This window comes from Lotus japonicus, chromosome 5 (genome assembly GCF_012489685.1).
Source record: "Lotus japonicus ecotype B-129 chromosome 5, LjGifu_v1.2".
NCBI lineage: Eukaryota > Viridiplantae > Streptophyta > Magnoliopsida > Fabales > Fabaceae > Lotus > Lotus japonicus.
Genome location: NC_080045.1, coordinates 54,651,494 through 54,723,059, shown reverse-complemented (window position 1 = coordinate 54,723,059; position 71,566 = coordinate 54,651,494). Strand labels below are relative to the sequence as shown.

General features: G+C 37.8%; 5 protein-coding genes and 3 pseudogenes across 6 annotated transcripts in view; 6 read left to right on the top strand and 2 right to left on the bottom strand.

Annotated features, from left to right (window-relative positions):
- Positions 1-504: 504 nt before the first annotated feature.
- LOC130719801 (uncharacterized) lies at positions 505-1,710 on the top strand. Its single transcript, XM_057570408.1, has one exon. It carries the CDS (start codon positions 505-507, stop codon positions 1,708-1,710), a length of 1,206 nt encoding a protein of 401 aa, XP_057426391.1.
- A 16,964-nt stretch (positions 1,711-18,674) lies between these two features.
- Positions 18,675-19,396, bottom strand: LOC130718751 (uncharacterized). The gene has a single exon (XM_057569379.1). The coding sequence runs from the start codon at positions 19,211-19,213 to the stop codon at positions 18,779-18,781; it is 435 nt and encodes a 144-aa protein (XP_057425362.1). The 5' UTR covers positions 19,214-19,396; the 3' UTR covers positions 18,675-18,778.
- A 578-nt stretch (positions 19,397-19,974) lies between these two features.
- Positions 19,975-26,171, bottom strand: LOC130719045 (ABC transporter G family member 7-like). The gene is made up of 9 exons (XM_057569695.1): positions 26,041-26,171; positions 24,444-24,645; positions 23,342-23,618; positions 22,718-22,849; positions 22,160-22,380; positions 21,460-21,672; positions 21,222-21,306; positions 20,355-20,649; positions 19,975-20,283 (listed from the first exon to the last, which is right to left on the bottom strand). The coding sequence occupies exons 1-9, from the start codon at positions 26,096-26,098 to the stop codon at positions 20,273-20,275; spliced, it is 1,494 nt and encodes a 497-aa protein (XP_057425678.1). The 5' UTR covers positions 26,099-26,171; the 3' UTR covers positions 19,975-20,272.
- Positions 26,172-32,663: 6,492 nt separating this feature from the next.
- LOC130718807 (uncharacterized) lies at positions 32,664-36,807 on the top strand. Of its 2 annotated transcripts, none has more exons than XM_057569432.1 (5): positions 32,664-33,034; positions 34,230-34,379; positions 34,547-34,908; positions 35,546-35,588; positions 36,171-36,807. In XM_057569432.1, the coding sequence occupies exons 2-5, from the start codon at positions 34,262-34,264 to the stop codon at positions 36,605-36,607; spliced, it is 960 nt and encodes a 319-aa protein (XP_057425415.1). In that variant the 5' UTR covers positions 32,664-33,034; positions 34,230-34,261; the 3' UTR covers positions 36,608-36,807. The 2 variants fall into 2 exon arrangements, with proteins under 2 accessions (XP_057425415.1, XP_057425414.1); XM_057569431.1 differs by having other exon boundaries at positions 32,664-33,065.
- A 456-nt stretch (positions 36,808-37,263) lies between these two features.
- LOC130718738 (beta-glucuronosyltransferase GlcAT14A-like) lies at positions 37,264-42,470 on the top strand (annotated as a pseudogene).
- A 966-nt stretch (positions 42,471-43,436) lies between these two features.
- On the top strand, positions 43,437-45,151 carry LOC130721327 (pentatricopeptide repeat-containing protein At1g71060, mitochondrial-like; annotated as a pseudogene).
- A 1,102-nt stretch (positions 45,152-46,253) lies between these two features.
- On the top strand, positions 46,254-49,441 carry LOC130716719 (probable splicing factor 3A subunit 1; annotated as a pseudogene).
- Positions 49,442-65,633: 16,192 nt separating this feature from the next.
- Positions 65,634-71,566, top strand: part of LOC130716767 (ABC transporter B family member 21-like) — a 7,212-nt gene continuing 1,279 nt past the window's right edge. The window contains exons 1-12 of the mRNA XM_057566773.1: positions 65,634-65,787; positions 66,696-67,022; positions 67,227-67,281; positions 67,409-67,584; positions 67,691-67,912; positions 68,013-68,251; positions 68,364-68,889; positions 68,987-69,260; positions 69,380-70,248; positions 70,343-70,609; positions 70,693-70,956; positions 71,077-71,370. Coding sequence (XP_057422756.1) covers positions 66,723-67,022; positions 67,227-67,281; positions 67,409-67,584; positions 67,691-67,912; positions 68,013-68,251; positions 68,364-68,889; positions 68,987-69,260; positions 69,380-70,248; positions 70,343-70,609; positions 70,693-70,956; positions 71,077-71,370 — 3,486 coding nt within the window. The 5' untranslated portion in view covers positions 65,634-65,787; positions 66,696-66,722. The remainder of the gene's footprint in view (positions 65,788-66,695; positions 67,023-67,226; positions 67,282-67,408; positions 67,585-67,690; positions 67,913-68,012; positions 68,252-68,363; positions 68,890-68,986; positions 69,261-69,379; positions 70,249-70,342; positions 70,610-70,692; positions 70,957-71,076; positions 71,371-71,566) is intronic.

Sequence of the window (71,566 nt, the reverse complement as noted above, 5' to 3'; positions counted from 1 at the left end):
GAAACAAAAATATCAAAACTACTTTAGTAATATTAGCAAAATTACATAAGAACTCCATGTTAGTTGTCTGAAGGAAATAAACAAATAAATAATGACATTAATACATTATGACCGCTGGATTTGGAACCCCAACCCTTAGATTTCACACCCCCAAATTTCGGATTTTTGGGTTCCGAATTATTTCGGAATCTTATATTCCGAAATTTCTTTATGATTTGTAGTGCAAAATACATGTAAAATCTCACTTTTGAGTGAAAAAATACTTCGGAAACCTTATTTCCGAAATATTTCGGAAACTAAGCTTCCGAAAATGGGGTGTCATTTCTAATGAGTGGGGTGCCAAATCTAGCTCTCATACATTATAGGGGCAAATTTGTGTGTTTTGTCGTCGTTATATATGACCATCAGCTTAAAGGCAGATTATATCTGTGATTAGCCTTCCTACTTCTTCCATTCGTATCCTCTCATAATCAAACCTCTGTCTCCTTGTTGCGAAATCGCAAAATGACTGCCTGGCAAGATGTGCTTTACCACGTGTTCCATAGATTACCTGCATACATTGTATGTAGGTTTAAGTGCGTAGGAAAAAGAGTGGACTACACCAGGATCCCCAGATTTTGTGAGGAACAAGCAGACCATATGCTGTCAGTTGGCGATCTCCACATCTTTACTTCTCCGGTCTCTGACTATCACCAAGTTACAGGGTTGGGTCTACATAATTTATTAGAGGACGGGCCTGCGGCTGGTGTTCCGACAGACTTTTTCAATGTCGTTGCACGGTCGGGGAAGATTCTTTCGTCATGGAATGGCTTGATTGTTGTCCGTTTCAGGCGGAAAAAAGTGCTTCGTCTCTTGATCTGTAATCCTGTGACCAGTTCATGGGCTCCCCTCAGGACACGTTGTGGTGAGTACGACGCGAATGCTAATGTCAATATCATCATCATCCTAGCTACGGCCCCGACCCGCAATGATTACCGATTGCTTTCGGTGACCCGACAAAATAAGATTTTCCCGCCTTATGTCTTAAAGGAGTACAACCAAATAGCGGACCAGTGGCAAGTTCTTAACCCAGACATGAATTTGGGTGACCGGAAATTGAATATTAGTAAACCTGCAATTGTGAATGAATGGATATATTTTATGTCTGACAATTATCATTACATGAACTTCATTGATGATGCTACCATCATGCCATACATAATGGCCTACTCTCTCACTGATCATACAAGCGTGCGGTTGGACCTTCCCAATAATGCTCTTGAATATCTCTTCCACGGGTCATATGGAGTTTTCACATGGGGCTGTAGATGGACATCTCAAGAGTCTCTTTGCCTAGTAAGGTTTATTAACTCTTCCTTCACTCTTTTCACTTGTGCAGCCCCTACTTCTCAAAATTCTCCGTGGGTTCAAATTCTTCATGTTACCATGGATGATCTAGTGCTTTCTGCAGCCCATTCTTCACCCAACTCGATCTTTAGAGAGCCTATAAGATGGCCATATACTGTTGTTAATGGAAACTGTTTAATCTTTGCAACCAGAGAAAAAATTTACGGGTACAACATAAATGGTCCACATCCCTGGAAATTGAGGCAACTAGGGATCAATGATTCGAGGACAAATATTAACTTTATTCCTTACTCTAGTACGTTTCGACGATGTCGCTGTCCTCATCCATCTTCTTTTAAAAAGTTTCTTGCTAACAACTATTAAATGTTTAATGATTTAGTTACGTATCAATGTGTGACTTCAGGGTAGCAGTGTTGTTTTTTGTAGCATATTTTTAATATCCGGATCCTAATGCCTTCAGTTACGATTGAAATGTACAAAAGTTCAACCATGTCAATTGGAATATATGGGGGCCGTTTTGGTTTATATCAAATTTGTTCACAGTGGATGTTGTCACGTTTTACTCTAATTTATTTTCCTGGTAGTGAACTTTTTTACTTGTCAATTTACTTTTTCAGAATGCCATTGGCTTCTAATGTGGGCAAGAGGCAGCGATTTACGGTATTTTTTTTTAAATTAATGTACGGTAGGTTATTTAACAGAAACTCATAGCTCTATGCGTGTATTGTTGTAACCCGGAAGATACATATTTCAAACTTTATACTTATTTTCTACGAAAAACCACAACCAAATAGTATCCGGGAAAAACTTTTAAACATAAATAAAGACTCCCTACCTCGTTCGCATTGAAGTAATGAAACATGGGTTTTCCTAAATTGCGTATCTTGATATTTTCGAAGGTGCAAGATATCAGGTGACACCTTTTTCTATAGTCTTGCATAACCAGGTTATTTTTTAAAATTAACTCAAACTTCTAGAGAAGATGGTAAGTTGGATGTTAATTTCTTTTTTAATATGAAACACACATTATCTCTCTCCTCACCCGCTTTCACAAAAATGCATGTCACAACACTGAAAAATATAAGCATTAAACCATAAAACACAGATATGCAATTGGACACAACACATTGCATAAAATATATAAAAATAGTCAACATTGTCATCATCTTCAGTTTATTAATTTTATTTTTAATCTGGAAAAACCCATCTCTTTATTATTCATTGTAATCATTACTAAAATTATCTTATTTAAAATGAAATATTCAAATTTTATTTATTCATTGAAAATTGAGTGATTTTTTTAAAATAATAATTATAATTGAAATTTACAATAATACATTGTTCATAACAATTAGTTTATATTATTTACTAATTTTGGATAATTATAAGTTGATAAATTTAGAAAAAAAATAAAAAATAAAATTTATTAGTATTTTGACTTATTAAAAACATTTATCGATAAATAATATCAAATAAATAGTTGAAAATTAAAAAATAATGTATAAGATACAATTATTTATAAAAAAAAGTCTCTTTAAATACAATTTTTGATCTATTATATAGAAGCAAAAATAACATGAGGAAACATGACAGAGAAAAAATAATGACAACAAAAGTTGAATAAACTTAAATTTACTAAGGATCTAATTTTCAGATTTAAAGCATAAGGGACTATTTTTCCAAATGATTCAATCTTAGTAACATGAACATTCAATCTCGGCAAGAGGCACACATGTATTGATGCACAAAAAGATATTTAAACAACCTGTTATAGTGAAGCAAGGTGTGCAAGTGTAGTTGAAATCAAGTCAAAAATGAAACAACTTTCACAAAAATGCATGTCACAGCACTGAAAAATATAAGCATTAAACCATAAAACACAGATATGCAATTGGACACAACACATTGCATAAAATATATAAAAATAGTCAACATTGTCATCACAAATTAATCAAAGACCAGCAACACTGCAACACAGCAACAACTCCCCTAAGCTTCACCCCCAGCAACGTCCATTGATGCACCCTCATCCACCTGTTCACGAGCGATAAGGCCTTTCCACTGAAGAAACTCCTTTGTGATCACATCAGAATGCACTGGACAGAAATGGCTCCACCCTGGAAAGGGATGAGCCATCATGTCATTCAGGGCATGTGTGATAAGAAATCCATAAGGGATTGCATGAGTGTTGTTCCTGAACACGCGCTTGATATGATCAAAAACAAGGTGGACAGGATCTATACTCAGATCCTTGAGGGTGTGGTATATTATGAAGACATCCTTATCCAGGACGTAGTCCTGGAACTTAAGCCTTGGGCAGTAGACGTTGACAACCAGGGTGTGAATCATCCTTGCAGCAGGGGTCAGATTTTTCACTTCGGTGGCTTCTTCAGGGGAGATGTAATTTCTTCCATAAACAGCACGGTGGATGTCCCTGTTTCCGATCTCAAGGTTCCATGCCCGTTCATATTGTGCTCCTTGGCTTGGAGCACCCAGCAATTGAGCAATCCTAGCCATGTTCAAATTAACAGCAAAATCAAATACGTCTGCCACTATACCATCCTCTTCATTCAAAGTAGCAGAACCCCAAAACTCCTCAACAAGTTCAGGGTAAATTGGAGAAAATGATGCATTGTTGATGCACTGAAGTGGGGAGTTAAAAATTTGGTCTGCGCCAGGAACATTCCATTCAAATAAGTCCTCAGAATTGTAGGTCATGGGATTGCAGACAGTCCTAGAAGCCATTTCAGGTGTTCTTTGATTGGTCTACAAGAAACAATTCAGAAAATAAGTTAACAAAACTAAGAACATATGTAAATACATATAGACAATAAAGGAGCAGTTACACAACATGGAGATAACTGATAATTAATGGGGGAAGTTAAACAACGTGTGAGTATGTGTAAAGAGGGTTAGTGTCCAAGTGTATTCAAACGGTTTTGAAGAGTGTTACTTTTCTGTAACTGCCTGAATTTACACGCTTCTTTTTGCAAGTTAGTGGCCAAGTGTATTATAGCAGAACAATCAAACACTTAATCTAAATCAGATAACGAAGGAAGTAAGAAGCGTATTTGAAATTGAAATTGAAAAAAACTGCCACGTTTCAATTAAGATAGGTAATGAACGAAAAAGCGCCAAAATCAAACAAACCCTAAATAGAAATTAAAATCCTAAATAGAAATTGAGGTTAATCATGTTCAGATCAGACAAGTAATGAACGAAAAAAGCCCCAAACAAACCCTAAATTGAAATTAAGCAAGATCATGGTCAAATAAGAGAAGTAACGAACGAAAAAGCCCCAAAATCAAACAAACCCTAAATAAAAATAAAGCAGAATCACGGTCAATTAAGAGAAGTACTGAACGAAAAACCCCCAAAACAAACAAACCCAAAATAGAAATTAAGCAGAATCATGGTCAATTGAGAAGTACTGAACGAAAAAGCCCCAAAAACAAACAAACCCAAAATAGAAATTAAGCAGAATCATTGTCAATTGAGAAGTACTGAACGAATAAGCCCCAAAAACAAACAAACCCTAATTTGAGCTGAAGCAGAAACATGGTCAGATGAGAGAAGTAATGAACGAAAAGCACCAAAAACAAACAAACTCTAAATAGAAATGAAATTAAGCAGGATCGTGTAGCCGGAGATGAAGATTTTCTACAAAATCGAAAAGGGACTAACCTCTTGAGCTTCAGCAGATGGAAGTGTAAAGTTTTTGCAATGGGAACTGAGGGGTATTTAAATCGGGCTGAAGAGAGCACTCTTCCCATTGGCGATTCGATTTCTTGCACCGGTTGAGTGTATTCAATGGTGATTGACGTTCGGATTCAATTCAATCAACTCAAATTTGTAGCATACCAAGGCCTACACAATGTCTATGTCTCTCTTCCCTATATTGGGGCTTGATGAGACCGTATAGAGAAGAACTGAGAGTGGGTTCTCACAATGAAAGATAGGTTGGGGAATAGTGTGATACAGCTGGAAATATATTGCTTTATAATATTTGTATTAAAAGTTGAAAAAAATATACTAAATTGTCTCTTGGTTATTTGGGCAATAGCTCCATATATACTCATATTTTTTTCCAACAATTTCTTAATTTTTAACATGTTTCTTGCGTTTTTTTTGTTATAAGCACATTCTTTATAATTATTTATGTTATTTAAATTATTTTCACAATTTATTAATTTTAAATATATGAATTTGAAATATTTTCCATATTTTACAACTAGTAATTAATATATTTTGGAGTTAAGGGATCTCGTGCCCTAGTATGATTGTAGTCACACGCGAGTTAGGTTCTCACACACGATTGACTAAAGTTCCTCTCGCTCCTCTCGTGTCAGAGTAAGTGATATCACGAACTTATATGATTGTAGTCACTCTTGAATTAGGGTTATCACGCACGATTGACTAAATACATACTTAAATTTAATAATTTATTTTCGTAATTAGCATTGAAAATTATATTTTAATAACTCCTTTATTTTATAAATTAAATGCAAAAAACTCAAGTGTGCTTTACATATATATAATATATATAGAAGATAGATAGATTTGATGAAACTATAATTAAATTATTTTTTCCATTTATATATATGCAGAGTGCTATGAATTACATCACCTTGACTTGTTCTAGTGGTTAAGAACTTGTCATTAAATTATTTTTCCGTCCCGTTGTTACATTTATTTTTTTGATTAATTTCAGTGTTGCGTTTATTTTAAACATGATTAATGTATAAAAAACGGTGCAACTTTTGTTCAATATGACTCCTCATCGTAGTGGGATTTTATCTTGCTAAAGTACATGATTGCTAAAGTACATGATGGAATGGCTTCAATCCCTTATTTTTCCATATTTTTCTTACAATTTCTTAAATTTTAACATGCTTCTTACGTTTTTTTTTATAAGTACATTCTTTATGTTATTTAAAATACTTACACAATATATTATTAATATTTACATTTTAAGTATTAAATTTAACTTTTAAATATGCAATAGTGAAATATTTTACAACAAGTGATTAATATATTGAATAATATGATTGTTGGCACACTCGAGTTAGGGTTCTCAAACACAATTGACTAAAGTTCCTCTCGTGTTAGGATTCTCATGCTCAATTGACTATAGTTCCTTTGGAGTTTTGGATTCACGCACTAATATGATTGACCCCACACTCGAGTTATTTCCACTTAATTACGAATACTACTCTAATAAAACTACAAATAGTTCAAGATAAAAAAAGGTTATCTCAATTGCAAAAGATAATAAGTTCTTAATTTAACGCCAAGCTCTCCACAAAATAATGAAACACAGCTCCAGAAAAGAGTACGCTAGTAAGCCACTTACACTGCTGGATCAACCAACAAAATGTACAAACCCCCCAAGGTACTTCATACAAAGCCATCTCAAAAACCTGGTACCTATTCTCATCTCTTATAAATTTTTGTCTAAAGTAATCACACCATCCAGCAGCCAACTCACCTATAGACTCGGGCTTCTCTGACTCTTCGGAGTCCGTAGAGGAAGTTGTACTGGCATCATTCTTGGAATACCAGGTTATACGCCATTGCGTAACATTCTCGTCAGGAAGGAGAACCTCTATCTCAGTAGGCAAGTGCTGGAAAGCTCTTTGTTGCACACTAATTGGAATGAGCTGCAAATAAAGATAACAAATCATTTAACATTTGAATTTAGTAAGATGAATATTAACATGGTGGCAATTTTTAAAGAAACATACGACCAACCATTGGTTGCTCGCCATAAATGTGTTTAATAGTTATATCAGCAGACCACATCAGATCACTGCCTCGGTACTGTTCCAGATAGTTGTAGTTCTTCTTCGGGGTGGAAGATTCCGCATCAATAGTAGATGAATTCATTTGATACCCAATCTTGTAGTCAATCTTTGAAGGCCATAACTTGTAAATGTTGATGGTAAATCTTGCTTGGCCACAGTAGACAAATTGAATATGCAGTGTTGATTCGATTTTGTGGAGAGATCGCAACTCCAAAATCCCATCGGATAGGCGAGCATCTCCTGGACCGTGAATATAACGAACTACGAAAATATTTCCAACGGGGTCTTTTAACTCAACCGTATCATTGATTTCATGGCCAAAACGGTGATCAAACCTTTCTGGGACAAAAACAAATGGCTGTATATTGAACAAATAGTAAAATGGAACAAATAGTTTAATTCAGTAGTGAAAAAATGGTTTACGAGCTTATGAAAAAAGCTGTAAAATTACCACTCCCGCGTATAGTGATTTAATGAAGACTCTTCCGTTGGAGTGAAGTGATCTCAACGAGATTGGATCCATTGCCACTGCACATTGGTAAAAAATGCATAATAAGATGTTGCTAACATGTAAACTACCATTAAATAGTTAATTAAGTTAAATTTTATGTTGGAAATAAAGGTACCTGTAAGTATAGCACTTGGAAGAACGAAAGAAAGCTTAAGTAAGAACTTGTTCAAATGTATTGAAAATGGAAAACAAATAAATGCATTGCTATAGCAAGTTTCAGAAAATTGTGGGTACATAATTCAGAATGCAAAGATTTACAGAGAATATGAAATAATGATAAAACCAGGGAGAAAAATTATATGCAAATGAACGCATGTGTGGTCAGAGTGACTCAAAAAGTGTTAATGAAACCTGGCGAACGAAGAACAGCACCTATCCCTATTATGAAGGGGGAATGTCGTGCAAACCTGAGCTGAAGATATAGAACTTGTTGATGGGATTAGTGGAGTCGGTACAGTCAGTGTTGTGGAGATGGATTTGTGAATGTGGGTGACAGAGTGAGAACGTTGAGGAGAGATGAGTGGCGGCTATTCTCCAAATCGGGAAAAAATTAGGTCAAGGAGTGAAAGATAAAAGGGGGTAAGGTGTGGAGAGACGGAGAAAAAGAGATATAGGAAGAAAAAATATAGAAAGTAAAGATATGATAGACAATTTAATTGGTAGAGAATAGAGAAATAATTGAAAACGAAGATAGAAAAGAAGTATAGATGTATATATATATCACAACTCAAGGAATAATTTTTGTAAACATCTCAAGGAAGTATATAGAGATCTCCCACAAAAAAAAATTAAGATTAGATAGATATTCTTAATGATAAAAAATAAAGGAATATATAGAACATAAAAGTGATTTAAATGTGAAAAGGTGAGTATTGTAAAATATAAACACCTCGACGTTTTTCCACACTCATTTTCTATCTATTTATATTTATTTTATATATCAATTTATTTTTTAAATCTTTAATTTTTCTATGACTTGTTCTTATATATCTTATTCCATATCTAACTATTCGGTTTCGTGTTTGTGTGACAGAAAGCTTATGACATTAACTATGACATATGATGGCTGACATAAAGGAGACAGATGAAAATAGGGTCTTGAGTCTTGACGGAAGGGGAGAGAACAGATTGCCAATGGAAAGAAAACACGAATCCCGATCCTCTACTGCAGAAAAATTCGTCCAGCCCCTCTTGCAGTTTTATTGGACATCGGATCCATCTTGTGGTCCAGAAAATTCAAATCTTAGAATTATAATAGACATTAAATAACAGTAATCGGATGCATCTAACGGTTAAAAAAAAATAAACCTAATTTTTATCAACCCATGGAAACCAATCTAAAACCCCAAGTAATTGGAACCGATAATCTATCACCATTCACAAGTCAATACGGATAATCTCAAGTCTTCAAAAATTGGAACCATGTAACTGAAATTGAAATCCCAAATATTTTTTGGCACATTTCTTTTTTTTTTTTTGGAACCAATCTATCACAAGTCTTTAAAAAATGGAAATACCAGATGCAAGGTCACGGATGAACGGTCTCACTGGAGCAAGTGTTTTCTCACGTCGCCATTAACTTCCCACAACGATGATGGCGCGTGCAACCCTTAAGGGTGATGGACCAAACGAAGTGTGAAGTGCGGCGAGAGGAAGAGCGGTTGATCGGAACAGGTTCATTGAGAGGAGAAGCTAAACTCACGATGGTAGAGAACGACAACGTTTACTGAGTTTGTGTTTGGAAACACCTTATTTTATTCCAACCATAAGATTAATCTCACAGTTGGGATGACTTGGCAGTATAAAATTATTATAATTTAAGACTGGAATTTTCAGGACAACTAGATTGATCTGACGGCCAAGAAAACTGCAGGAGGGGACATACACTTTCTCTCCTTGGATGCACCATAAACAGTAGAGGAAAGGAAAAGAATTGGTGGGACCCATGCTCTCAAACTTCCGCCCAAAGTGGGAAGAAAACTGATTGCGCTATCAAATTCTCTATATTGCCAGTGTACATACTAGAAAATGCATATTGTATTCACGTGTGTAGTTTTTAGTCCGTACGTTTCAATTTTCTTCTTTATTGATTTTTTATTTTTTATACGTTTAATATTAATAATAAATTTTCCAAATTTAAATATTACTATAGTTTTAGTATAAATGTAAATAATTATAATATTATTGAATATATAAATTTTATATTCTGTTACTCCTAAAAATTATAATAATTATAATATTTCATATATATATATATATTAAATATGTAAACGAAGTTGTGTTCAAACGTGTGAGGGAGTAAAAGACTGCGAATTTTTGGTCCAATGTTCATAAAGCATGCATAAAAAATAAGTCAGGCACGTTATTTTGGCCGTAATGGCAAAGTCAAGTAAATGGTCAAGTCAGTCGAAGAGAAAAGAAACATGTCATTTCAATTCATAAAGCTGCATAAAAAATAGCACGTGAACAGCAGGGGTAGCTTGCTCCTCTCTCTACTTGGTAACGTCAAACAGTATCTTCTATTTTATTTTTATTGTTTTTTATCCAATGCATCGTGTAAGTTACATGTGTGGGTTGGTGATACCATATTAATCTTAATTTTTGTAGTATCTTGGGTCCAAAATTATTTTTGTACACTGAATGGGGCAGTGAGTTCAATTAAACGGCGCATCATTAGGCCTTTAGAGCGTTTGCAGGATTTAATGGACCATGTTACCAATCATAGTATTGGGTTTGCATTACCTTGGCCCATTCAAATTGTGGCAAGACTTGAAATGTTTTTGTTGTTTCCCATTAGCTTGTGCTTGTTAGTTTCAGCAATTATGAATGAGGCCGTGCATTTACCTGGCCCAATATATGGTCCATAGAGTTAATATGTGGGCCATTTTGCTGACCAAAAAAAAAATGTGGTCCATTGTTCTCAGGCATGCACTCCGCCGTGGCCGCACAACTTCGTTTTCTCCGGCGTGGAAAATCTGGAAATTTTCCAGAGTTTTTCCAGATTTTTAAAAATTTAACAAGAAATAGTTTGGGGGATCCCATCCTCTTATAGCCAAAACAACCGAAGGAATAGCACCTCTCCGCCCCGCTAAAACCGCTCCGATATGATATGCGTGGTTCCGTTTTCAAAGGCGGCCCAGATTCGTAGTGCACAAATCAGATCTGAGACGCGTGACTGAACCCCAAAACGCGTCGCCTTGGTGCTAATACCTTTGACAAAGAAGTTTACTAGATCAAGATCTGCGGGGTAGTGATTTTAATGGAAGTTAAGTTTACCAGATCTACGAAACGGGGAGAAATATGGAACTCTGCAAGCTGAATTTACTGCCGGTGATATGTATGAGAACCAAAAACTAATCTTATAGAAGGGAAAAGAACTATCCAAAGACTCAGAGAAGGCTAGCTTCCATGGTATCATAGGAGAACGAGAGTATTGAAATTGCTTGGTTTTCGGTATATATACTTAGGACTAGTTTCAAGATATTACAACTCAAAGGGTCTATACTCGAGTAGAGAAACCTTGCAGCCATTTACGTGGATAACGAAATGTAATAGGGCCAATATTATACTTCGAATAGTCCATAGGGCCAAGCCATAATTATTTACCTCAACTGATCCGGACCATTCAATTAAAATATTATAAATCAATGGCTAAGACAGGGGTGGCACCCATGCCTCTTCAGAGAAGTGGCATATGGAAGCCTGTCCCGTCCAATTCCCTTCAATTTATTGTAATATTAGGTTTGATTTAGCAAACTATTTATGAACTATTTGACGAAAGCCCTTAGTGGTATGTACTAAGTGAACCAACCACCTTAATTGTAAATAAGTAAATAACTATATAAACACTACAATTCACACAATTACTTTCAATTACAGAATTGTTGAATACAAACACTTTACAACCTAGCATCCCCATTAGCAATAGGCAAATTATGTGGTACCCATAATATTTTTTTGGTGTGATACCCACATTTGGTTATTTAATAGATTATTACTATATTGTTCAACGTAAATTTTACATTTTCAAATTTTATTTTACTTTTCAATTATCTATATTCCATATAATTCATTTTTTAGTGAAAAATGGATGAGCAGTGAAGAAAAACGATGATGGTGGCGATGCGCGTCAAATTACCATATTTAACGAAATAACAAAGGTTAAAAAACACAACAAACAAATTTCACATCTTTGACAATGGAATACTACATTACTATGATATAACAAAATCGAACTTTTTAACGGATATATACGTTTTTACAACTAATTTAACTCATTTTGGGTATCACGCCTTGAATTAACTCAAGGTACCACAGCAAGCACCTTAGCAATATTAATCAAGTATTATTGTATCTATTCATACAAAAGAAAATCATAGACCCAAACACCGGCGCTTTGTGAACAGGGGACCCGGGTAGCTCTATCAAATATCAAACTTTTTTTTTGAAATTAAACTGAAATACTATTAAGCGCCAACCGGCAATTGAGTCATTACATCAGAAAAAACCAAATGAAAAGCGGCTACAGGAACCTCCTCCACCCATACTAAATTAGCATAGGTTTCAGCGTTCCTAGCCAGAAAATCCGCAACGGTGTTGCTCGTGCGTCTAACAAAAGAAACACTAACATAATCAAAAGCAGAAAGTAATAAACGACAATCATGGATAATCGAACTCAGATATGAACGCCCTTCCCGACTTGCTCGCCAATGGTTGAAAAGTTGTAGACAATCCGTTTCGAAGCACACCCGGCGGAATCCTAAATCAATTGCCAATTGCATAGTCCATCTCATGCTCATCGCCTCAGCCAAGAGGGGGGAGAGGGTAGTGATAGGAAAAAAGCAAGCCGCAGCCATTACCTCCCCATCACTGTTCCGAGCCACCATCCCCAAACCAGAAGGACCCCGATCATGAAAAGAAGCATCAAAGTTGCATTTGATGGTACCTGGTGCTGGTTCTTGCCACTTCACGGGCAAGGCTGCCATAGGCCCTCGATCACGGTCACGCACAATAGCCTCTTCCATCGAGTTGCTCACACGTCCAAGAACCCCTGCCACCACGAACTCACGCTGCTTGAAACAGATGTTGTTTCGTGCCTCCCATAGTGCATAAACCGTGGACTGAATCGTGGCTATCGCATCATCATCATCAAGCTCCACCGCTGCTAGCCAGAACTCCTTGAAGGACGAGAAAAGGTCCACCCGAACAGCTAGCTGGGACGCGAACCAGACCTGCTTCGCTGCTGGACAATGCAGAAACAAATGGTCCTCATCTTCCAACTCCGCTGCACAAAAGCTGCAGCTAGGATCCACATCAACGCGACGTCTGAATAACCGCTCCTTCAACGGCAAATAACCCGATATAGCTCTCCAACAAGTCTCCTTGCAGCGAGGTAAAGCACGGGAAGCCTAGAATTTTTTCCAAAACTTTGGAGCTAGAATAACTGTGGTGGATGAAGAAGCTTCATCTCGGGCCAGCAACTTCCTCAAAGAACCGTAGCCTTCCTTGGATGTGTATTGACCATCGCTAGTACCCGGCCAGTGGAACACGTCACTGCCTCCATGCATACTCAAGGGAATAGAGAGAATGCTAGCTGTTGTGCTTGGATTGAATACAAGTTCAATCAAATCTCTCCTCCAACAATGACCATCATGGTTAATGAGCATAGACACCTTCGAGAGACTTAGCTCATCAAACAAACCTTGGCTATAAATCAAAGGCCCTCCTCCCGGCACCCAATTATCAGAACAAATGTTAACTTGGGTACCATCTCCAATTTTCCACATACCTCCTCGCTCAAAAATCCAACTAGTCTTCAAAATGCTAGTCCATGCATAGCTGGGGCGATACCCCTTTTTTGCCTCCCTCATAGTGCAACTGTTAAAATACACAGCTTTAAAAACACGAGCCAATAAGCTCTCAGGACGAGTATAGATACGCCACCAATTCTTTCCCACAAGGGCCAAGTTGAATGCCTTAAAGTCTCTGAACCCTATACCACCTTCCTCTTTACTCTTACATAGGTTCTCCCACTTTGTCCAATGCATACTCCGGCGAGTTGGATCTCCGCCCCAATAAAATTTAGAGATCATATGATCAATATCTGCACATAAACCATCGGGTAAAATAAAACAAGACATGACATAGGAAGGTATGGCCTGAACCACAGATTTAATAAGAACCTCCCGGCCTGCCCTCGATAAGAACTTTTCCTTCCAGCCTTTAAGCTTTTTCCAGACTCGATCTTTGACAAAATTAAATACTTGAGTCTTAGACTTACCAATGATAGTCGGAAGACCCAAGTACTTTTCATAGCTTTCAACCGCCTTTACTTCCAACAGCTCTTTAAGCTCATTAAAACGAGTATCATGCACATTTCGGCTCACGGAAAGCTTGTACTTGTCAAAATTGATCCTCTGACCTGAAGCCTGCTCAAAGGCGCCCAGAATGTTCTTCAAACATTGGGCCTCTTCCATTGTCGCTCGTGCAAACAGCACACTGTCGTCTGCAAAAAGCAAGTGAGATATAACAGGCGCATGCCGACTAATTTTAATCCCACTTATATCACCAGATGCCAAAGACTTTTCTAACATGGCAGAAAATACCTCGCCACAAAGGATAAATAAATATGGAGACAACGGGTCACCTTGTCTAAGCCCTCTCTGAGGAGCAAAGCTCGGCTGAGGGTTACCATTCAATAAAATAGAGAAAGACACCGATGTCACACAACTCATAATGAGATTAACCCAACACACCGGGAAACCCATCTTTTGTAACACTGATTCAAGAAAAGACCATTCAATTCGGTCATACGATTTGGACATGTCCAATTTAAGCGCCATAGTGCCATTGCGGCCAGTAATTCTCTTCTTCATAAAATGGAAACATTCATATGCAATCAGTGCATTATCAGTTATCAATCGTCCAGGAACAAAAGCACTCTGGCTTTCACAAATTAAATCAGGCAAAATCTGTTTGATTCTATTGGCTATTGTCTTAGTGACAATTTTAAAGATGACATTACACAAACTTATTGGTCTAAATTGCGTAGCATGCTCAGCTTTCTTAATTTTTGGAATAAGAACCAATAGAGTGTGATTAACCATACCTGGGGAAATCTCCCCCCTCAGAATCTGCAAACAGAACTCTGCTACATCATCCCCGATAACATGCCAGAAATGCTGGTAAAAAAGTGCAGGAAGTCCATCTGCCCCTGGTGCTTTAGTTGGGTGCATCTGGAAGAGAGCCTCCTCGACTTCCTCCCTTGAGAAAGGTTCCTCCAAGATTCCCAGATGAGAGGGGGTGACACGACCTGCAACAAGAGAAGTAGCTTCCTCCACCCCCGAAGGGTGTGAAGTGGCAAACAAGTTAGTAAAATAGTCCATCAGGACACTAGAAATATCTCTATCATCCTCATATTTTCTGCCTCTATCATCTCTTATGAGTTCAATCATATTCCTCTTCCTTCTCTGGGACGCTTTCTGATGAAAGAATCTTGTGTTCCGGTCCCCATGTTTCAGCCAAGATGCCCTAGACCTTTGTCCCCACCAAATCTCTTCCTGTTCCAGCAAAGAGTCGAGTTCTTTTCCTGCCTCAGTTGTCGCCAATTTCACTTGCTCGGTTTGAACTTTCTTCTGAAGATCATCCAGTAAAGCCCTCTGATCGGAAATTTTCCTCGGGAGATCTCCAAACTTTGCTCTTCCCCACCCATCCAGTGCACTACTCAAACCTGACAGCCTGGAAATCACATTCTCCCCTCCATGACACCAATTCTCAGTCACCACTTCCGCACACTCATCCCCTTCCCTTAGCCACATCTCCTCAAACCGGAACATACGAGTTCGCTTCAGCTCTTTCCTCCCTCTCCGATTGCCACAAGACAAAAGAATAGGACAATGATCGGATTGATGCCTCTGGAAATGTGTGACAGAAGAAGTCGGCCACATATCATCCCAAGCATCATTAACCAAAGCGTAATCAATCCTCTCAAGAATAGTCCCTGGATCAGTTAAGGAACTGCATGAGCTGGAAGATATTGAGTCTAAGAAGATGGTGGCTTCATTTCAGATTTAATGGCACCGACCAGCTGATCATAAGCTTGTGCTCATGCATTCTTCATCTAACTTTTTTTTGCTTGTGTTAAACACATTACTAAGGGCCTGTTTGATAGCAGTTTTAATTTTCAGTTTTTAAAATAGTTTTCAGAAACAATTCTTAAAAACAGTTTTCAGAAAAAGAAAACAGTTTGAATGACATGTTTTCGAACATTTAGAAAACTGATACCTGAAAACTAAAAACTGAAACTGAAAACATATTTTACCTGTTTTGGTTTTTTAGTTTTAAAAACTGAAAATGAGAACTGTTTTTGAAAATAGGTCTTACCAAACAAGTTTTCAGTTTTTAAAAACTGAAAACTGTTTTGGAAACAGTTATCAAACAGGAAGGAAGTATGATTTTTTCTATAAATCAAATGTTAGTTGTTAGTTATTAGTAATGTTAGCAAATTAATTGCGCTTAGCAAGCTAAACTCAGCCCAATGTGTAAAGTAATCAACCCCTATAGTTTCCAGAATTAAAATAACTATATACTGAGAAACAAAAAACACGTTAAAGCAACTGATCTAGAAGTTTTTCGCTGTTTTTAGCTCAAATAAAGTGCAGTTTTTCTATTCATATATTAATTGTATTAAAAATTAAACATTATGTAGATACTTCTACATATGTCCTTATTGAGAAATCATGATAAAAACCTTTTAAACACGTCAGTACTATTTCAAAAAAAAAAAACACGTCAGTACGTACGTCACTGAAAAGATTGGGATCATCTATGATTGAGAAATCACATTTCAATAATGTTGATCTCCTGAAAATCGTAATTTATATATACAGAGGGAAAAAAAAACCAAAGACATATGAAGAAATTTAGACAAAAAAAACTATTGGACTAATAGTCTAGGACTAGAACTGCATGTCGTGAAGTTAGAAAATGAAGGGAAAATAGGGTTCCATACGGCAAATGTGTGATTCCATAAGATCATGGACTGGGTCAACCTAATCAATCATATTATTTTGCCTAATTGAGGTTAGGCTTCTAGTTCTAGCTAGTTGTCAATTGTCATTGAACCCAATTTTGGGGAAGAAATCAACTTATTCTGCCTACAATATATTCAGCCATGCATATTTCCACCAATCTAGAAAAAAATTGACCTTCTCTGTAAACTCAAGAATGTGCATACTTTTTTTTGGCACCAAAGAATGGTCTTATACTTCTTATCCCGCAAACTCAACAATCTAGAATACTATCAAATATCTAGTGTGGAGAGTTTAATTCAAGAACAAATTTTACCAATAAGATATAGTATAATGGTAATTGTGTTTTTTAAGTATCTAATCCAGAGTTTGATTCCTGAGTAGTGCGTATAAAAAAACATTTGTTGAGTGATGAACACTTGCTAAACAAGATCTCAAAATTTGTATTGTTTTGCATGTATTTCATATTTTTCAAGTTTAAAATATTTTTGTCAAGACAAAGTTATTTTAATCAAGTGACATTTTCATCCAATTAATGTGACAACTACTAATAAGGACGTGAAAGGAAAAAACAAGCATGGACGAACACTTTTTTCTTTTTTTCTTTTGAACACTTTTTTCTTTTGAAGACAAGAAAAAGTAATTGGGCCTACCTTCGCAAAGAAAACTTCTCTTTGGTTGATCCTAGGCAAACCAAACGAGGTGGATAAACTTTTTCGCACCAAAATCTCTCTTCCCCATATCTCTTACCCAAATCATGTTCAAACAAACACAATATGAGCATGAGGAAGCTTAGGTTTCACGTTGTTAATTAGAGATATATAATAAATTAACGTTTTACTCCCTCCGTTCCCATATATAAGTCACAATTAACTAATTATCTTAGATTAAGAAAGTAGTTAAAATCTAGTTAGAAAGCAATAAATTTGTAAAATTTCTAATTAATTTTCCTAAACTGCCCCCATTTAAAAGTTTAGCAATCCAATTAATTCTTCTCTTTATCTGAAAATTGTATTAATATCCCACTATCTCTAAAGTTGTACTACTCCATATAACAATGAGTCATTCAATATTGTTTTAATTGTACATTACTCCCTCCAACTTAAGTTTGAGTAGGCTAGGCGTAAAATCAGATATGAATTTATCATGTGAAATAAAACTCCCTCCAACACCAAAATTTTCATCCAAGCTTTGAAATGAAATTTTTATACTAAAAATTTTCCCATCAATTTTGTTTTTTTGGAACCAAAACAGTTCCTTCCAAGCCTTTTCACTAAAATTTTCACACTAAAATTTTTCCCACCAAATTTGTTTTTTGGGAACCAAAACAGTTTCAGCTTATATATTGATACTCTAATGTTAATGTGGGCTCCAAACAGTTTACTCCAAATGGAAATAGATATGAATTTGTTAGACTTATATTGAGAGCAACAACACCTCAATTCATCAATTTTTTCTAACTTTTCTTGTGCCAATTAATTGTCTCGGTCACCAAGTCAAAATGTTGTGAAAATTTGGATTAGTTTATGGAGTAATTAAATTTAGTGGTAAATGATAGTGGCATGGGGAATGATAAGCAGGAGTATATATAAGGGTAAATTTGGAAAACTGAATTTAATGCTTTCTAGATATCTAAAAAGTGACTTATATTTTGGAAATTTTTTTTTTCTCAAAATGTGACTTATATATGGGAACGGAGGGAGTAGTAGTTTATAGGATGGAGTAGTTTTCACAAGCTAGCTTTAGGATATAGTTAAACATAATCCAAATTCCAAGTGTATCTTTGGATATTAATTGAATTAATGTGAAAACACATTCAACCTAGTTAATAAAAAAATCACTTCTTATGTTAAAGTGTGTGCTAACTAACATCTGTTCACTTTTAAAGTAGGCTCTAATCTCAAATTTTGGGAAAATGACATTACTTTCAATTCCATATAATGTTATTTAATAAGGAAAAAAATACTACATAAGATGATGAGCTTTTTGTTATATTTACGCTCAACTTGTAAATGAAACTTTTTAACAGGGTAATTCATAGCACCAGACAAAATGTGTACTAAAATCTAATTTTTCAAATTTGGCCTTCAGAAATTATATGATGATGTAATTCCCTTAGCCAACTCCACCAGATGAAACACAAGCATCGACATTGACATGGTCATGCTCATCATAACCAGAGCCAGCATGCCCACCGCTAAACCAGGTCTCATGTTCATCAACAACCTCTGCAACATTCCAACTGCTTCACAAACATCCGAACCATAATTCTCAAGATAGTTCTTCTCCCATTCAGTCCAATCAGAAGGAGCATTAGTCTTCATGTCCACCATCTCAATCTCACGGATTCTCATTCTAAGAATGATCATGTTCTCATCCACTAACTTGCCGCCATAGTGATGGTGGTGGCCGTAAGCGTCTCCTTTCGATGCTGCAGATACAAAGGGTGTTCTTCGGCGCAACGAGTTGCCTGAACGAGGGCCTGGTAGTAGTACAAGGGAGCTAAGGGAGATTGCTTGCATTGTCTTGGAGTTGAATAAGCTTCAAAGCGATGAGGGGCTGCAGTAGATAATTAGCTATGAATGTGTAACTTGGGATGGAAAGGTTTTGTTGTATGTGTTTGATGGTGATGATCAATGTTTATATACAAAGGAATATTGGCGTGTGCTGAGGATTGCATGTTAAGGAAATTAAAGGACGGTGGAGTGGAAGTTGGGCTTTGAAATTGTTACGACACACCATATACGTTAGCGTGTTTGTCTATTAATGTGGTTGTTTCTTACGCCAAGAACCTTCCTTGTCTTTCTCACGATACCAAGGTGGATTTGTTTGTTATCCAATCATCTGATATTATCACTATAATGCTACTATATAATTGTGCTAACACGAGTTAATATGAATCATTTAGAAAGAGGAAAATATTTACACTTCACATTGACACCCGAAAAATTATCCCACTTTATGGGTAGGTGTCATTCCGTTTGATGGGTAGGTGTCATCTTCCTCAATCCTACACGTTTTATGCACCTAAAGAATATATATATAATAAGATGACATGGCAAAGCCAACATAACTGAGACACTAAAAAATTAAATGTCGATGCGTCAAATATTGAGCCTAGCCTTGAATTATTTGAACATGACATCATTATTAAACAGAAATTGAATTAGAAGTTTTTTTAAAAAAACTAATTAGAAGTTACAGTATGAACAAATTGCCGTGACTGATAAATGTAGAGACTAAAATGCAAAATTAAAAAAGAAAAACCAACCCAAGTTAATGGTGACAAGTTAAAACCATGAGGCCAAAAAATAGAGCCATGAACATACAATTAGGGGATGAGTCATCTCAAGGAAAAAGCAATCAAGAATGAGGATGATTTCCGCATGAAAATAGCTGCTATAATCAAATGAACCACCATGTCCATGATACAGCCTAAAATTATCCAGTCACTGTTTTTTATTAGTGACAAGTACAAGCTGATGTTTTGGATGTCGAATAATGACATCGTGATTGTGGTCCTGTTCTATAGGAAACGGCTTACTGTCTCAGTAATTGCAGATGATCCTTTGCAAAGATATCTACTTAGCACCTGTATCAGATAAATCAATAAATAGATGAATGTCTGAGAAGAACAGGAGTAATGCCCAGCTGATTACAAACCTTCTAGCATAAAAGGGCCAACAGGATCTACATCAGGTGACTCAAGGGGCTGATTGGAATCAACTTGGTTAACGGGTGGAGCTTCAGGTGTCTGGTCAGGTTGTTCAGAATCGAACTCCTCCAGTTCTAAATGTGGTCTTTCATGGTCAAGAGGGGGTGTTTCAAGTTGCTGGTATTTGGGCTTATTTTTCTCCAGGAGAAGGTAGGTGGTGCAATACCAAAACAACAGTATTCTATTTTGTGCTACCACCGTATCCATAATCCTACTTTTTCCAAAGGAAATTCGCTCGAGTGCCTGTGAATGAGGGAAGGGGATAAGAAAGGGAAACACATCAGCATTCAAGAAACCACATGCAGATAAACTACTACTTTTTCCACGTATGTGACAGTAGAAAACCAGATAGGTATTATGTTTAATTACTATCTCTTCTACTTAAATAGATATCCAATAAACTATGACAGTATCACAATTTCAACTTAAAGAAATGGTTGAACAATGGCAAATTATTAGTCCATGTTAATGTTCTAAATTTAGCGCTTATATGAAGGAGTTAGAAACCATTACTGCTCAAGGAACAAAACCATTTCGGTAAAAACTGATGGTGATTAGTCTATTCAATCAGGCCAGCTAATAGGGTTAGTTGTTTTTTCCTCCCTCATTTATACATCCTTATCATACCCAAAAGCAATCATGTTTTCTGGCTTGGTTCTTCCCTTTGTAAGCGTTTTTATATTAGAAAAAGAAAAGATAAAATTTCCCTTTGGTTTTGGAGTGCACTAGTCATAAGATATGTTGTTTTTATTCAATTCTATTGAACTTGACAATAGTTCTAAATTGAGGTAGAATATTTGTCTCTCTCCCCTCACCTGTTCTCCTGTTTGAACATCAAATGAATGCTGATGATCAAATTGAAGACCTCTAAATTCATTAATGCAAAGTCCCTGAAAGGCCCTGAAAGAATGCATAAATCAATATGGTAGTCATTAGTATCAGAGCAAGAGAAACATATATCAAACTTTACATGGATGTTTAGCTCAACTAAACTTCTGTTTGACCTATACAGTTGAAGTTAACAACTCTTACTCAAATCAGAATTGTGCTTACCATCTAATCAGAGAAACACTAGGAATCCAGCGGAAGATGATTGGGGTATTCTCAGGATTAACATAGTAGCCTCCAAAAACAATAAAAACAGTCATAAGAGAGGGGCCTACTGCCATAGCTGCTTCAGTAGTTGGAACCATAGCTCCAACAGTAAGACCCATCGCAGATGCCGCAAAAGATTCCATAGTGACAATTCCACAGAATTTTCCAAATCTACAATTTAAAACTAATTAGTTATAATATGAGATTGAAAGAATTAAATAGAAGATCTCAAGAGCAAAGGTAGAAAGTAAGGAGTGACAAGATAATAACATGGGGAATGAACTTTTTCCCACTTTCCATTTCACTTTTTCTTGTTTTTAGAATGGAGGCAAAACAGATCAAGAGAAAAACAAAAAATATTTAGTTTATTATTTCTTTTTCTACAGAACATTCATTCATGATTCATCACCTATGGCTATGGATATGTATACCCCTGTGGCCATTGGGATTTGCCAATATAAATAATCTTTGAAAATAAAATAAAGGCATTTATGGATTATGAGGAAAATAGAAAATCATGCACATTTCATGGCCATTTTCATTGTATGAAGCATTACATAAGATTTTGATCTACTGACAAAAAAGAGCAAAATAAAATGAAAAGAAATTGAAATATGATTGAAACTAAAGCTCCTAGGGGCCAAGATAGGAAACTGACCTCATCAATGTAGGATGAAGGCGCGCCATAGGGTACAGAACAGCACCAAACATTAATGGAAATGCTGCTCCAATGGGAGCCTCGGCCAACAGTTTTGAAAACAGATAAGGACCCAAGGAATAGGAGCCTTTAGCACGTTCTCTATCAACAATTGCCCGTTCCTTCGGAAACACACCAGTAGTCTTTGTGAGAGCGGCCATAGCTGTGTTAATTGCAGCAACCTGAGTACAGTCCATGTAATTCAAGAAAGCAAACTTAGCCAAGTGAGACTTTCATTTTAATAACAAAACAAGATTTGAGTTTAAACTTCAAAGCATTTCAAAGCATTCGTCAGCATAATTAAATAAAAGATGGAGCTCATGTAGTCAAGTCAAGTGTACTAGATTTAATATAACACTAGCCAAGCCCAATTAGTTGGTGGTTATCATAATATTAAGTTTTACTTTAGGTTAATAAGCAAATCATGTGTCTTGCCAAAAATCAAAGTGGTTCTCCAATGCATGTTAGCAGCAGGTCAATATGAAAAACAAGCATGCAGGAATCAAGAACATCGCAAACCTGAAGCAATCCCATTCTGTCTTGTATTGAAGTCTGAGATTTTCCCATCCTCCAGAAAACTGACCCAAAAATAATTGCTGATGCAATTGACATCCTTGCCCGAACTTTGTTGGTAGGAGCATCACGTGAAGCCTAGTCATCCAGAGAACTATGAGTCAAATAGATGAGAAATAAATTCCATTCTCCTTACCCTGTGTGCAAGAAATAAATTATCCTTTTTTATGCTCCAAAACTAGAAAATATATAGGTCATATGGTTTGTTAGAAAAATGAAAATAGGATAAGTATGGGCTGATTATGTGTTGTGTATTATTTTATAATTACCGTAATTAGAGAAACTAAGGATCTTATATTAATGACGCGTATTATATATACTTCTCTCTGCCGTGTAATTCACAATTGAGAAAATAAATAATTTAACTTCACAACATAAAAGCAAGAAATAATGCAAATTTTGTGATTATGTCTTGCCAGATGACTTGATCAAGTTCCGAAGTCTTTAAGTAAGGCACATCAAATGTGTTCATGGGAAAGAAGGAAAACTAAATACAGGTCCTATCATGCAATTTATCTAGGTCCTGCCATTTGACGAGTACAAAAAAAAGATGAAATTAAAAGGAAAGACCTGCATCCATGCTCGTTTAAGGAGCAACCAAAATTGCTTCCACCAACCACCTTTCTTCTTTGCTACAGTCCTCTGGCTGATTTTCTTTCTACTTTTTGAGATATCATCTATAGTAATTGGTGTTGCATATATTACTGTAGATAGTCTTTGTGAGAATGACTCAACAAGCCCATCAATCCTTTTTCGAGATGAATAGACACTGTCAGCAGAACTGTAGTCTATGGATATAAGATCAGCCAAAAATTCAGCAGGATTTACATGATCCGGGCAGTGGTACCTGTTTCATCGACAATCATCAACCAATTGTTCAGAACTACTGGTCCAAAAGTGATAGATATAAGTTAAACAAGATTATCATTTCAATGCATTATTTCTTACATCTGTTGAGATTTTAACAACAAACAAACCATACAAAGAAAGAGACTAGGCTTTTTTGGTTGATCGGATGAAATATGAATACATATCGTCCTTTAACTTGAAAAAAAAAAAACAATGATGAAAAATTCAAGACTAATTCATAAATTTTTTTATCAATTGCCATCTCAAATTGAAGCCAAAACAGAAATATCTATCAACTGCGTAAAAATTGGGTATTAGTCAAATATGAAGTTTAGAACACAGTGAAGAGAGTTAGAAGTGCATCTATTCAAATTATGACTTTACTATAAAAATTCTTTGACATGTGGCATAAAAGCTTCATTCGTAATACGGTTTGATTAAAAAGTAAATAAGTGGAATAACTATAGATGCATGATGTTACTCCAAGGATTATCACTTACCACAATGTTGCTATCAATATCAACTAATTAAAGAGTTGATAAAATGATAAATTAAATGTAAAGATTAAATTTGAAATTCTGACAAGCTTTTATAATCTGGATTCATTGGCTTTTCTAAAAGTTTATGTTTCAAAGTAAGATTCTCAAATAATAGACAGAAAAGTCTGTGTTATCGTGTTATTATAAATAATTAGTTACAATAAAATGAATCAATTAATAAATAAGTTAACTCAGCCTCAGTTTCTTAAATAATAAAACACTGAGAGAATTCCCAATGTGAAAAATGTATGATGGCGTGACATAAATAAGGTATAGCCAATTACCCGAATTTTGAGAAGTATGTCAATGGTTCGTCACGAGCAGGACCAGCATAAACAAGTGAACCCTCAGTTAGCAAGACAATGTCATCGAATTTACTATACACTGAACCTCTCGGCTGATGTATAGAGCAAATTACAGTATGACCATCTTGTGCAAGTTGTTGGAGAGTTTCCATGACTTTCTCAGCCTGGAACGCATCAAGTCCTGAAAGTAACTTTATGACAAAGTAAGTGGGAGGAGGGGGAGAGAGGAAGATGTTATAAATGTATGTACAAAATAACCGCATCTGGTAGCAGCTACTAGCTGGGAAATTCCATTCACACATTATAACCTCAAAATTAAAATGAAAACAAGAGTTCTTAACAGAAAAATCATCAAAGGCAGACAGGACAATGCACATTATTCCGCTGTATATTTTATAAGCCAAAATGGGAACAACCTCCCTCTAGCTATAGGTCAGCATCATAAAAAGCCCTTGTGGTTCAACACATAAAAACTCAACTACCTAAACCTACCAAAGGGTGAAAACTTAATGTGAAGCTAACCCCTTGTGCATGTACGAAAGATGCCATGTAAGGAGTTGATATGAACAGTCATAAGTTGGAGAAGACGAGCTGTAACCACAAGATAGTTTTCTGAAATTCACTTGTAAGTTGAATGGGGTTTCTTGCACTTAGCCTACTTTAAAATGAAGTTATTACTATTCAGATACTCCATTAACTTGATAAGTAATTCAGACTATCTGAACCTTAAATGATAAATTGAACTTATTTTCTGATAAATGGTTAAAATGGTGTGAGCAACCAAGATAACATCTGTGTAAAATTGTAGACATACCCAGGTCATCAGATACATATCATATCCCTCAAACCAAGATAGAATTACAAGATTCGAGAACTTTCATTAGCTTGAAGCCCAGCAAAACAGGTTAAACCATGAGTACAATCCTATAGGACAGGGTTTAAATATGATAAAGCCAATGCTGAACAAGCAGCAAGGCAACAAAGTAGACTTCTTTTCCTTTTTAAGAAGCAACCCGAAATCTTAGCAGCCCCAGAGTGATTAGAGGATACTGTTTAGAAAGAATGGTAGTCGCTTGAAAGAATAAAGGGGACAGTAAGGGGTTAGTTAATATAGGCAATTAGAAATTTAGAACATAGAGTCAGGAGGGATTAGTAAGATATATAAATAGGGGGAAGCAAGGGTGGGGGATCATTAAGGGAATTGTATTGAGAGAGCAAGCAAAGCTCAGTTGAGAAAGAGGAAACCCCTTCACTTATACATTTATCTTTCTCCTTGTTCTGTTCATTTTCAGTCGAGAAATAAGATCATTCTTTTTTGGTTTCCTAACAGATATCCACCATGGGAGCATGTTGAAATTGAAATTCCTATACCGCTAATATCAGTGGTAATCGTCAGAAAGCATCTGAAGCTAAACATGCATATTGAAATTTCAGACATTGCTATTTTCTTATTTTAGAATGTAAACCAGGAAGGCAGGAATACACTTCAGCGCAAAGTTCTTTTATTGTTACATCATCCTACAAAGTAAGCAAACTTCAAATCCACTGCAAAGCAAATTCCAAAGTGCATGCTTACCTGTTGTGGGTTCATCAGCAAATATAACCGATGGGCTTGCGAGCAGTTCACATGCCATGGATAAGCGTTTCTTTTCACCACCACTAATTCCACGAACTTTTGAATCACCAACTTATCTAAATTAAATATCACTTGGCAGAGAAGCCCGAACCCATGGGCACCCGACCCGACCCGATTTCTTGGGTGAAAACCCGAGTTAAATGGGTTCGGGTTCGGGTTTTACCCGATCACTGTAACTGTTTTCGGGTTTGGGTTTGGCCGAACCCGACCCGAACCCGGCTCTGTATAAGTGAAATTCCAGATATATCCTTAGGTATATATATGTTATTAGAATAGAATTAGGTTTGAGGTTCCAGAATCCTCTTCAAGTCCACGCCGTTCTCCAAATTCCAATCCTGCTCCTCCACGCGAATCCTTCTTCCGTCCACGCCGTTCTCCAGTTCTCCACGCGAATCCTTCTTCCAATCCTGCTCCTCCACGCCGTTCTCCTCTTCAAGCGGGACAGGTAACAGTTCTCTTGTTTTGTTTATTCTGTTTTCGAATTTCTCTTCCCTTTTTTCGTGATTTTGGGGGTTGGTTTGGTGGTGTGTTCTTGATGATTTTGGGGGTTGGTTTTTGTGTGGTTGTGTGCTGTATCTGTATCTCATTGGCTTAGGTGGGATTTGGTTTTGCTCATTGTACTGTGATTGTTGGTAGGAGCTCTTTTTATTGGTTGGGTTAGGGAGGAAGAAGGGGTAGGTGTTAATGAGCATTGGAAGCTTGCTTGAAGTTTAGCTTTGCGCGTTCGTAGTATTAGTAGTGTTATCAATTTGATTTTTCTGTTAGGTTTTTATTTGCTATCAAGGGTCTGGATTTTGTTTTGATATTGTCATTTGTTTAATCTTGATCAGCAATTATACATGCCATGAAGGCATGAACACCATATACTTCTTCTAAGCATATCTGTTTGATATTTTAACTGTTTGTTCAGGTTTCTGCATTGGGATGGACGAACCTGTTGTAAAACACTTATCTGACCAGTAACTCATTAATTCAGTGATGGAGTCCAGGGTCTCCAACAATCTGGCAATGCGCCCATGATTGCTGATGGGCCAGTAGGGCCCAAGGCTTGGAAAGTCTATTCTAGAAGAGTCAAGGGTGGCATGACTCATAGTTAGTTAGCCAAGGGGTGACGTGGGGGAAAGAGAGTATCATTCATGTAATCAAAAGGAGTGTGAGGAGAGAGAGGGAGGGTATTCTGTTAGGATCATTTTGTTAGAGAGCAGATTGCATTGTGCTGCAACTCTGTAGGAGCCTAGCTCTTGTCAGTGAAGAGGAATCCCCATTCCTCTCCTCTGTAATTCTTCATTCCATATTACTAATTAATACAAGTTCTTCCCTCTTAATTCCTTGCTGTTCTTATTTCTCTGAGTTTTATCATTTGGTTCCTAACAATTTGGTCCGACCTGCCGGATTCCAAATCGAGGAAGAGCCAGTGAATGCCACCCAGGAAACAGAACAAAGGAGCGAACAAAGAGATGGAGGCGAAAATCGCGACGTTGGAAGCAGAGCTTTCTGGAGTCAAGTCGTCTTTGACGTCGATGGAGCGTAACCAGGAGACGCTCATCGCGATGCTGGAGAAATCCATGGGCAAGGCAAGGCTCGATGGAGATTCCTCTGGCGACAACGCACTCCCTGAGAAGGAAACGGATCTGAGATCAGGATCGGGAAAGGGAAGCATGATCCGACTCACCGGAGACGTGCTTTCTGAGTTTCGACAATCAGCAAAGAAGGTGGAACTTCCTATGTTTGATGGCGATGATCCTGCGGGGTGGATTTCGAGGGCTGAAGTCTACTTTAGGGTCCAAGACACTCCATCGGAGGTGAGAACTAGCCTGGCTCAACTCTGCATGGAAGGTCCAACTATTCATTTTTTCAATTCACTTCTCAGCGAAGATGAGAATCTGACTTGGGATCGCCTCAAATGCACGCTACTGGAGCGTTACGGAGGTCAGGGAGACGGCGACATCTACGAGCAGCTCACCGAGCTCCGACAACGGGGCACCGTGGAAGAATACATCACGGCCTCTGAGTACCTGACAGCGCAGATTCCGCGCCTGCCTGAGAAGCAGTTCTTGGGCTACTTCCTTCATGGATTGAAGGGGGAAATCCGGGGACGAGTCCGGAGCATGGTGACGATGGCGGATTTGAGTCGGATGAAGATCTTACAGATCGCGCGAGCTGTAGAGAGGGAGACGATGGACGATAATGGACCGGGTCATGCGCGCCCGACCCGCCCATCCTTTGGAGGCAATCGGGGCCATGGGTCAGGAACCAGTCGGGGCTCCGACTGGGTATTTGTCAAGGGAAACAAGGAGGCCAATAATGGATCGGGCTACAATAACCCGCGTTCCGGAGGTAATGGGCCTCGAGGGGACAAATCAGCCCAACCAGAGAAAAAGCGTCCAAATCCAAAGGATAGAGGCTTTACCCACCTCTCTTACAATGAACTCATGGAGCGAAGGCAGAAAGGTCTGTGTTTCAAGTGCGGAGGAGCTTTCCATCCTATGCACCAGTGTCCTGACAAGCAATTGCGGGTTTTGATCATGGAGGATGAAGAAGATTCTGAAGGAGCAGGCAACCTGTTAGCAGTCGAAGTCAATGAAGAGGAAGAGGTGTCGGATGGTGAGCTGGGATCCATGAGCTTGTTTCAGTTGGGGCAAATGGCAAGGGACAAACCTCAAACTATCAAACTATTGGGATTCATCCAAGGAATCCCAATTGTGATATTGATAGACAGTGGAGCAACACACAATTTCATTAGCACTTCACTGGTTCACAAGTTGGGGAAGGAAATCCTGGACACACCTTCTTTGAGGATCACCTTGGGTGATGGGTCTCGAGCAAGGACTCAAGGGAAGTGCCAGGGCTTGATGTTGGTCGTTGGGGATCACCCCTTATGTGTTGATGCACAACTCTTTGAGCTGGGAAATGTGGACATGGTGTTGGGCATTGAGTGGCTCAGGACCTTGGGAGACATGATAGTCAACTGGGAAAAAAAGAAAATGAGTTTCTGGTCAGGGCATAAGTGGGTCACATTCCAGGGACATGACGAACAAGATGGTCTGCTAGTGGCTCTTCAGACTATGATGAGTAGATCTGAATTCGCAGGGTACTTAGGTAAAGAAAGAGTTGACCTGGAGCAAGTTAATAGTGGGGTGACAAGGGACCAACAGGCTGAGTTGGAGGAAATTCTGGACAAGTACTCAGTGATCTTCCAAGACCCCAAGGGATTACCCCCAAAAAGAAACAAGCAGCATGCTATCACACTCAAAGAGGGAGAAGGACCTGTGAATGTAAGACCCTATAGATACCCTCACCACCAAAAAAATGAGATTGAGAGCCAAGTTAAAGAGTTGTTAGAAGGTGGAGTTATAAGGCATAGTACTAGTGCTTTCTCTAGTCCTGTGATCTTGGTGAGGAAGAAGGACCAAAGCTGGAGAATGTGTGTGGACTACAGGGCATTGAACAAAGCTACCATACCTGACAAATTTCCAATCCCCATCATAGAGGAATTGCTGGATGAACTTAATGGAGCTAAGTATTTCTCCAAGCTAGACCTTAAATCTGGTTACCACCAAGTAAGAGTTAAAGAGGAAGATGTACACAAGACTGCCTTCAGGACACATGAGGGCCATTACGAGTATTTGGTCATGCCATTTGGCCTCATGAATGCCCCATCCACTTTTCAAAGCCTCATGAATGAGATTTTCAGAAACCTTCTCAGAAAAAGAGTGTTGGTGTTTTTTGATGACATATTGGTTTACAGCAAGGATTGGTCTTCACACTTGGAGCATTTGCAAGAGGTCTTAGACATATTACAAGTGCAAGGCTTGGTAGCTAATAAAAAAAAGTGTTTGTTTGGCAAGGAGAGAGTAGAGTATCTGGGACATTTAATTTCTGATAAAGGGGTGGAAGTTGATCCCAGCAAGGTGGACAGTGTCACTAGTTGGCCTACACCTAGAAATGTCAAAGGGGTGAGAGGATTTTTGGGCCTCACTGGATATTATAGGAAGTTCATCAGGGATTATGGCAAAATAGCCAGACCCTTGACTGAATTGACCAAGAAGAATGGGTTTGAGTGGAATAACAAGGCTCAGGAGGCTTTTAACACTTTAAAACAGAAACTCACTACTTCACCTGTGCTGGCCTTACCAGATTTTTCCAAAGAATTCACTATTGAGTGTGATGCTTCAGGGGTAGGAGTAGGAGCAATCTTGCTGCAAGACAAACGACCCATTGCCTATTTCAGCAAGGCCTTAGGGGTAAGAAATCTTGCTAAGTCTGCATATGAGAAGGAGTTGATGGCTTTGGGGTTAGCAATTCAGCACTGGAGACCGTATTTGCTGGGAAGGCACTTTAAGGTGACCACTGACCAAAGAAGTTTGAAGGAATTGCTTCAACAGAAGGTGGTGACCATGGAGCAACAGAATTGGGCAGCCAAGTTGCTTGGGTTTGACTTCGAAATTAGCTACAAGCCAGGGAAACTAAACAAAGGTGCTGATGCACTTTTAAGGGTGAATGAGAATATTTGCACCAGATGGGGTCTCATGTTGATTGGTTGGCAGGGAAGGATTTGAAAGAGGAAGTGAGTCAGGATGAGGAGTTGCAATTGATAATAAAGGTTGTACAAGAGAAGAAAGAAAGCTTTGTGGGATATTCTTATGACAATGGCATTTTGTTGTATGAAGGAAGGTTGGTTCTACCAAGGCATTCTTCTTTGATTCAGACTATGCTAAATGAATTTCATGCTACACCTCAAGGAGGACATTCAGGATTCTATAGAACTTATAGAAGATTGGCTGCTAATGTCTATTGGAGAGGTATGAAGGCTGCTGTACAGGATTTTGTGAAGCAATGTGATGTGTGTCAGAGGCAAAAGTACCTTGCAAGCTCTCCGGGTGGTCTTCTTCAACCCTTACCCATTCCTGATCGAATTTGGGAAGATTTGTCCATGGATTTCATCACTGGCCTTCCTAAGTCTAAAGGATATGAGTCAATTCTAGTGGTGGTAGATAGGCTATCAAAGTATGCTCATTTTATTCCTCTCAAGCACCCTTATACAGCTAGAAGCATAGCAGAGGTATTTGGGAAGGAAATAGTTAGGTTACATGGAGTGCCCTCTTCCATTGTGAGTGACAGAGATCCTATATTTGTAAGCAATTTCTGGAAAGAATTGTTTAAGCTTCAAGGGACTAAATTGAAGATGAGTACAGCCTACCATCCTGAGTCTGATGGGCAATCTGAAGTGGTGAACAGGTGTTTGGAAACATACTTGAGATGTTTCATTGCTGATCAACCCAAGTCTTGGGTCACTTGGATTCCATGGGCAGAGTATTGGTATAATACTTGCTTCCATGCTTCTACGGGTATGACTCCTTTTGAGGTGGTTTATGGGAGGTCTCCCCCTACTATTACACGCTGGATACAAGGTGACACCAGGGTGGAAGCGGTCCAAAAAGAGCTGTTAGAGCGAGATGAGGCTTTAAGACAGCTAAGGCAGCAGCTAACTAGAGCTCAGGATAGGATGAAACAGTTTGCTGACAGAAAAAGATGTGACAAAAGCTTTAGCATTGGAGAATGGGTCTTTGTTAAGTTAAGGGCCCACCGCCAGAAATCCGTCGTTACGAGAATTCATGCTAAGCTTGCAGCTAGGTACTATGGTCCTTATCCAGTGGTAGCTAGAGTAGGGGCAGTGGCTTACCAACTCAAATTACCTCCAGGGTCAAAGGTGCATCCCGTGTTCCATGTGTCACTTTTGAAGAAGGTTGTAGGCAATTACCAGGAAGGAGAAGAACTCCCTGATCTTGAAGGGGAAAGTGGTTCCCTTATTGAACCCTTGGCAGTTCTGGCAACCAGGTCAGTTCAATTTCAAGGGCAATCCACCAAGCAACTTCTCATTCAGTGGAAGGGACAACAACCTGAGGAGGCTACCTGGGAGGATGCTGAGATGATGCAAAGCCAGTTTCCTTCTTTTTGCCTTGAGGACAAGGCAAGTGTTCATGGAGGGGGCATTGATGGAGTCCAGGGTCTCCAACAATTTGGCAATGCGCCCATGATTGCTGATGGGCCAGTAGGGCCCAAGGCTTGGAAAGTCTATTCTAGAAGAGTCAAGGGTGGCATGACTCATAGTTAGTTAGCCAAGGGGTGACGTGGGGGAAAGAGAGTATCATTCATGTAATCAAAAGGAGTGTGAGGAGAGAGAGGGAGGGTATTCTGTTAGGATCATTTTGTTAGAGAGCATATTGCATTGTGCTGCAATTCTGTAGGAGCCTAGCTCTTGTCAGTGAAGAGGAATCCCCATTCCTCTCCTCTGTAATTCTTCATTCCATATTACTAATTAATACAAGTTCTTCCCTCTTAATTCCTTGTTGTTCTTATTTCTCTGAGTTTTATCATTTGGTTCCTAACATTCAGTACCTCAGCCGAGTCGATAATTGAGTCGAGTTAAAACACCGGTTACATCACAATTTTTTTTTTTTTTTGACTATATATAAAGAGTGTATTTTTTTCTATTATTTATATCTTTTACTCTCATGTGTCTTATACAAAAAATAATAATAATAATAAAACGAATCCTTGTTGCTTTTCCTCTGCGTACTGTCAGATTCGACCACACCTTAGGACCTATTTTCGTACTTTCGTTTCACCGATAGTACCGCGGTGCTCGCGAGATCGACCCTTTAACGTCCGCCAGCCACCGCCGTGTTATTGCTTCACCGGCACGGCAATCCTCTCATTCCTCCGTCGTCTCTCCCCCCACAATTGACCCTAAAGCCATAGATTGCGCTTTTCCTTCCGCCACTCTAGACTCTCTCTTCCGGAACAAACTCGTTTCCTGCCAACCTTCATCATCACCACCGCAACCCTAACCTTCACAACCCTCCTCCCTTTGAGGGTTCAACTGCCCACACATCCAGCTCAGTCTCTTCCGTCGCCAGATCGCTTCTCAGAAGTACGACGCACCCTCAAGCTTTACTTTCGTTGTATGTATTGCGTCTTTCCCCCTTTCTGTGCTTTTTTCATATTTCTTGTATTTGCTTGTATGCAATTTCATAATTGCTTTGATCATGAGCTGTTTTGGGCTTTCTCTGCAATTTCTGATTACTGATTTTGATTTTATTCTAATAGGAATATGTTCATATCATGGAATTTGTTATGTTTTTCAACCATGAATTAGCAAAACCACGAATTGCACATTCTATTTCACCTTCATTGGGTCCCCAAAATTTATTAATTTTGATTTTGATGGTCATCTTCCATCTCAATGTCAACTCCTCGCAGATGGAAATTCTCTTTGCTGATGGGAATATGCTTTGGTTGTGAAGATCTTAATAGTCTTTGTGGATTATAATCTAAAATTTATCATTGATAGGATTGGAATCTAGTTCTAGTGTTCTACAGAACATATAGTATGTATAATTTTACTTATGGGATCGTAAATTCACATATGATTTGTCTTTTGGGCCAACTCGGACTTGTCCCTAATTGGCCAACACATCCATTGCTAATCTCTTAATGCTGTTTATTCAGTAGCTTATTTCTTGCTTTTTAAGGACAAGTTGATGGAATGGGTACTTTGCGTGTTTATAAAAACGTTAGGGAGTGAAATACATATTTTGAAATATCAGGGACTAAATCGCATGTGACCCACACTTCAAGGTACTAATTTGCATTTCCCCCTAGTAAAAGAATTACTAGTTTTTGTTCTTTGGGACTTTGACAGCTATCTGCTAGGCTTGTAAGTTAAGCATCCTAATTCCGAATATTAGTTTTTCTTTTTAACTATGAATGTTATGTTTGAGTTAGTAGTTATTTTGCGTGCGAAATAAATGCAAAATAGTCAAATGTATTTCTGTTTTCTTTTTCTAATGTTAACACGTTGCTTACATGAGGTGTGTGCTTTTTGGTGCCTCTTTCACCTCCAATTTCCATGATCCTTTATCCCTTGAAAACGTACTCCATTATTATTGTTTTCCTTATGATTCGGCATATTTTTTTTAGTTTTAATTATGTTGTAGATGGACTCTTGTAGAGACTAGAGAGATTGAAATAGGACGGTTAATGACACTATACAAAGTGTCCTTCTGATTGAGTTAATCTACTCATTTATTTTTTATTAAATTTGATAAAAAAAATATTCCAAACAGGCTGTATCAGGTTCCTGAACTTTTTTCCCAACATGGCCAACAAATCTAAAGAAGAGCCCAAGACTGCTCCTGAGTCAGATAGGTGGTACAATCTCAGTCTAGGAGATTCCTTCAAAAACGATTCATCTAACAAATACTGCACTCTACGATGTAAGTTACTTTAAACCTTTCTAATATTTCTGTCTGCTTCATCAGTATCTGTTTAATCTTAGTTCCTCTAACAATAATTATTTTTGCTATGCTTTTTTCATTGATTTTTTATTCTGTTTTTTTTCCTATTTTCATTTCTAATAATTGAACTCTTGAAATATGTATAGATGAATTTAAACCAGCGTCAGTTGATAAGACTAAGCCAGGATTGCTACGCAAGACCAAAGAGAATAGGGTGTCTGTGGAATTTCAGAACAACCAATTAGGAAAACCCAAGGTGACATTTGAGGGGAATAGTGAAGAATACAAGGAAAATGATGCTGTATTGTTCTTTGATGGTGAAACTCTTCGATTGGAGCGGCTTCATAGGGCTGTAAAGCAACTGCGTCACCTACGAATGCCTGGTGAATCTACAGCTGCTGCAGCTGTGGCTGCTCCATCTGGACCAGCTTTGGATCCTCGGTCGTCCCCTGTTGGAAGGGCGATAAAACCAGCACCTGTCAGTAGGAGCTCATTTCAGGCAGTGCCAGTAAGTGCATACTAACTATCTATGGCATAACTGTTTGTTTAGAAGTTGAGTCTGTTACATCATAAAAAATGTAGGCAGCTGGAGACTTTCAATTATAATTATGGTTATTTTTGCAACATATATTAGAATTTTTATTGTTTTTATGGAAGCGAAAAGCTTTTTGTTGTGGTGCTTTGTGTGTGAATATCATAATGCATACCCTCTTTATACCGTTATGATATATTTAACATGTTTTTAGATAGAGATAGAATTTTACTAGAGAGGGGTGATGTAAACCTGATTGTTTATTTTTTTCATGGAGGTACTTTTAGGTGGATATTTACATCATGGAATTACTCAATACTCAGCTATTTTTCTTGTTTTATCAACATAATTAAAGACTTTTGTGATTGAGGGAAAGAAAGTGGATTGTAGAAGGACATGAAACCTTTAAATATTTTTGAGATCAGTGTAGGTGGGTTTCTAAATGAAGCATAAATACTTGGATAAATCTTTTGGGTGTTGTCCATATCTTTTTCTTTTGGTGTGAGTTGTTTCTGTGATAATGGGAGGAAAGTAAATAGCTTATGTCTTGCGCCCTTTCTTATCTATTTTTTGCCCAATGACCTTAAATGATATTTACATTGATTATGCACAGGTTGAGGTGGAACGCATTGATATTGGTGAACCTGAAAATACTGGTATGTATGATATGGTTACAAGGTTTCTGAAATTGAAAATCTGAACATTGTTTTGATTTCCTAGATTAATTGATTTCCTGATAGTCTAGTTAGATGAAATGGGAGTTGCCCTTAACACAGTATGAGTTTTGCATTAGGCTCCACTTTTGGTTCTTTTCCCTTTTCCATTATGGTTCCCCTTGTGCAACATTTTCCTTCAATCAGGGCTGGGAGGATATTCATATGCTAAGTTTTTCATTTTTATTACTTGATGCTGATGGAAATAGTCTGTTAATCTGCTTCAATCCGTGAGGAGTTATTTATTACATCAACTCCTGCGCCAAATTATTCTTTGTGCGCTTTCCAACTTTACGATATTCATATTGTTTTTGTTGCTGATTACAAGTTTTCACGACCGTTTTGGTATTTTCCGTATGTAACCAAAAAAAAAAGAGACTGTTTTGGTGGATTCTGGATATGTGCTTTGTTGTGAGTCTGTTCTTCTCAGAAATGATGCATTCACCAGTTGATCAAATGGTTTGCAGTGGCTTTGTTACTTATCTATTGAACTCGTAGCAATCTGATGTCCTTATTATATGACAGGCATCAAATCTGGATCTAAGAGGTCAGCTGATCATCTAACTGAGGCACCCACTGTCGCTGCTACCTCACCTGGTGCGAATAATGAAGTCGAGGAACATCGAGATATAGATATTGATGACCTTTTTGGCATTGTATCACCAGAAGATGACCATAATGTTGAAGAAAAAGATAATGTTGGATTTGACATGAACATTCCTCAAACTGATGATGAGATTGCCGACGTGGTCGATAGTGGTGATGAGATGGACAGAGGAACCAATGCTGCCGAAGCTCTCAGAGCTCAGGTAAATGCAGAAGGTAAGGATGAGCAAACATCTACTTCTAGCAGTAGCAGTGGAAGTGGAAGTAGTGAAAGCGGCAGCGGTAGTGGGAGCAGGAGCAGCAGCAGCAGCAGTGATAGTGAAGGCAGTGATGAAGACACTGTTAACTCAATCTGAAATTGCAAAATTGGGGGGGTCTTTCCCTTTCATCATTCATCATTATTGTTGCAAGAATGTAATAAGCCATTCTGATTCTGAAGATCGGGAATTTTGTTAAAACTGACACCAGGGTGCTGAGGATTGTAAATTTTAAAATTAAATCTTTCCTTCTTAAATCTTATACTAGTTCTTTTATAATTTAACTAGTGTGGAACTTATGAGATGCAATCATGCAAACCACCATTATAGGTGTTGAAGATTAGTAAGCTAAACTTCAAATTTAGTATTACTTTCATAGTTAAGTAAACATTTATTATTAACTTACCAACGAATTTACAATGATGATTAGGAGTGTATTATTGAGTAAAAGACAAATGAATAATCATATTTCTAATAAAATGAAATGATATATAATTTGGGTACAGAAGCTTAATTCCTTGTAAACAAGCCAACTATTCCACACAAGAAAAGTATAAATCGTACAAGTATCTTCCTTGTACACGTCTTTTCTTTTTACTAAAAAAATTATATCACTCCTCACATTTATTTATTTCTTTATGTAGTTAGTTGGATTTAGACATAAAAAAAAAGTTTGATTTATGTTGCTAAAAAATAAACCTGAACTTTGACTTGAATCAACAACAATGGTGAGAAAAGAGACAAATCCGTGATCTCCATTTTCTTCTACAACACCCAACAACAAATTCTTTCCTGTAAAAAAAACCCTAACTCTCTCACCATTCACCAAGCTCACTCTTCTTCTCATTCCACCAAATTGGTTGAATCAGAGCATAGAATCGGCAATTCAGAGGAAGATTTTGGAAGTTTCTGATCTGATTTTTCACAATTTTCCATTTTTTTAATTTAATTTTTGTCTCGTCTGGTTAGTTTGATATCACCCATGTCCATTATCACCAACAATGAAATCTTCAACGACCCATTGTGGGAGTTGGGTTTGACACCCCACCTATGGGGCTTGGCACCCCACTTTATCAAATACGGAATTTAAAATTCCGTATTCTCCCTATTGAATACGGAACTTAAAATTCCGTACTGTATTTAAGCATGCGTGTCACATTTTCAACCACTCATTATATACTAAAACAGATACGGAATTTTATTTTCCGTATTGATACGGAACTTTAAATTCCATATTTAATAAAGTGGGGTGCAAAGCCTAAGGGGTGGGGCACCAAACTCAATTCCCCATTAACAGGTAAGGTCTTAAAATCCAAACTTTAGCCATACCCAGTTCTCGAAATCTCTGATTTCATCAGAAGAATCCATACCCATATGCAAAAACACCAGCAACAGAGAGAAACAAAGCGGTTATGGGAGCTGAGAAGAAATGGCTTTTCACGCTGTTCGTTGCAGCACTCGTCTCCCTCATGCTTCTCTTGATGTCTTCCTTCTCCGCCTTCAGCTCGCCGAAGGCTTTTCCCTCTCTTGTTCACTACCCTCCTTCGTTTGCGTACTTTATCTCCGGTGGAAACAGGGACAAGGATCGGATCTTGCGGTTGTTGCTGGCAGTTTATCATCCTCGGAATCGGTACCTTCTTCATCTTGGAATGGATGCTGGGGATGCAGAGAGGGCGGCCCTGGCTGCTGCTGTGAGGTCTGTGCCGGCGATTCGGGCTTTCGGAACGTTGATGTGGTCGGTAAGGCTGAGTGGATTACCTATTTGGGGTCCTCCAATGTTGCCATCACTCTCCGAGCTGCGGCGATTATGCTGAAATTGGATAGTGGGTGGGATTGGTTCATCACTTTGAGTGCACGTGATTATCCTCTCATCACTCAGGATGGTATGCCAATTTTGTCATTTCTGTTTGCTCCATGGATTTGTGTACCTTGAATTTGATTTTGGATTGTGCTATGCTAAGATTGGTGTCATATTGATTGGAAATTTGAATATGTATGATTGGTTTTCAATCAATTCAACTAGCTTGGCAATTCAATATCGTGATTCGTGAGTCTGACATGAATGATTCGATGTTAAGATTTTTGCATGTGTGGTGCCTTGGTACTCATGGGAAAGTTTCTGTTAAGCTTTTAGAAGATTTGTTTATATTGTCATCTTTTGTTCCTTTTGTTCACCTTTATATTGTCAAGTTGGCTGTTTTAGGAAATTTGAGTAGATTTAATATTCAAATCAATGAGCTTGATCTAAGGTGCCAGTATTCTCACTTCATTTATCCCAGATTATGGGAAAACAATGTCTTTTCATTGAATATCTTAGATGATAAGCTTAAATCTATGTATCTTAGCTTAAGTATTTATAGATGTTTTTCTTTTGTGGCCCTTGCACTATTTTTTTATTCTTAATAGAGTAAAATACACTCACCCCCCCTCAAGATTTGCAAGAATGACACTCCACCCCATTCTTTTTAAAAATCTACACTCCACCCCATTTTTTATAAAGGCAAATTTTAGTGACGAAAACAAATTCCTCACTACTAAAAACTAATTACTAATTAGTAAAAATTTAAATAAATTTAATGCATATACACTATCATACATTAATTTATGAAAATAATTTTACTGAATTAAATTTAAAAAAACCATTCACTCCACGTCCCATCTATCTCCAAATCATATTTCTCACCACAAACGGCCACCACCAAGCCTTTACTCCCTTTAACACGGCTCCACTGTCCCACAATGTGAAACCCCATGGCACCTCCATGCCTCAAAGTTTTGTTGCAACCTGAACCCCAGAACGTGAATCGCACATCCCTAAAGCCACTTGTTCAACTACTTCTTGTGAATTTCACCCCTTGAAGTTGTGAGCGAACGCTCTGTTGGTCTTAGATATTGTTGGATTTTGTTAAAAACGATGCTCCACCGCCTCGTTGGGCTCTAATAACCTCAGATCCACTTCATATTTTCATAATTTTGTTTCTCTATTTTCTTCACCCATTTGTGTTGCTTTTTTGGCCTACAACCCAATTTTGAAAATTGGAGGTATAAAGAGATTATTTTGATTAAAATTGAATTATTACCAAATATGAAAACACAAGCATGTTTCACTATGTTCGAGATATGGTTTGTAAATCGGGCAGGTGTGCTATTGCATAATTTGCATTATGAATTTACGGAGGAAAAACACGATTGAGAGAATGAGGAGGATTGTGATGTTTTCATTTTTAAATTTATTGGATTATATTGATTTTTTTTTTGAAATTATTGATTAACAATTTAAATAATAACTAATTATTAATGAAAAATATTTTTCGTCACTAAATTTGCCTCTATATAAAATGGGGTGGGATGTAGATTTTAGATAAGAATGGGGTGGAGTGTAATTCTAACAAACCTTAAGGGGGGTGAGTGTACTTTACTCTTCTTAATATGATACTTTTGTGAGTTTTCATCATTGTTAAGTTATTATTATTATTATTTTTAATTTTAAGACCTGAAGTTTTAGGTTTAATGGAAAAGAGGTATACAGTTGAAAGAGGAGTCACAAATTAGGAGAGAGGAGTATGGAGGTTGAAATGGTAGAACCATACATAGAAGGGTATTTAAGGAGGAAGGAGGGGTTCAAATGGGGATCTTGTACAAGGGTATGTTGAAAATAAAAGCAGTTAGAGTTACTTTAGTTAGTTAACTTCTGTTTCAGAGTCTGTTAGCTAATAGCTTATTAGTTAGCTTGTTAGTTTGTAGTTCTTTGTATAAATACACCAATACTACATTGTAAACATACAGAGAACTAGGGTGAAGGTTTCTTATTCAGTCTTCTTTCTCTCTACTCTACCCCTCTCTTCTTCTTTCTATTTTTGCCTGTGCATGTTCGACAAACTGCTTTGGCGTTGCATATTAATTTCCACATAGAAGAGAGTGGTTCTAACCTGTGCTATTTATTCCTGAGATGAATGAATATCTTAAGTGCTTATGATTGCCAAAATCTGATAATGGACCACAATATTCTTCTGATTGCATGGGATTTTCTGTGACTGTTCATATTTGCTGAAGCTATGGGCTTCCAGATAGAGAGAATTTTAGCGTCCTTGTGAAGTGGAATCTAAAGGTCGAATAAAGTTTCTGTTGGTGAATTGGCATTTGTTAGTCTGACTGTTTTTTTTTAAATTGGCAGTCTGACTGATATGGTGACTAGAGGGGAAAATTTTTCAAACCTTCTGTAGGACCTATTTTCTACACTAAAAGCATGACACCTGACATGTATTGTTATTTTTAGTTTTCTTTTTAAGAAAACTATAAGAGACTGTTATTTTCGAGGTAGTTGCTACTGTTGAATACTAAAAATAAAGGTAGTTGCATAAATGCTCATATTGTTCTGAGTAATGACCTTTATTCACTGAATTGTGCTTATTGTGAGTTCATAGATGAGCCATTTCTCATTTATATTCTTGTATCTCAGTTTGACAATTGTCTCTTTTCCTGACTTGTCTAAGTTACTGATCCGTGCTCTGTTTTCTTTATCAGATCTGTCCCATGTTTTCTCTTCAGTAAGGAGGGACCTAAATTTCATTGATCATACTGGTGACCTTGGATGGAAAGAGTATGAAAACTACCACTAGCTCTAGCTGCTACTTTGTGGCCATATTCAATTAGTCCTAGATCATTTATTTATGTACTCATCTGCCCATGCAGGAGTGATAGGTTCCAACCTATTGTAGTTGATCCAGGGCTATATTTAGCTAGGAGAAGCCAAATTTTTCAGGCTACAGAGAAGAGGGCAACACCTGATGCATTCAAACTCTTCACAGGTAAATCTGTTCTATCAGGCAAAAATGATTCGTGGGCATCCGCCTAGTGTCCAGTGTGAGAAATGAAGAGAAGTAATGAATATGATATATGATGTATGTGATAAGGAGAGATAGAGAAAAATGAGGTGTATGTGAGGTGTCTAACTGTTTGGATGTCTAAGTATCATTATTGTTTCTCTCATGCTGTGTTTGCGTAACACTGTTGCCTCAGGTTAATTATGTTGAATGCTTTCCTTGTCTGCAGGTTCACCATGGGTCATCTTGAGCAGACCCTTTCTGGAGTTCTGCATTTTTGGTTGGGATAATTTGCCTCGAACACTGCTGATGTATTTTACAAATGTGAAGTTATCCCAGGAAGGGTACTTTCACTCAGTCATTTGCAATGCACCAGAATTCAAGAACACAACAGTAAATGGCGACTTACGGTACATGATCTGGGACAATCCTCCAAAGATGGAACCGCTCTTCCTGAACGCCTCTGTTTATGATCAGATGGTGGAAAGTGGAGCTGCTTTTGCAAGACAGTTCCAAGTTGATAACCCTGTGCTGGACATGATTGATGAAAAGATCCTCAGTCGCGGTCGCCATCAAGCTGCCCCCGGGGCATGGTGCACCGGGAGGAGGAGCTGGTGGGTGGATCCATGCTCCCAGTGGGGTGATGTCAATATCCTGAAGCCTGGTCTTCAGGCTAAGAAGCTTGAGGGGTCTGTTTCAAGCCTCCTTGATGACTTGGGCTCACAGACCAATCAGTGCCAGTGAACAGACACATCAATAGAAACAGTTTAGGAAGCTGTGCAGTTTTTTGTACTGTGATTCATCAATCAGTAGAAGTTACCATTTACTGAAGAACAAATTCTTTGGCCACCAAAGTTTAATATCAATCTGGGAAGGAGGGTCTCCTGTCATAGCTAGCAGTGTTTGCAGGTGAGTGTGCATACTGCATAGCAAAACTTCTGAGTTGGAGTGGAGAAGGGAATAATGTATGAGCTTTGGGGCTGTATAGTTTTGGAGGCTTAATATTTATGGTTGATCCTCCAATACCTTTAATAGTAGAGGCTAGGAGGATATTCCTCCTGGTTCCATTTTCATCATGTTGTATGTTCTGTATGACCATAGAGATTTTAGACGATTCAAGCAGAAAGTTTATTCTTTTATGGACGTGATTGTCATTTTCCATTCTCTGATCCTTTACCTTCGGTGCACTCTTCCAAGTGCCATATGTTAACAAACTCAGAGATGGATTGAAGAGGTTAAAATGTCATAAATGGAGGGATTAAAGCCACTTTGAAAAGTTTGGATGAGTCTCCAATAGATAAGCCAAACAAGATAGTAGGAGAACCATGAATTTGGCACTTCTAAATTAAAATGATACACTTCAAAGGATGATGTACAAGAAATGGTCAATGAAAAAATAATTGGTTGAAATTGTGATAAAATGAACATTTATGACAGATTATGAATTGTTAGTTCAAGTAAGTAGTTATAGTTCTATACTTATTGAGTTTGTGATAATTAAAAAATGACTTACTGCTAATTTGAGTTGACACAACTGACCACATATTTTGGGATTTAGAATTCGCATCCCAACCACAGGATTTGACACCCCAACCATTTTAAAAAAATGCTAGAAGTGCCCTTAGTTTGAGATTTTAAGTTTCGAATCAGTTTGAGAGTTTAAGTATCGAATCAGTTCAAGAGTTTAATTTGAGAGTTTCAAATGAGAGTTTAGTCAGAGATTTCGATTCCCTTACTTCGAGATTTTAAGTTTCGAATCGGTTCAAGAGTTTAAGTACCGAATCAGTTCGAGAGTTTAATTTGAGAGTTTCAAAATGAAAGTGAAGAGGGTGAACCCTGTGTTCTGTTCTAATAATGAAACGATCTGAAAAATTACCTTTCGGAGCGGTCCGACATTGTATATCCCGGAGAAAAACACAGAGGGACATTTAAGTATTTCCCCACTATTAAGTGGGGTGGCATATCTAGTGCTTGGGGTGTCAATTCTAAATCCTCATATTTTGGGTTTAACTCTCACCTCCCCATAAGTCCAAAGTTCAAATTCTCTCGAGACTCACACTCGACAACCTTAGACCTAAATTTATTTGAAAGAAAGATAATAAATTCTTAATCATTACCAAACCCTATTCATTGTTGCTCTGTCTATCTCACTCTCTGTTTCTACATTTTGTCAATTCTCCCATGGCATTCTCACGATCACCCAAGAGATTCTTCAACCTCTTCTCTTCTAATCTTCCACTCTCAAAACCTTACCCTGCTTCGTTGACACCCCTTTCAACTTCACCAACCATCAAACTCCCCCAAAACCCATCTGGGTCTCTCAGAATCCACACTCTCATTCCTCCCACACCACATGCCGACAGAATCTGCAAAATCCTATCCAAATCTCCAAATTCCACCATCGACGCCGCTCTTGCCGACCTTCCGGTGAGGTGTCGCCGGAGTTGGTGGCTGAGGTCTTGAACAAGCTGAGCAATGCGGGTGTTCTCGCGCTCTCGTTTTTCCATTGGGCTGAGAAGCAGAAAGGGTTCAAGCACAGCACGGAGAGCTTCCATGCTCTGATCGAGGCACTGGGTAAGATCAGACAGTTCAAGGTGATTTGGAATTTGGTGGAAGACATGAAGCAACGGAAATTGTTGACTAGGGACACTTTTGCCTTCATTGCTCGGAGGTACGCAAGAGCTAGGAAGGTCAAGGAAGCAGTGGAGACGTTTGAGAAGATGGAGAAGTATGGATTGAAGCCAGAAGTTTCGGATTTCAACAAGCTAGTTGATGTTTTGTGCAAGTCTAAGAGCGTTGAGAAAGCACAGGAGCTGTTTGATAAAATGCGGCACAGAGGTTTAGTCCCTGATCTCAAGTCCTATACCATTTTGTTAGAAGGGTGGAGTCAGCAGCAAAACTTGTTGAGGGTCAATGAGGTTTGTAGGGAGATGAAGTGTGAGTGTTTTGAGCCTGATGTGGTCACCTATGGTATACTCATCAATGCATATTGTAAGGCCAAAAAATATGATGAGGCGGTTGGATTCTATCATGAGATGCAGGAAAAGAATATGATGCCATCTCCCCACATATTTAGCACTTTGATTAATGGTTTGGGTTCTGATAAGAGGTTGGATGAAGCTCTTGAATTCTATGAGAAATTCAAGGCTAATGGTTTTGCTCCAGAAACACCTACCTATAATGCTGTTGTTGGGGCTTATTGTTGGTCAATGCGGATGGATGATGCTTATAGGGTCGTTGATGAGATGAAACAATGTGGGGTTGGTCCAAATTCTAGAACATATGACATAATACTTCACCTGATAAAGGCTCGAAGAACCCAAGAAGCTTACTCGGTTTTCCAGAGAATGAGTAGTGAGATGGGGTGTGAGCCTACTGTGAGCACTTATGACATCATTTTGAGGATGTTTTGTGATGAGGAGAGATTGGACATGGCAATGGCGGTTTGGGATCAGATGAGAGCCAGGGGAATCCTTCCTGGAATGCATGTGTTTTTTGTGTTAATCAGTGCCTTGTGCCATGCAAATAAGTTGGATGCAGCCTGTAAGTACTTTCAACAAATGTTGGATGTTGGTATTCGGCCTCCTGCAAACTTGTTTAGTACCTTGAAGCAAGCTCTAATTGATGCGGGGATGGAGACTACGGCTATACATTTTGCTTTGAAAATTGATAAACTGAGGAAAACTCCATTAGTTGCTTGACCACAAAGACATTCAAGCATATTAGGTGGTTAACAGAGTTATTATCTACTGTATTAAGCAATTTATCCATTGACTCTTTATTAGGTGACCTATTTTATTTATATGTCAATTTACCTTTAGATGGCGTTTAGTACATGTTTGAAAGTTCTTCTACAATTGATTTTGAATTCATAACCAATTATAAGGATAAGTTTATGTAGTAACTTCTGAATTTCAGTATTGATTTTGATAAAAGAGAAGTTGATCGAATCATATACTATTAACCTCTTTCTATAACTTTGGAAAGGAGGAGGATCTATACTCCTCCACTAAGATGATGAGAGTTGCATTCTGTAATTTGGCTCTAGACCTTAACCTTCTTTTTCATCAAGTGGTATCCACATGCGATTCTATCTCATTCAATTTTCCAAAGCTAAAACTCATGAGATCTATATAAGTTGATTTGTCAAGACATCAACCCTTAGAATAAACAATTGAGTGTTTCTTTTTTTGAAAGACAATTGAGTGTTTATTCTAAAGGAGAAGCTCCCAAAAACAATTGAGTGGGGGTGGGTTTTGATTCATTGGTTCTAGTTTTGGACATGCAGCTACATTTAAATACTTGGAGGGGTTTCCTTCTCAATAGGCTATAGATTTCAAGTCATTATAGTTATAGAGAACCAAGTTTAGGCCTTTTAATTTGTAAATAGGCTACAAGGAAAAAATCGAAAGTTTTCAATATAATAGTAACAATGATATTTTTTTATATTAATTTCCTTAAAAGTTGACAAGCTACATTTGAAAGGTTTTTGGATACCAAACGGGTGTCAGTCGTAGTGGTAAAGTGATTGTTCGAATCCTTAGGTCGAGAGTTCAATACTTAGGAGCCGCACTCTTCGGGAAACCTTTGGCCTTCACTATAGGTCAGATTGCGAGAGCAATTTAACACACACAAAAAAGTTATATTATACCACCAACGTCTAGCATAGTTGAGCTTCTTAAACATTTAGTACGAAATTCGATTCTTAAGTGGTGCGTATAAAAAATAATAGAGACCTATCAACTTAATGTGAACTATGAGTTTTGATGATATTAGTATCATGACTATCAACGAGAAGATTTTAAATTTTAAGTAGCATAAAAGACCTGTGATGGGTTGCAAGGCGGTTAGGTCTTAGTATATTTGGGCCAGAGGAAGCCCAATCCATAACTACCCACTTCAATAGATACGAGCCCATCCCTCTTACATTCGCTCTGATTTTTCTTGCTTCAGATTCACTTCCCTTTCGTTCTCTCTGTTTTCGATTAGCAGCAGCATCTGTGATTCGTCGTTCATTCTCTCACTGTCTCTTCTTCTTCGCAGATTCGATTCTCCATCACCCAGTCTGCGGAACAATCTGGTAAATCAGAAATTCTTCTTCTTCTTCTTCTTCAATTTTTCTCTCTAGATTTGAACTCCATAGCTATGAATGAAACTTACTAAACCCTAATTTTATTGTTCTCTCAACAAATCAATTTGCATCTGAAAATTTGTGAAGTCTATACATATTATCATCATCTACAACAATTAGGTCTTGTTTCGTTACAGAACTTGATGTATTTCCCACTTTCATTTTCGTTGCAGGGTTTTAGGGATTTACAGTCACCATCACTATGCTAGGTTCATTGCCTATACTGCCTCTCCCGGCTCCTCCGCTAGATGGAAACCTCGGTCCGCTTCCCGAGTCTCAGGTGATCGAGGAGAGACCCTCCGATGGGGAGCAGAGACCGGCGACACTAGCAGCAACAGTTGCCACACACACTAGAACCATTGGAATAATTCATCCACCTCCGGACATTAGAACCATTGTTGATAAAACCTCGCAGTTTGTGGCTAAAAACGGTCCGGAATTCGAGAAGAGGATTGTTGCGAATAACGCGGGGAATGCCAAGTTTAATTTCCTTCACTGTCCGATCCGTATCATGCTTATTATCAACATCGCTTGGCTGAATTTCGTGCTCAGAATCAGTCTTCTACCCAGCAACCTGGTGACTTGGCTGGAGATTCGGATGTTCCTGAATCAACCCCATCAGCACCAGCCCCTGATAGTAATGGTGTAGTAGAAGCAGCAGGAGAAAAGCCTGATATTTCTGCCCAGTTTAGACCAGTAAGGAAAGTGCTTGACCCGCCTGAGGCTGAGCAATACACGGTTAGGCTTCCTGAAGGAATAACAGGGGAAGAGCTGGATATTATAAAGCTTACAGCGCAGTTTGTGGCTCGAAATGGGAAATCTTTTTTGACGGGATTGACTAGTAGGGAAGTTAATAACCTCCCGTTCCATTTCTTGAAGCCGACCCACAGCATGTTTACATTTTTTACTTCCCTTGCGGATGCGTATTCGAAGGTTTTGATGCCTCCAAAGGGTTTGACAGAGAAGCTTAGGAAGAGTGTCCCTGACATGACTACTGTCCTTGAAAGGTGTGTGAACAGGCTGGAATGGGAGCGTTCGCAGGAGCAAGCTAGGCAAAAGGCTGAGGATGAGATCGAGCAGGAAAGGATACAAATGGCTATGATTGATTGGCATGATTTTGTGGTGGTTGAAACAATAGACTTTGCTGACGACGAGGATGAAGAGTTACCTGCTCCTATGACCCTTGAGGAGGTGATAAGGAGAAGCAAGGTGTCGTCAGCCATGGAAGAAGATATTGTTGAGCCTGGAAAGGAAATGGAAATGGATATGGATGAGGAAGAGGCCCAGTTAGTTGCAGAGGGCATGAGAGCTGCTAGTTTGGAAGACAAGGATGATGGGAAGAAGAACGAAATGAGGGTTACTGAAGACCCTGAACCGCCAATGAGGATTGTGAGGAACTGGAAGAGACCAGAGGACAGAGTTCCTGCACAAAGAGATCCAACCAAGTTTGTTGTTTCTCCTATCACTGGTGAGCTAATTCCTATTAGTGAAATGTCAGAACATATACGAATTTCTCTCATTGATCCTAAATACAAAGAACAAAAAGAAAGGATGTTTGCCAAAATTCGAGAAACAACTCTGGCTCAGGATGATGAAATCTCAAGAAACATTGTTGGACTTGCTAGGACTCGTCCTGATATCTTTGGTACAACGGAGGAAGAGGTTTCCAATGCTGTCAAGGCAGAAATTGAGAAGAAAAATGATGAGCAACCTAAGCAGGTTATATGGGATGGTCACACTGGAAGTATTGGCCGTACTGCAAACCAAGCCATGTCACAGAGTATTGGGAGTGAGGATCAAAATGATGCTTCTAACTATGAAGGCAAGAACCTTCCTGGTCCTGCTGCACCCCCTCCAAGGCCCGGCATGCCTTCAATTCGTCCTCTTCCGCCACCACCGGGACTAGCATTGAATCTTCCTCGTGTTCCTCCCAATGTCGTTCAGTATCAGCACAGTGGCGGCCTTCCAATGCCTCCTCCAAGACCACCAGCTATGATTCCATCTGTCCGCCCAGCTCCCCCTCCTCCAATGCAAATGAATTCTGGACAGCAGTCTGTTATGGGTGGTCAACCACATCCGATGATGCCTCCATCAATTTCTATGAATAGCCAAGGAATGCACATGCCTCCACCACCACCTGGATCTCAGTTCACTCCTGTTCCACGGCCTCCTTTTGTTCCTATGTCTCATCCACCATCAATGATGCCTATGATGCATCCACCACCCTTGCCTCAAGGAATGCCACCACCCCCACCGCCTGAAGAAGCTCTTCCCCCACTTCCAGAGGAACCAGAACCAAAGAGGCAAAAGCTTGATGATTCTTCTCTGATTCCAGAAGATCAATTTCTGGCTCAGCATCCGGTATGGAGTTACTTAATTAACAATTACCTCTTAATTTTTCAAATTAAGTTATACATTGCATCATATTTACCAGCAGTATTATACTGTTATTTATGTTCATCACTTCATCCTAATTTGAATTTTGTGGTCTTTCACTCAGGGACCTGTTCGCATCAGTATATCTGTTCCTAATGTTGATGAAGGAAATCTCAAAGGACAAGTTCTGGAAATAACCGTGCAATCTCTGTCTGAAACTGTTGCCAGTCTGAAGGAAAAAATTGCTGGGGATATCCAGCTCCCTGCTAATAAGCAGAAATTGAGTGGAAAGCCAGGCTTTCTTAAGGATAATTTGTCACTTGCTCATTACAATGTCAGCGGAGGAGAAACACTTACCCTATCCTTAAGAGAGCGTGGTGGTAGAAAGAGATGAGCATAGTACTTGCATTGCCATTCATGAAGGTTGTTGTAATCTTTGCCTCATTATATGAGACACATGAATTTTTCGAGCATCGATGGACAACTTGATGCTATCCATGAATTTTATGTTATACATTATATTTACTGTGTTGTGAGGCTTCCTGATGTTTTTATTGTTACCTTAAAGACTGATATTAATTCTGGAATACAGATTTTGGCACCTTGGCGCATGTCTCATGAGGGGATTGGGAAGTAGTGGAGTTTCTTTACCTAATCTGATCAAGTCAAACAATCACATCACTGATTATTGTTCTCTCTTGCTTAGTGACTTATTTGTTTTTAATTGAATCTCCTTTGCTGTCAGGGAGGGATCAATCACTTTTTTGCTCATTTTTCCCATTCTTACAATTATCAACGTGAGTGGTGATTTAGTTTCTTTTTTCTAGTGTTTACGTTTTGTCTTATATTGGATATGTTCTGACAAGAACACTGTCAGATGGTTGGTTAGGAGGTCGTTTAACTGGTGCATCTTGTTTGGGGTTTTGGTCATGAGAGGTTGTTTTAGTTTGTTGTTATTTATCCTTAACTTAGACAAGTTGTGGTTGGGATGGTTATTGTATTTTGATTATGCTGTTTTATCATAACAGAAATTCTACTTGGACTCGTGGGAAGGCCGGGCAGCTTAACTTGATGTTTTTTTTTGAATTGGATGAGGCAGGTAGAATGGTCTACAATATTTTCTGCTGTTATAAACTTATGATCCCTACATCTAGATCTGTTACTTTTTATTCTTCAAGTTCTGTTCTGATGGCAGTTTGTGCCTGCCAATATGTTGCAGAATGGAGCAGGTATGATATTTTAAAGAACGCACTGATTCACATGTTCATCTTTCTTGGGACATCTTATTAATCTCAGTTTAAGATCTCGTCATTGATCTTGATCAAGATTATTTATCTTTGTTAAATCTCAATCTTCTTCATTTGATTTGATTTCTGAGTTGATATTTGATCTGTGTCTTTCCTTTTGATTCATTTGGTTGAACCTTACTTTGGATTTCTTAATGGATCAGCATGACAGATTCATTAGAGTCATTTGACCCTCCACAGCTTCACTAGTATTATGTTCGTTTTATTCACTAGGTTACTTATTGTGGAAATAGGGGACGACTACATCGATTGATGATGGTATTGGTGTTATCATGGTGGTTCTTACACTCACTTATGTGATACCCTTTTCGATTTCTCTACCGGGTGTTATAGTAGCTGGGATTTTAAGCTATGAAACAAGTCATTTTGGAATTTAGCATATGGTAAGGAGATAGGTAGTTTGGATGAAGTTTGTTCAAATTTCTGTGCCGTAGTTTTACAATGAAATGCTTGTGTTTGGTTATTTTAGAGTGTTGTAAGCCATAGTCAATTTCATGGCTGTCTTATGGAATGGAAATCATAACATGGCTATTGTTGATGATAATTGGAGATCCATTTTAGATTTATTGGCGGGAATATTAAGCTATTTATGGAGGTCTGTTTGTTGAATAAGTGTATTTTTGATTTTACATATTATACATGTTTGTGTCTATGATTTAGGCATGTTTTCAAAATTTTGATTACCATAAAGTAATTTCATTAGGTGAAAAGTGTAAGCTAATACCGATTAATATTGCTCGGTTAATTAATAAAACCGAACCAAGAAATATCTTATACATTAGTCTATGAAATAATATCAGAATTGTCTAATCAAAAAAATATCTGAAATGATTTTTTATTTCAATTGTCTAAAATTATTATTTATAAACTTTTTTTCATAAAAGTAGAGTTTATCGCATCATTCCTGTTTCGCGAAGGGCCACCAAAATGCTCCTTCCTCTGCAATGAGATGCCATCTGAAGAATCTGGAGGAGAAATTCATATGCTCGTGCAACTCTCCTTGCCCTTCATTATGTCTACTCATTTTTTCGTGTTGAAATTAAGAATCCGGTAGTATAAATTCCGAAATTTTGAATTCATATTTTTGGTGCAATTTTTTGCGTATTACATTATTACATTATGTAAACTAAAAGTCTTTAGAATCGGAGACTAGTTTTTAAAATCCTGCCTTCAGAATTAAGAATTAAGTTGTCGGATTTTAAAATTCGGTATAATATTCTAATGTTTTCACTTTGTAGATCTAACCTTTCGGAATTGGAAAATATGGGTGATAAGTGTTTTTAAAAACAGTTTTTTGTTTTGTAATTTTTAAAAACAATAAAATCTGTTTGATTAGCATGTTTTGCAATAATTCATTTGAAAACTGTTCGCTACTTTTTTGTTTTTAGAACTAAAAAACAAGAACACTTTAAACTTGTTTTTGTTTTTTAACTTTTAATTTTTTTCCCGAAATATCAACACACGGAGAACAGGTTGTTCTTTTGTTTTTTCATTAATGGCAAGGCTGTAATTATATTGAATTAGAAAATAGATTTATGACTAGCCTCTTCCGTTTCGATGTGGGACTACTCCTCTCATATATATGTGTGTCCAACCATGGATGGCATCATGGCAATAAGGAAAACTCAAAGGCAATTTGATCTGGTTTGATGGAGAAGCACAGACGTTGGTTGCAGTGATGGGAGATGGAAGTTTATGAGGAAGAGGACATCTGTAACAATAAGCTCGTGGGGTAGAGCTACCCACTGTTTGGGCGTGGAGATGGAGAAAGACACATGACTAACAAGAAGAGGGAGCCATTATTCCATTAACATGGGGTGACCAAATGATTGCATATGGTCATGGTAGACGAAGTGAGGCTAGACTAACAATCAAACAAGTTTTTGATTTTTTATTTACAAAACATGAATTTAGAATAAATTTATCAAACGTGTTTTTATGTTTTTTCATTTTTTAAACTGTTTTTAAGTTAATATTACCAAACATGTTTTTATCTGCTTTTATTTTGAGAAACAGTTTTTAAAAGTTATTTCACAAAACAATTTTAAAAAACAAGAACACAATCAAACAGGCCATATACTCGAAATTTACAAGAACACAATCTGCGACCGCGAGCTGCAAAGCTTCTTCTTCTCCGTCGCTCTCTGCCGGTTTCCGCCGCCGGAAGCTTCTCCTCCATGCACCTTTGCTGTCACAGTGACTGGTGAGTAACTTCTGCGAATGTTCACTTCTTCTCCCCTTCACACCCCTTTGTTTATCTATTCAGTTTTGTGAATTTGAAATTGGAACCCTTAGCTTGATCCTCCATTCTGTATGCCCTGATCTCTATTCCGTTTTTGCTAATTCCTAACGGAATTGAACTTCGAATCTTCTATCACTGAAGCACTGAACTGTTCTGTTTTGTCTGATCAGCTAATTCATATCAGAATGTTGATTTGATTTCGCTAATGGATGAAATGAGAATGAATGTTTTTATGTTCCATTGTTTTGCTATGTTAAATGAGGATGAAATGGGAAGGTTATTTACCATTAGTTTTCATACCCCCAAATTGTATGGAATTGGATGGAATGGAGACACTCTACAACTATTCAAGCTATAACGTTGTTTGTTATTTTGTAGTTGAACTTTATCAAGTCCAAGTTTCCTCCAGAAAGGTGTTTTGATAATGGATATAATCTCTCAGTTACAAGAGCAAGTTAATTTGATTGCGAATTTAGCTTTTAATACCATTGGGACATTGCAAAGGGATGCTCCTCCTAATCGGATCTCACCAAATTACCCTGAACCACCTGCACAACCTACAGAGGATGGGAAAATGTTAACACCAAAATTTCCTAGTTTGGAAATTGATAATTAAGATATGGTGTACATGGATGCATGGTATGATTTAGTGGATTTTTTATCATGTTGCCAAATTATTATGGACCACGTATGTGTGCCGAAATATTAAGACTTGTCATTGGTCGAAATCTTATGCCACATTGGAAAGGCAATAGAGAAAATGTGGTTGAGAGCTTTACGACCAATATGTTCTTCGACCAGTCTTTGAGAGATCCATGATATTTATTGATCAAATATAATTTTGAGGATCATAGAAAGAAGATTGGTTACTGGTATTGCCATTTGGAAGTTGCATCTCAACATTGATTTGTTAGAAGTGGTGTTTCAAGTTTCATTTTCCAATCATAGTCATTTCTCGACCAAGCCTTATGGATACTATTTTTCGACCAGAAGATAAAATATATATTCGACCATTCATCCATGTTTTCCATGGTCGAAGTCATTGGAAGATGATTAGGAATAATCTTTGAATTGGCAAAGTCAAGGAAACTGTTATATTAAGACTTGCATGATATCAAGTGGAAAAATGGTCACGTTGGAAATTAAATGCTCAAGAAATATTAAGACCAAGATATCTGAAGATGGCGGTTAGCAAAATGGAAGCTAGTGGAAGTTATTAGTGGCTATTGAAGTGGAGTAGTGGAAAATGTGGAAGTTACTTACTGAAGATGCAACATGGAGAGTGGCTTGGAAAATGGAAGGGGCTGCAAGTTATTTTATTTGTAATTATGCCAAGTGTATGACTCTAGTGTAGGGAGTTATTTTCTAAGATTTAATCTCTACCGTAGGATCTAGTGGCAGTTTCATTTCTTTTTTTATAAGTAGCAAATCTGATTGTAAAATTACTCAGACTCACACAATTACTCAAAACTCTCCATGGATGCCTCCAAGTCTCATGTGACATATGGCTACAAAGAGACTAAGAGTGTGCTGTGATTCTCACCTTTTATGTTCAATGCAATTTCATTTCCTTTGCCATTTTGATTTCCTTTTACTTTTTATTCTTCTTTTTTCCTTTCAATCTTCTACCTTTCTACCATTTTTTCCCTTTCGTTCATACTGTTCTTCACAAAAATCTGACCTTGACATTTAAAACGTCTTCACTAAAGAACCCGAAGAGGACTCCGAATCCGGTCCTTAAATTGCTTTTGGATTCTATTTGTTTACCAAAATTCAGCGTAAACAAATTGGCACGCCCAGTGGGACCATTTTAGTGAAAACTAAGTTTTAAAGTGTCATTTAAATTTGGTCTTGAGTCTATTGGAGGTGGATTCAAATATCAAGACCATAGTGACTGTGACTAGAATCTGTTCGTTCACCCAATATTACTTTCCAATTGGATATACACACCACTTTATAAAGGCTATATACGTGTGATCGTATTCAGCCTTTGAATTTGGTCCTTTTGATTTCAATTTGAGAAGCAAAGAATTTTGAGGAAATGTTTAATGGCAGAATAATAAATGATGCCATTTATGAAAATTCTGGGCAGAGAGCAAATCAAAATGGTCAAGAACATACCCAGTTCAACACATTGGGAATGACCATGCCTTTGATTCAAAGTGGTTCAATGAATTTATTTCCTTCAAATTCAACCACTAATATTGATTTACAATTAATTAGGCAACAAATTGATGAGAGTAAGTACAACATGGTGAACATGTTGACACAACAGATGTCGACTATGCTTAATCCTCTCATTCAAAATACTCAACACTTGACTCGACAATTGTGTCGAATTGCTGATGTTTTTGGAGCACCGCCTTTAAACCAAACGTTCCAGCAAGTTCCTGATTATGGTCAAAGTGTGCCTCTAAATTTTACTCAACATGAAGTTCAGAATTTTAGTCAAAATGAGCCTCAAAATTTGCCTCAAGATCAGAATTTTGGTCCAAGCGAAGTTCTGAATGGACAAGAAAATTCAGTCCAAAATCAGCAACAGAATTTTGATCAAAATTTAGACAACAATGTCTTAGTTAATCGAAATCAAAATGACTATGGGGGGCCACAAAATGTGGCCAATGCTGTCGAAGAAGTTCTAAATCATCATGGTTTCAATGTTGGATATGTCAATCGTCCAAATGTCACGTCTCCGTTTTCTGAAGTAGTTCTTCAAGCAGAACTTCCAAGGGGAGGAAAGGTTCCAAAAGTTACTAAATTTTCAGGAGACACAGGTGAATCAACTGTTGAGCATATTGCAAGGTACCAACTTGAAATTTGTGATCTTGCTAACAATGAATTGTTGAAAATGAAATATTTTCCAAGTTCCTTGACGAAAAATGCTTTCACTTGGTTTACTACTCTACCTCCTAATTCGATCCATAATTGGAATGAATTGGAGATGGCTTTTCATGAGCAATTCTTTAGAGGAGAAACCAAAGTGACATTAATGGACTTGGCTAATGTTGAGAGGCAACCGAATGAGCCAATTGATGACTACTTAATTCGATTTAGGCATATGAAAACTAGATGTTCTACTCATCTGCCTGAATTCGAATTAGTAAAAATGGCTATTGGGGGCCTAGACTATTCGATTAAAAAGAATTTGGTTAATGATGAGTTCATAGATATGACTCAATTGGCTCATAAGGTTAAAAGGGTAGAGAAACTAAGGCTTGAGAAATACAAGCCTGAAGAAGTTTTTCAAGGAGAAGAAAGTTCTTGCATAAGAGCCACTCAGAATCCTGAAATTGGTCAAGATGAAATTGATCAATCTGATGAGGATAGTGGTAGTGATGAAAATGAAGTGAATATGGCTGAATTTAAGCCAAAGTCTCCCTATACTTATGAAGATGAGAGCAAAGGAAAATTTCCAGCAAAATCCTTCAAAGGATTGAAGACTACAAGTGACTATCAGAAGGTTATGGTGAAAACGAGCCAGAATTTGCCAAGGACCTCAAAACCAAAAGGGATTGGCTGAAGCATGAGCACCTTGATTTGAATTTCGGCCTATGTGGCCGAAAATAAAATTAAATGGTTTCTAAAGCCATAGAAGAGATGGTTTTCGAAGCCATGGAAAAAAAAAATTTTGTGTTGACATATCACTTAACCATTGGGTCGAAAACTATTGAGATCAAAGATTGGTCAGATTACATGCTAAATTATCAAGACAGTAGACCAAATGATGGTCGAAAAATGGTTGTTTTTGGACCAAGCACGCTCGTCGAATTTTGCACCAGTGATGTCTGAAGGATTAGTTATCTCGACCAAGAGTTTTGTGAGTTTGATCTCCTGATTGAGTATGTGCATGAATGATATATATTGCCAATTCATCTTTGAGAGGTTTGGATACGTTAATGTTTATTTTTGGCAATAGATCACTCACATGGTCATGTAAAGGCCTCATCATGGATTGAATTTGGTTTTAAAATAAAATGGCCAGACAGTCTTGGTCAATTTTGGTGATTTTACTCAAAATGTTATTCCTCTCACTTCCTTCGAGAAACAACATTTTGGGGGGCCTCTGTTAACACCAAAATTTCCTAGTTTGGAAATTGATAATTAAGATATGGTGTACATGGATGCATGGTATGATTTAGTGGATTTTTTATCATGTTGCCAAATTATTATGGACCACGTATGTGTGCCGAAATATTAAGACTTGTCATTGGTCGAAATCTTATGCCACATTGGAAAGGCAATAGAGAAAATGTGGTTGAGAGCTTTACGACCAATATGTTCTTCGACCAGTCTTTGAGAGATCCATGATATTTATTGATCAAATATAATTTTGAGGATCATAGAAAGAAGATTGGTTACTGGTATTGCCATTTGGAAGTTGCATCTCAACATTGATTTGTTAGAAGTGGTGTTTCAAGTTTCATTTTCCAATCATAGTCATTTCTCGACCAAGCCTTATGGATACTATTTTTCGACCAGAAGATAAAATATATATTCGACCATTCATCCATGTTTTCCATGGTCGAAGTCATTGGAAGATGATTAGGAATAATCTTTGAATTGGCAAAGTCAAGGAAACTGTTATATTAAGACTTGCATGATATCAAGTGGAAAAATGGTCACGTTGGAAATTAAATGCTCAAGAAATATTAAGACCAAGATATCTGAAGATGGCGGTTAGCAAAATGGAAGCTAGTGGAAGTTATTAGTGGCTATTGAAGTGGAGTAGTGGAAAATGTGGAAGTTACTTACTGAAGATGCAACATGGAGAGTGGCTTGGAAAATGGAAGGGGCTGCAAGTTATTTTATTTGTAATTATGCCAAGTGTATGACTCTAGTGTAGGGAGTTATTTTCTAAGATTTAATCTCTACCGTAGGATCTAGTGGCAGTTTCATTTCTTTTTCTATAAGTAGCAAATCTGATTGTAAAATTACTCAGACTCACACAATTACTCAAAACTCTCCATGGATGCCTCCAAGTCTCATGTGACATATGGCTACAAAGAGACTAAGAGTGTGCTGTGATTCTCACCTTTTATGTTCAATGCAATTTCATTTCCTTTACCATTTTGATTTCCTTTTACTTTTTATTCTTCTTTTTTCCTTTCAATCTTCTACCTTTCTACCATTTTTTCCCTTTCGTTCATACTGTTCTTCACAAAAATCTGACCTTGACATTTAAAACGTCTTCACTAAAGAACCCGAAGAGGACTCCGAATCCGGTCCTTAAATTGCTTTTGGATTCTATTTGTTTACCAAAATTCAGCGTAAACAGACAACTTTTTCAGAACAGCCAAAGTTGATGAGTACTGGCTTGGTGAAGGCTGCTAAGCCATAGGGCCAAGCCATAATTTTTTTGTTTTGGAGGGAAAATGAATCATTTAGGAAGGGACATGTGACATAGGTCTTCTACAAGAAAACTTTCTTTTCATATATATATAGATTTTAAACTGTTTATTCAAATATTTTTTTGTTATTATTAATTTTATAATAATAAAACTAGATAATTCAATTTATATATTTTAATTCAACTACCCATATTTTTTTTTCATAGAAAAATTAAGAGAGAGATGGTAACTCAAACCTGAAAATGATCAATTTAACGTGAAATAATTATAGCTTTTCTAAGCAATGTTGTGTAAAGACAAAACCTTGCTATACAGTAGTAGCTTTAATTTCTTTCTTCTCAAACTTGAGATAAAGCTTTTGTCATCCGCGGATAAATGGGCCTTAGGCCCCGTTTGGAAGAGTTTATTTGAGTTTATCTGATAGCATAAGTTCTTATGCCAGTGTTTGAGAGAGCTTATGCAAACAACTTATGGTAGGCCATAAGCTGTTTTGAGCTTATTTTCATAAGCTACTCAGGATAGCTTACGAAAAAGAGCTTATGCTTATAAATAGCTTATTTTCAATTTATTTTCATATAAATTTTTAAATAGCTTATGAATAAGCACTTATGTCATAAGCGCTTATCACCATAAGCACTTAATTAAGCTGTGTTTCCAAACGGAGCCTAAATGTATCATACAAAAGCTGTGAAAGCACTAAGCAGGCTTTATTTTTGGGTCATACAAGTTTGATACAAGAACATTAATTCCTACAAGTTAATTAACTAAACTAGCACCACTTGATCATGCTCCAACATTAATTTTGCTTGAGATCAGGAGACTATATATTCATTTGTCACAAAAAAACAACAATTTTTTCTTCCTCTAATTTCAATTTTGGTTATCATGTTTACGCTTCGGTTTACCCAATTTTATGTGCACTGTATAATAAATTAAACAACACAATGAATCTCTAAATTGGTACTGAATCGACAGTTCTTCTGATGCTATGAATTTAAACCAACTGCTTGCATTCTAGTAGAATTGTTGGTTTGTTCCATTAGAAAATCATTAAATTAAGTTCAACCAGAAAATGGCGGTTTAGCTAAAAACGTTGTATTAGGACCGCCAAAATCTTCATATTTTTTTAGGGCTCGTTTGGTACACTGTATTATGCATGATAGTATAAGCTTATACAATATATTGTGGGTTTATCCATTGTTTGGTGCTCACATTGTATTGTATAAGCTTATACATCAATCTCCTCACATTGTTGGTTTGTTCCACCCTATAGATAATGGATAAGGCATGACAAGAGTGCAATGTATAAACTACTTCAATATATTTAATCAACCGCCACCACATTCACCCTCCACCACCACCGCCTCCACCACCACCACGACCACCACCGTCACTGCCACCACCACCACCGTCGCCGACACCACCACCACCACCACCGTCGCTGCCACCACCACCACCGTCACTACCCCACCACCACCAGCACTTCCACCACCACCACCACCACAACCACCCTCCACCACTACCGCCACCACCGTCGCCGCCACCACCACCACCACCACCGTCACCGCCACCACAACCACCCTCCACCACTACTGCTGCCACCGTCGCCGCCACCACCACCACGCTCTAGTCATCGTTATCGCCACTACCACCACCACCACCACCACCCTCCACCATCACTGCCGCCACTACTTCCACCACTACCACCACCGTTGCCGCCACCACCACCACTACTGTCGCCGTCGCCACCACCATACTCCACCACTGCCACCATCGTTGATACATTCATACCACCATTGTCGCCGCCCCCATCCTCCATCACCACCACCACCACCACCATCAACCACCGCCACTGCCACTACCGCCGCCGCCACCACCATCCACCACCACTGCCACCATCATCACCTTCGAATACCACCACTACCATACCACCAGTGTTGCCCCCACATTATACAGTGTATAGTGTATGACCAAACGTTGTATAGTATTAAAATTTTATCAGACCTTATCCTATCAGGCCTTATACAATCAGACCTTATACTATCAGGCCTTATACTATACAGTGTACCAAACGGGCCCTTAGGGTTCGTTTAATATACAATATAGTATAAAGCCTGATAATATACGGTCTGATAGTATTAGGTTTGATAAAATTTTAATATTATACAACATTTGGTTATACACTTATGATTTCATTTAAATTCATATAAACCTATGTTTCGTGAAATATTGAATATTGATAAATATTATAAAAATGAGATGTTGGTAGTGGGTGGTAAAGATGGAGGTGGCGATTGGGGTGGCTATGGCAATGGCGGTGGTGACATAATTGGGATGATGAGTGGTGGTGGCGTTGGTTGTGGCGGAAGCGATGGTGGTGAGGGGTAGTGGCGGTAGACAATGGTGGTGGTGATACAATAGCGGTGGTGATGGTGGTGGTGGTGGGGTGGATGGATAGTATTGTAGTGGTGGCAATGTTGTAGGGCGGTAGTGATGGCAATGGCAGTGGCAGTGGTGCCTCAGGTGGCGGCAACGACGATGGTAGTGTAAGAAGGTGACGGTAATGATGGTGGTGGCAGTGGTGGAGGGAGGTGGTTATGATAGTATTGATGGTGGTGGTGGGTCATGGCAGTATGTAGTGGTGGTGGCGATGACGACAACGATTAAGGAAGTGGCGGTGGTGATGGTGATAATGGTGGCAGCGGTTGCAATAGAAATAGCAAAGACGGTAACAATGGTGGTGGTAGTGGTGGAGGCGGCAACAATGGTGGTGAAGGGTGGTGGCGATGGCGGCAACAACCGCGGTGGAGGGTGGTTGTGGAGGCATTGGTGGAGGTTGAGGGTGGTGGTGGTGGCGATGGTGGAGGGGTTGTGTTGGTGGCGATGGTGAGGGGTTCTGGTGGTGGCGGTGGATTAATATTTTCATGTATTTTCATGTAGCTTATACATCAAACTTTTATCATGTCATATCAATCATTCATATGGTGGATTAAATAATCCATTATTTTAATGTATAAGAATGGATTGATGTATAAGCTTATACAATACAATGTTAGCATCAAACAATGGATAAGTCCATAATACATTGTATAAACTTATACTATCAGTCATCAGGTCTAATATGGCATGTCAAATGAACCTTAAGGGTCCGTTTGGTGCAACGTATAGTATAAGGCCTGATAGTATAAGACCTGATAGTATTAGGCCTGATAGTATAAGCCCTGATAACTTTCTTATACTATCCAACGTTTGGACATACTCTGTATAATTTACCATATCGTTTAAATTAATGCAATTTAATGTTTAATGAAGTATTGAATAATGATATATTATAAAAATCAAATATGGAGGTGATTATAACGGTGGTGATGGAAGTAGTGGTAGGTTGGTGGTGGTGGCAATGGTGGTAGGTTGGTGGCAGTGGTGGTGACAGTGGAGATAGGTTGTTGGTGGTGGTGGCAGCGATGGTGGTGGTGGTGGTGGTGGTAAGGCGGTGGCGGCGACAGTGGAGGGTGGAGGCAATGGTGGTGGTGGTGGCGATAGGGTGGTGGTTGTGGCGACGGTGGTGGCAATAGAGTGGTGACGACGATTATGGTGGTGGTGGCGATAGGGTGGTGTCGGTGGTGGAGGTAGGGCGGCGGCGGTGGTGGTGGCGGTGGCGGCAACACCGGTGGTGGTGATCGGGTGGTGGCGGTGGTGGCAACGATGGTGGTTGTGGTGTTGGCGACTATAGGGTGTGGTGGTGGTGGTAAGGCGGTGGCGGCGACGGTGGAGGGTGGAGGCATTGGTGGTGGTGGTGGCGATAGGGTGGTGGTTGTGGTGTCGGTGGTGACAATAGAGTGGTGGCGGCGATTATGGTGGTGGTGGCGATACGGTTGTGGTGGCGGTGATTATGGTGGTGGTGGCGGTAGGGCGGCGGCAGTGGTGGTGGTGGCAACACCAGGAGTGACGGTAGGGCGGTGGCGGTGATCGGGTGGTGGCGGTGGTGGTGCCAATGGTGGTGTAAGTTGGCAGCAATAGAGGGTGCTGGTGAAGGTGACTTATACGTCACAACCTTATCATGCCTTATCCATCACTCACATGATGGATTAAATAATACGTCATTTTAACGTATAAGAGGACTTTGATGGGTAAACTTATACAATACAAGGTCATCATCAAATAATGGATAAACTCATAATGTATTGTATAAGCTTATACTATCTTGCCTAATACGGCGTGTCAAACGAGCCCTAAGTAACTGAATTGCATGATTAAGTACGCTTGTTTACCCCTTTCAAAGTAATCCCCTGTTAATTCAAAATAGAAGTTAATCACTTAACCCCCATAATTTTTTTACTATAAAAGAGAATCCCATTAAATTGAAAGCAGCTTAATTATGGTGTCCCAATACATGGGCGACAAGTCTTTTACGATTTTGTTCAGTTTTCCACAAAAAGAAGCACCCTTTTGGTTCAGAAGTCAAAACCACAACAAAAGAGCACCATTGGCATTAGGTGATAATTTGTGACTTTTAGCTTTACAAGCTCTTTATTTAAAAATTTGTATTCAGGTGTGATGTAAAGAAAAAGTAAAAGTAAAATATTACTTTTAATATATTTTAGTTTTTAATAAAATTCATTTTATCATATACTACTGTAACAATTTCATTAGTATTTTTATATGTAAACTTTATTTTCTCACATATTTTGCCGACTAGTGTACTACAACAATTTTTACTTTTCGCAACACCTAACCCTAAAATTTTGCAACAACTGAAAAATGTAGTCATAAACACAAAAAATGTTTTGCTAAACTCTACAAAATAATTTAGAATTTTTAACATCATTTCCGCATTCATCTCTTACTTTAATAGTATTTTTAACATCATCATTTGAATAAAACTCTTTAGTTGAGTTTACCATGTAGCCCCTTCTTATATATGTTTCCTTTTGCATTCCCTAGATCTACTATTTTGAATGGGTTTCCTGTAAAATTGAAAGAAAATTGGGAACTAGAAATATAAAAAGTTTATGTTCAATATCTCCGATTGGAGTAAGAAAAGAAAAAAGAAAAGTCCAATTATATTCTTAGTGAATAAGCATTGTGTATTCTGTGAGAATCCACCTCGAAGTTGCCTTGGTTGTTTTTTTAATTGATTTTTTCGTTTCATTAGCATAAAAGTCAAAAGAATTGCAGTATCACTGATCAAGAAGATATGTATATATGTCGACAATATTAATATTTATTTGTAGTTATACAATATAGTAGAAAAATATTTGTGGTATGGTTGACAAAAAAGAATTGCATGGTTTACTTTGACTGAAAATTCAAATGGAAACACGAGACCGCACACACAGCTGTTGTAGGCAGGATATAACCGTACTGGCATTATAATTAACTAATTACTAGACTTAGACCAGCGCGTTGCGCGGTGAGAAAAACAATTTTTATTTAGCCATTGTTTTTGGCATATTAGCTTGCAGTTTATACACGATAAAGAAAAGTATGCAAAAAAGCTCCTTTTATTTTTATTTTTCAATTTTTTTAATTTGAAAGGAATCGGAGCTTGTAAATACTTAATAGTACAAAGAAAAGCATGCAAAAATGCTCATTTAATATTATTTTTTCTTTGATGCAGGGAGTAGAAAGTCGCATAAAATAAAATACTTTTTTGATACATCGGAAAATATAAAATAAAATACTATAAAATTCAGAATCAAGTAACAAAATTTGACAATATGATGATACCTCCTAGTGCCCATTAGTTGTGCTACAGCCTTTTCACCTTCGCGAGCAAATTCCATAATATCAATCAAACAAACAAAATGCAAGTAAGATAACCCGCAAAGGAAAGAAGAAAAAAAAAATACAATTTTACAATGAAAAATGTAGAGTATTTGTGTATCAGAAATAGTAACTACGGATAGCATATTTTATAATTTAAAAATTAGACACATAGAAAAGGGATGCCCAGCTTTATAATCATTATTGAAAATAAAAACTGACAATGTATTCCCAAAATCAAATAAGCAGTATCATACCAAATAAATAAGGTAGTCAGTAGTCACATTCCTTGTATGAAAAAAAAAACCTTTGTAGAGAAAGGCCCTACAACAACAGGGAAAAAACAACATCAAATAATGAAAAATTAAAAGCAACGTGAGTAAAAAACTGCTAGTATATATAAGTGAAAAAATATAAGATCCATTTCAAAAAGAAAAAATATAGGATCTGCATAACTTAATGGCTAAGGGGAAGTGCCTGAACTTCCTTGCCAAGAGATTTGGACCAGACGTGTTTGTTCCTCAAGTCCTTGCTAGTGCAAAATAAAAAAGTGGAAAAAACAGTGTCAAGCAATGTACTTTTTTATATTTATAAATTGTGAGAAGCGAAATTGGTGAAAAGAGAGAAATGGGTGGGCATTTTTCTGCAATTTTACCTTTGGGAGAAGGAGGCGGTGGAGAGGAGGAGGAGCAGAGTTAGGAAAAGGGAAAGGGAGGGCGTTGGTTCTTGAAGAAGGAGTGGTAATGCAAAAACGTTATCATTCAATGGTACTCTGTGAATGTGATCTGAAATTTGCAATTCATTGTGATGCAAACTGTTGCTAGTTTGTGAAGAGGATATTGATTGACAGTTTCAAAATAAATGCTTTAGGTGAAAATTGAATTGGAAAACAAAAAGTTGTGTAAATTAAGAGTGGGGAAAATAACGTAAAAGTTTCATGGGTGGGTTGATCAATTAGGAGATGAAAATGAGAAAGTGGAGAATAGCTACAGCCCAATAACAATGTTGGAGTAATAGAAGTTGACACGTGGGACTATAATATGATGTGGCAAACCTTAGGAATGGAAAGAGAGTGGGTTGGCGACGTCACAGCCCGCGCTTCAGCATTACTATATTATAATAGATGGTTAAATATGTTCTTAGTCTCCATACATAATAAATTGGATTGATCCCCTAATAGCTTGCCCAAGCCACCACGTTCTTTAGGGAGAGTAATGAAGGTACAACTTCTTATTCTTTTCTGCTAAGGTACCAAATTCCAACCCCTAGTGCGATTCCCCTGGCCCAAATATAACTTCGTATTCTTTTATCAACATGATCACAAACATATTGAGGCAACAACAATGTCTGCATGGTGTACACAGAGAGGGACGAGAGCACAAATTTGGCAAAGCAATGACGATCGATTCTATTCAACATATTTATCTTCCAAGAGGGGCTAGCCTGAAGTTAACCTTATCAATGATAGGAGAGAACTCAGCTTTTAGTTCGTTAATAATTTCATTAATGCTTACTCAAATATTAAAAGAATTAAAGGAGTGTGCACCGTCAGTGTAAATTTTGTTTACACCTCCAATTGAATTCCGTCACATCATCAAATATAGATTTATTTTAATTAAAATTTAAAACGAAAGTTATTATTTCTCCTACGTGGAAGGTTGTGATTGGTTGTTAGTGTAAAACTATTTTACACCGACGGCGCACATCCATTAAACTCATATTAAAAATGGTAAGAATTAATTTAAATAATTTTAATAAATTTTAAATATTAAATAATCTAAGAAATGGAATTTTATAAAAAGAAAATTTAAAAAATTAATTTAACTTTGATCAAAATTTGTAATTTTTTTTAAATAGTAATGTTCAATCAAAATCATCATCATATAATATTGTGTTATTTAAAAGAATTTAAGCTTGAATAATATATAGGATTCAAATCACTCCACATTCATGTCTTGCATGAATACTATTTTTTAACATCATTTTCCAAATCAGGCAAGAATTTCTCAATAAAAATATAATAGAACTACAGAGAAATCCGATCCATCACGGATCATGAAGTCACAAAGATGCTTTTCTCCATATTATTTATTAATTAATGGGTTTAGTAGTCTCCCACCACCGAAGAAGATGCTTGTGCTATAAGCAATTATAGCTTGTTGTGCTGTATATAAATCAATATCTAACCGAGAAGTAGAAGAAGAATCTGCTAAAACACACACTCAGATTTCTGCCCCTGAAAGTCAGAGATCCCACAAACTGGTAGTTCCAGCCTCACAGTTTTGGGTACCCCTTTTTCCACCCTCCAATAATATAAATAATATATATATGTATATATATATATATTATATTGTATAGTATGTATGCATATGAATATAAATTTATACTTTCACACTTGCATTTGTTTCCAATGTTGGGTTGATCAAATCTTTCCTCAACCGCTCTCCTTGATCTTTCTCTCTGTCTTGTTCTTCCTTTCTCTGTTTACTACTCAGGTTTGTTCATATTGATTCATGGATTTTGTACTAAATTTTAATCAGTGTATGATGGGTTCCACAAAGTTGGTGGTACCTTTAAATTTTTGTCATTTTTCTTTTGTCAAACATCTTAACCTTTGACTTTAAAAAGTTCAACTTTTTCTTCCTTCTGGGTTTCCATGATTGAGGGTGATAAGCTAATTTTTTTTCTTCTTTCTTACACTGGTAATTCAAGAGCACATTTCCAAAAGTAACATATTCGGTTGTAAAGTTTTACAGACATGACTCATGAGTGGTTACTAAAACACTTGTTTCTTTATGTTTGATGCTTTTTTGTGAATAAATAGTGACATGAATGGATTCTAAGCTCGTATGATAGTTGTGTTATGATGTGAACGAATCTTAGTCTGAAAGTGAAAGTACTTGGAAACAACACGTTGCTGTTTATCAAATTTGCTTTCTGTTGCTTCACGTTTCCTAGTGTCTCTGAAGTTTCACATTAGAATAACGCGTTTGGTGAATCTGCTAAATACCAACTTGGCCTTGGAACTTGATTAGCTTTAAAACAACTCATACCAATTCTCCCTTTCTATGCTTACTCAGTTTTATCCAAGAAATTTAGAAAAAAACTTGGTAGTGTTCTGTTTTGCTCTGTTTCAACCTTGATTATGTGGTCTTGTATTTGTTAACTCATACCAGTTGCTTTTGTTTTCATAGTTGGAACATTGAAGGCAGTGATCCAACATGAGTGTGGAAGAAGATGGAGTGAATAATAAGCATGATGAGACAACGAATCCTGCAGAGACTAGCACAAATGGGGAGAAGGAAGGAAAGAGCAAACAGAAAGAAAAACAGGAGACAGTTCCATTTCACAGATTGTTCTCATTTGCAGACTCCACCGACATTCTGTTGATGTGTATTGGAACCATTGGTGCTGTTGGAAATGGAATGGGTTTGCCTCTCATGACATTGCTCTTTGGTCAAATGATTGATAGCTTTGGAAGTAACCAGAGAAACCCTGATGTAGTGGAACAAGTGTCCAAGGTATGACAAGTCTTAGTTACTAATAGTATATGTTCGGTTCTACCGTAAAATGCTCTAGAATCACTTCTGGTTAGAAGCTACGAGTTTTAATTCTGGTGCAAATTGTGAAATCAAACATACTATATAGATGAAATTTGTCTTTACTTTGCTGACATGCTTTTGAACCTTTGATTAGAGTTAATTAGTTACATGATAAAATTGCAGGTCTCTTTGAAATTTGTATACTTGGCAATAGGATGTGGGGTTGCAGCTTTCCTTCGTAAGTGCATTTTGTAATTAATATCACTGTGGTTTTTCATTTTCCATGAAGAATTTTAATTAATCTCTCCAGTTTTTGAGATTTGATGAAAAGACAGCTAACATGAGAGAACCATTTCAATTTTCAGAGGTGTCATGTTGGATGGTCACAGGGGAAAGACAAGCTGCAAGAATAAGGGGATTGTATTTGAAAACTATACTGAGACAAGATGTGGCTTTCTTTGATAAGGAAACAAACACAGGAGAGGTGATAGGGAGAATGTCAGGGGACACGGTTCTCATACAAGATGCCATGGGTGAGAAGGTATTATAATATGCTATGCTATGAGAGCAAAATTCTAGACTTGAATGAAAACTATTAGCAAACAAGTGTTTTGATTCCACTGAATACTTGCTTTTATTGAAAACAGGTTGGGAAATTTCTGCAGCTAATAGCAACATTCATTGGGGGATTTATCATTGCCTTCATCAAAGGGTGGCTTCTTACTGTTGTCATGTTGTCCACTCTTCCACTTCTTGTTGTGTCAGGTGCTGCCATGGCTGTCATCATAGGCAGGATGGCTTCTCGAGGTCAAACTGCTTATGCGAAAGCAGGACATGTAGTTGAACAGACAATTGGCTCAATAAGAACGGTAAGTTGTTGTTAAACCAAAGTAGATATCAGAAGATTGAGATATTATATAATTTCTCACTAGAATGCACTTGTGTCTTTACTTCTATGTATGTTTTCAGGTTGCATCCTTTACTGGGGAAAAGCAAGCAGTAACTGATTATAGCAAATTTCTCGTAGATGCTTACAAATCAGGAGTTCATGAAGGCTCCACAGCTGGAATAGGCCTAGGAACAGTTATGTTTGTAATTTTTGGTGGTTATGCTTTGGCTGTGTGGTTTGGTGCAAAGATGATAATGGAAAAAGGATATAATGGCGGCACAGTGATTAATGTGATTATTGCAGTTTTAACTTCCTCCATGTAAGTAGCTTCATTTATATGTATTTCCTCTACTAAGGAAGTTTGAAAGTTCCATATTTCTTTATTGAAACCTCAACTCATTCACTTTTTTTCAAATGGATGTGTATTTTAGGTCTCTTGGACAGGCATCTCCTAGCTTGAGTGCTTTTGCTGCAGGCCAGGCTGCAGCTTACAAAATGTTTGAAACAATTAAAAGGAAGCCAGAGATAGATGCATCCGATCCTAGTGGAAAAATATTAGAGGACATTAGAGGTGAAGTAGAGTTAAGGGATGTTTATTTCAGTTATCCAGCCAGACCGGAGGAGCTGATATTCAATGAATTCTCTCTTCATATATCTAGCGGTACAACTGCAGCATTAGTTGGACAAAGTGGAAGTGGCAAGTCCACAGTCATCAGTTTGATAGAAAGATTTTATGATCCACATGCAGGTGCAGTTCTTATTGATGGTATTAACCTGAAAGAATTTCAGCTTAGGTGGATCAGAGGAAAAATTGGCCTTGTTAGTCAGGAGCCTGTGTTGTTTGCATCTAGCATTAAGGAAAATATTGCATATGGAAAGGATGGAGCAACGGTTGAAGAGATAAGACATGCATCTGAACTTGCAAATGCTGCTAAGTTCATTGATAAATTGCCTCAGGTTAGGTTCTATCTAGAGTACTTTAATTTCAAAGCTAGTTCTAGAATTTAATCTTGAAACTTGTTAAGTAACCTTGAAATTTTTCCATTGCATGCAGGGATTGGACACAATGGTTGGTGAGCATGGAACTCAGTTATCTGGTGGACAAAAGCAGCGCATTGCGATTGCAAGAGCAATCCTAAAAGATCCAAGAATTCTACTTCTAGATGAAGCAACAAGCGCACTTGATTCGGAGTCTGAAAGGGTAGTGCAAGAGGCTCTAGACAGGATCATGGGAAACAGAACTACAATTATTGTGGCACATCGCTTGAGCACTGTGAGGAATGCTGATATGATTGCTGTAATTCACAGAGGGAAGATGGTCGAAAAAGGTACCACACAACACTTTTAGAAAAAAAAAAGGCTTTTTTTCATTGATTCAACCATTGATCACAAATAGGAAAATTTTCTTGTATACATATCTTACTATAACTTTGTTTATATTAATCAGGGACACACTCAGAATTACTCAAGGATCCCGAGGGAGCTTACTCTCAATTAATACGATTACAGGAAGTAAACAAGGTATCAGAAGAAACTGCAGACCATCACAACAAGAATGAACTTTCTGTAGAATCATTTAGACAATCTAGTCAAAGGAGATCACTTCAAAAATCCATTAGCCGAGGATCATCTTTAGGGAACAGTAGCCACCATTCATTTTCAGTTTCTTTTGGTCTACCTACAGTGGTTAATGCCTCTGATCCTGAACAAGAAAACTTACAACCCAAGGAAAAAGCACCAGAGGTTCCACTACGTCGCCTTGCTTCCCTCAACAAGCCAGAGATTCTTGTTCTTTTCCTAGGATGTTTAGCTGCAGTAGGAAATGGTGTTATATTTCCAATATTTGGCGTATTGATTTCCAGTGTCATCAAAACATTCTATGAACCATTCGATGAGATGAAGAAGGATTCCAAGTTTTGGGCAATAATGTTTATGATCCTTGGTATAGCATCATTGCTAGTGATTCCAGCACGATCTTACTTTTTCTCTGTGGCTGGATGCAAGTTAATCCAACGTATCAGGTTAATATGTTTTGAGAAGGTGGTTAACATGGAGGTCAGTTGGTTTGATGAGCCTGAGAACTCGAGCGGTGCTGTTGGTGCAAGGCTCTCAGCAGATGCTGCTTCTGTTCGTGCCCTTGTTGGTGATGCTCTAGGACTATTAGTTCAAAATATAGCAACTTTATTGGCAGGTTTGATTATTGCATTCGTTGCAAGCTGGGAGCTAGCATTTATTATTCTTGTCTTGATCCCCTTGATTGGAGTAAATGGCTATGTTCAAATGAAATTCATGAAGGGATTCAGCGCAGATGCAAAGGTGAGTACCATTCTCCATTGCTATACATGAATAGTTGTATTATTAAGATAATGTATGAGATAAATTCTCAATATGGAAATGGGAATTGTTGCAGATGATGTATGAGGAAGCAAGCCAAGTTGCTAATGATGCAGTTGGGAGCATAAGAACTGTAGCGTCTTTCTGTGCTGAGGATAAGGTTATGGAACTATACAGGAAGAAATGTGAGGGACCTATGAAAACTGGGATAAGGCAGGGTGTGATAAGTGGATCAGGATTCGGGGTTTCATTTTTCTTACTATTTTGTGTCTACGCAACCAGTTTCTATGCAGGAGCTAGACTTGTGGATGCTGAGAAGGCAACATTCTCAGATGTTTTTCGGGTACTAACTCTTTCATACTTATCATACTTACATCAACACTTGGTTTCTCCATTTGAAAATGTAGATATTTTCATGTGTTGCAGGTTTTCTTTGCTTTAACCATGGCAGCTATTGGCATTTCTCAATCAAGCTCCTTTGCTCCGGACTCAAGCAAAGCCAAGTCAGCTACCGCTTCTATTTTTGGAATGATTGACAAGAAGTCAGAGATTGATCCAAGTGATGAGTCTGGTACCACCCTTGACAATGTTAAAGGGGAAATTGAGCTTCGTCATGTGAGCTTCAAGTATCCATCTAGGCCGGATATACAAATTCTCCGAGACCTCAACTTGGCTATCCATTCTGGCAAGGTAAAGCTCACTTTAATATCTTTAAACTCCTTTCATTTCAAAGTACAACTGAGAGTTGAAAACGTAAGTTGTGTTACTTGTTGCATCTAACTTTTATTATCAAAATTGTTATTGCCTCAGACGGTGGCTCTTGTTGGTGAAAGTGGGAGTGGGAAATCCACAGTGATTGCCTTGTTGCAGAGATTTTATAATCCTGATTCAGGTGAAATCACTCTTGATGGGATAGAAATCCGAGAGTTACAACTCAAGTGGTTAAGGCAACAGATGGGGCTTGTGAGCCAAGAGCCAGTGTTATTCAATAACACTATCCGTGCCAACATTGCCTATGGAAAAGGAGGCAATGCAACTGAAGCAGAAATCACGTCTGCATCAGAACTTGCCAATGCACACAGGTTTATCAGTGGGTTACAACAGGTAAGAATTAATTAAAACACCCCTTAACCTTTTTTTTGTCTTTAACTTTTTTTTAGCTGCAATAGAAATACCTTTAACTGACCTATTTAGTGTGTTTAGATTAGCTTATTGTTCCTCAAAATTGATTTTGGAATTTAGAAATTACTCACATAAGTTCTTTCCATTAAGACTTTGTCTTTAGAATCATTTGTAAAAG

Excerpts from the sequence above, each read along its gene's own strand:
- LOC130718751 (XM_057569379.1), bottom strand. The coding sequence starts at position 19,213 with ATGCAAGCAATCTCCCTTAGCTCCCTTGTACTACTACCAGGCCCTCGT.
- LOC130718807 (XM_057569432.1), top strand. The coding sequence starts at position 34,262 with ATGGCCAACAAATCTAAAGAAGAGCCCAAGACTGCTCCTGAGTCAGAT. Across the intron at positions 34,380-34,546 it reads CAAATACTGCACTCTACGAT|ATGAATTTAAACCAGCGTCA; the intron begins GTAAGTTACTTT and ends AAATATGTATAG. Across the intron at positions 35,589-36,170 it reads TGGTGAACCTGAAAATACTG|GCATCAAATCTGGATCTAAG; the intron begins GTATGTATGATA and ends ATTATATGACAG.
- LOC130719045 (XM_057569695.1), bottom strand. The coding sequence starts at position 26,098 with ATGGCATGTGAACTGCTCGCAAGCCCATCGGTTATATTTGCTGATGAA. Across the intron at positions 23,619-24,443 it reads ACATACTTCTCAAAATTCGG|GTACCACTGCCCGGATCATG; the intron begins GTAATTGGCTAT and ends TCGATGAAACAG. Across the intron at positions 21,307-21,459 it reads AGTGTTTCTCTGATTAGATG|GGCCTTTCAGGGACTTTGCA; the intron begins GTAAGCACAATT and ends GCATTCTTTCAG.
- LOC130719801 (XM_057570408.1), top strand. The coding sequence starts at position 505 with ATGACTGCCTGGCAAGATGTGCTTTACCACGTGTTCCATAGATTACCT.